We start from the raw sequence: 59,538 nt of genomic DNA on the forward strand, positions 1-59,538 counted from the left end.
CAGTCCGGTGTCTATCTACCTTTCTGAGTTGATTGGAGTTAAATGCTTTTTAAATCTTTTTGAAGAAAAACTTGTGACAGTGTCTGCAGATAGCTATGGCCATCCTTTGAATTCTTGTTTTATACATTTAAAGTCAAGTTTTATTTGCTGAGTTGTAGGGGCTTTTATTCTCTTCCATGTGCAAGTTACACTAGGATTTTGGTTCCAACTTAAAGGAATTTTTATAAAATATCTTTTTCTTAAAAAACACTCTACTTATTTTTAGAAAGAGGGGAAGGGAGAGAGAAAAGAGGGAGAGAAACATCAATTGGTCGCCTCTTGCACACTCACAACTGAGGGGACCTGGCCTGCAACCCAGGCACGTGGTCTGACCAGGAATCAAACCTGCGGCCTTTCAGGTCACAGGCCAGCACTCAAACCACTCAGCCACACCAACCAGGGCATAAAACATCTTAATAACATTCTTATTTATGGAAAGAGACTGAAGGAAGAACAAACAAAATATCTATGTTGGTTAGAGATTTAGATTTCTTGAGGGAGGATGACCCGTGTTTTAGGAATTAGGATAGAAGGTTGTTAAAATGTTTGTCCGTGTGTAAGTGAGAGAGCATTCATTGAACTGGTATTTCACATTCTTTGGACCACACCATGGTTCTCTCACTCTGCCTTTTCGTCCCTTGATCTTTTCATCCTCTTTCTATGTACAAATCGGAGTCTGCAATAATTTCACCCACTCTAAGCAAGAGCAGTAAAGGTTTTCAATTATCTGAAAACTTCTTTCACTTACTCACTAGTAGCCTTGCTGGTCTGGGTCTCTAAAAAAAGAGGGAATTCTGCATGAAAGCTGGTAGTAGTGGAAGCTCAGTGAGTGTCTACCAACAGTCTTTTTCAGGATGGTCTCAGATTTATTTATTTAAAGATTTTATTTAGTTTTAGGGAGAGGAGAAGAGAGAGAAAGAGAGGGAGAGAAAGATCGATGTGTGAGAGAAACATAGATCAGTCATCTCTCACACCCCCAACTGGGGACCTGGCCCTTAACTCAGGAGTGTGCCCTGATGGGGAGTCGAACCAGAGACCTTTAGGTCTGCAGGCCAGCACTCAATCCACTGAGTCACACCAGACAGGGCTCAGATTTTGAGAGAAGATAATAAGCCCTGAATTCCAAACACTGGCAATACAGTTTAGGGAACCATAGGGTTGCTCTTTATTGTGGATAGGCCTTGCAGAATAGGAACTACATTGCTATTGTTATGAGTTATATGGTCCTTGGTCATTCGATCTGGCCAAGAAGAGCTATCAGTTAACTGAAGTATCTCAGCTCACTAGAGTAAAACCATGAAATACTTCTGGTTTTTCTAATAACTTCCTCTAACTACAAAGTTTGAATACTTTTTTCTTACTGTTTTGCTTTGCTGGGCCCCTGGAACAATACCGTGGAAGAAGGCCGGAACTTTCTTGGCCATTCGCCACTTACCGGTGCCCCCTCCATCTGTAGACAGGTGGGCGTGCCGTGCTGTCACTAGGAGGGCACGGCAGCCCAGGCCCACCTTTGGGTTTGTCTGGTTCTTTGTGATGCTGGTGGCCACTGCTGACACGGTGGTTTCCTGGTCTTGCTGCATTTGGTGTTCATGTGTTTCTTTCCCTCCAAAGGAGGCAAGATTCAAAAGCTAGATCAAGTGGGGTTGGTTGCCAGCCCAAGAAGTCTGCATGTTGTTTTTAAGTTTAATGAGAAAGCCCTGAAGGATTTTAATAGTAACCTGATCTGATTGTTACTCCAGGCAGAAAAGTCTACTAAGTCAAAGATGGCCGTGCATGAGCAAGAGTGGGGGCAGAGACCCTTCAGCGGGGCTGTTGCAGAGGTCTTGATTAGAGATGACCGTGCCACCAATTAGAGGAATACCAGTGAAACGGCTGGGTCCAAGGTGCTCTTTGACTGCAGAGCCAGTAGAACTTACTGGGCGCTTGGATGCAAGGTCTGAAAAACAAAGAGTGAAGGGTCAGAGGTACACCCACATCTACAAGGCACACCTGACAGCAACTATAGAAGGTGGGAGAACTTGGTGCTCTACTGGAGACAAGGAGGAGAACAGGAAGCAAATGATAGCATCGAAGGGTAGGAACTTCAAAAGAGAAAACACGGCAAAATACTGTCGGCAGAGAAATGGCCCATCCTTCCTCTCTGACCCCGTAAGTCTCTGTGGGACTCATTTCCACTTCCCCAGGAAGTGGGGGCATTTATCTGGTTTGTGGGAAACTGATCTCATCAAGTGAAAACAGGTGTCAGGCAAGATGGAATAGAAAAAGGGATATTAAAAGCAACATCAAGAATCTAGAGATTGTGTTTCTCATTCTTAAAATTTAATTATTATATATTTTTTTCCATTAGAGATCTTTTCAGAATCTAATGATACCGAGAGTCCACAGGGACTGAGGATGTAATCGAGGCTAGAGGATGAGAGTGCTGGAAGAAAAACCCTGAGCGGCCCCCAGTCCCAGCACTGTGAGTAAAAGCCACCATGGAAAACAGACTGAAGGCAGGTGCTGATCAGGAATGAGAAATACTGACCAAGAGAATTTGCTTTAAAGGCCAACTAACAGAACTGACCGGTGCCAGGTTTCCACTGGGATGTTGGCATCATGGTATTCGCATCCCGTGTGGGTAGGCGGACGTGGGTGGGGGTCTTCTGTTTTACACTGTAACTGGTGGGGCTTTTCTACTTTATACACTCACTGTTGAGTAGGGTAATTGTGACATCAGAAGGAAAACACCCAATCATGATTTTGTGCTTTCCTTTTAAAATTTCTTGTCACTTTTATTAGTCTTTTACCCTTTTGTCGCTACCCGTACCGTGTCTTACTTCGCACCTACTCTTACAGGTTATGATATCATGTGGAATGTACTAACATTCTAACATCTTAAATTTGGAATGAGTTTTGGCAGTTTCTGGACCTAAGGTTCAGAAATATTCAGCTGGAATAGATCTTTACTCATTATGTCAGTCACCATAACATCAACCTTTCACTCCTTCAGACAGTGAACTTGCCGTCTGGATGGCCAGGTCATCATGTGACCTTGTGACATCATCAGTGTCTGTATCTGTCCCTATCTGTGCGGTAGCACAGGGGGCTCTCTCTTAGGAAAGACAAGGCAAGATCTTCAAACAAAATATGAAACTTGGCGCAGTTAAACATTATTTCCTCTCTAGTAAATCTTAACAACTGGTACGTTCATTCAGGAATTTACATATACTGCTTTATTAGGACATATGTTACATTTTGTTTCAAACCACCCTTGACCCGTTTGATGGGGTTTGAACTTTGAAGTTAGAAGATTGCCTCTTTCAGGATGTGAAAAGCGGGGAAAAGATTATGTAAGAGCAATTTAACTTTGTGAATGGAGAAAATAGTTCTGTCACATTAGAGGCTCACTGAATAACGAGCTGGTCAAATGTGTTAAATAATTTAATTGAGAGATACATTTCCAACACTAAAAGTTTCACATGCACTTTTTAGCTTTGAAGGAAAGATTGAAAGGTGTTGGCGTAAATCAGCAATGTTGCTTTGTTAAGTGTGTTTGCAGGAAGCCAAATATCTTCCAAGATACAAGTAATTAGAAACTGTGATAGCAGCCTTCTGTTATAAGGTTCATTAAGATAAAATAACGTATCTGTGTTAACAAAAGGCCAAAGGCGCACTGAACCGGTGACCTGGACCGTTCACGATGGACTGGCAAGACAAAGACTGTAGATGCCACCTACTGAGGCAGCGCCAACCTTCACATTTAAGGTAATACTGTTCCTTCTCAGAACACTTATATTCAATTATGTATTCAATATTTGCTTTCTCATTGTATTGAAGGCAAGGAATATATTCTCAGAATTTTTCACAATGTCTGGCATGCTATAGCTTCTCAATAATATTGATTTAAGAATAAACAAATTTTGATTTGTGAAAATTAATCGAGTTGGGCAACTGTGCGAGTTAATACACTGATTTCCTCCACTAATCAAACTTTAGCAATGAAATTGGGATCGGAGTAGGCAAAAACAAATTTCACAAGTAACAGTCATTTTAATCACTACTCTAACTCCTCGTCCTGCAACAAGCCTTTTTCTAGAGATGATTTTGATTTGCCTTTTGAGGAAAATGTAGTCAATAGCAATGATCCCATGAGTAGCAGTAGAAAATGCCAAGGGCCTAGAACCTAAAAATTATGCAGTCAGCCCTGGGCGGGTGGCACGGTTGGCTGCAGCACTGTCCTGGGCACCAAGGGCTGCAGGTCCCGTTCCTGGTCAGGGCGCGCGCCTCGGCTGTGGGTTGGATCCCTGCTCAGGATGTGTACAGGAGTCAGCCGGTCTAATTTTCACTCTCACATCTGGGTTTCTCTCTCTCTCCCTTCCTCTCTCTCTAAAATCAGTAATAAAAATACATATCCTCAGGTGAGGATTTAAAAAATTACATAACCCTCAAAAGTTACATGTGTATCATAACACTTTTTTTTATGTATACTGACACAAATAACATTTGATATTGTCTGTGGCATAGAGGAGACCCTTGTCACCCCTTCCCCAACTGTTAAAGTATAAACTGGGTTTTAACAACATAGAAATATATTGAAATAAATTAATTCACTAACAATATTTGGTTCCAAGATAACTATCAGGGATTGCACAAAAGTGCCAGGAGTAAGACCATCAGATACATTCATCAACAATTACAGTGCAAGAAAAAGAAATTAGATGTTTCTGGAAACTCCTTAGGAGCAAAGGCCTGAACTAGGTTAATCTAAAGTAAAAGACCAATGTGATAGGCAACAAGCATTTATCTGATATCCAAAAGAACAGCTGTTCAGAAAGCACTGATTCAGGCAGAAACCCAGAGAGTGTTCTGATGAGGGGTGAAGGCAAGGGGTTTTTGTAAGAAAGGGAAGGAGAATGGACACATTAATAGAAGGAGGGAATTTCTATAGGTGCAGATAAGTTAAATTACTCTTCAGCTATACGTGGTGCTGCTAATTTCAGTAGTCAGAATGTATACTTTGCAAACAGTTGTTTGGAATACCATGTTGCTTTGTCCCAGTTATTTTGCCCATTTAAAACATTTCAGCCCTGGCTGGTGTGGTTCAGTGGATTGAGTGCCGGCCTGCAAACCAAAAGGTCAAACGTTCAATTCCCAGTCATGGCACATGCCTGGGTTGTGAGCCAGGTTCCCCACCTGGGGGCGTGTGAGAGGCAACCAATTGCTGTGTCTCTCGCACACTGATCTTTCTCTCCCTCTCTTTCTCCCTTTCTTTCCCTCTCTCTAAGTCAATAAATAAAATCTTAAAAAAAAAAAACATATCAATCTTTGAGAAGTCAGATGGATAAGGCAGTTCCTCTGGATGGCAACTCCAGCTCCACTTTGAAGTGGCTCTATTTATGTTATTTTTCACAGCTGAGATCATCATGTCCTCAGAAAACAGTGAAGATTGGGGGTGTAACTGTTGATGTACTGTCTCTTTCATAATTCACTCAGTAGGCATTTATCCTTTGGCTGCAAAACTAGTTTTGGTTGGATATGAAGAATTCAGTCAGGAGCTGCTGAAGATTTCCTCTAGGGTGAAATGGGTGGATGCAGGAGTCCTGTTTACAAGGACCACCATTTTGCAAACTTTTTAAACATTTTTTTTTGTTCAAAAAACTTTTTACTATAAAGACAAAACATCTTTTAAAAAATATGTTTTAAAAGACTCTATTTTTAGACAGAGGCGAAGGGTGGGAGAAAGAGGTAGAGAAACATCAATGTGCGAGAGATACATCAATCGGTTGCCTCTCACATGCCCCCAGCTGGGGAACCTGGCCGGCAACCCAGGCATATGCCCTGACTGGAAATGGGATCGGCAACCCTTTGGTTTGTAGGCTGGCATTCAATCCACTGAGCCGCACCAGCCAGGGCCAGACAAAACACTTTTAAAGAGAAACATCTATAAATGCCATAGTGAAAAGGGAGGGCAACCGAGTCCAGGGCTCAAGCTGCCTGTCACAGCTCAGCCAAAAAGCAGACATAGGGACTGGATTATAACTGCACTTTTATTAATACCAGAGGCCAGCAATCTAAGAAGTTGGTGAGTTAAAACCCTAACATCCACTTGCCCTGGAGCTTTCAGAGGCCAGTTAGGGGAAACATGGGAATTTAGGAGGGGGAAATTACTAGGGGAAAGTGAGAGGGGAGCCTTGCAGCTTCTTCCCATGATCTCCATCTTTGTCGCAACACCTGTGGTTTATGGCCAGGAAGGTTATGTATTTTCTGGTTCGGGTGGATAGGTAGAAACCATTTGCTCTCAGGTGGCTTTGATTAGGGGAGATGAGGTCTTTCGATTAACCATCCAGCTGGCTGTGAGTTGCTCCAATTGTTTGGCCTTGTTTAATTCTCTTGTCTCAGTTTCCCCATTCCACTTGCCCAGGAATTTTCCTAGCACCTTATTGTCCTGTCTCAGTAGGAGGGGGAGTACAAGGAGGATGGCATCTGTTGAGAACCTACTGTCAGTTAGGAAACAAAGCACTCTCAATGGTTAATCTGACTAATCTGAACCTACAACACTCTTGTGAGGTAGGGAAAAACCCCAGTTACCGAAGAAGAAACGGAGAATTACAGAAATTTGGAGACTTGTTTAGTTAAGGGGGAACAAAAGAACTCAATCCTATGGGTTTTTTTAAAAAAAGATTTTATTTATTTTCATTTGTAGAGAGAGGGGAAGGGAGTGAGAGGGAGAGAAATATTGATGTGAGAGTGACAGGTGGATTGATTCCCGCTCACGTGCCCCCAGCTGAGGACCTGGCCCTAAACCCAGGCAAGTGCCGGTGTCTGGAGTGGAACTGCGAGTGACACCCCCACACTGGGCCAACCCCAGTTAACGCCCAGTCCTATCAGTTTTGATGTTGATGGATGGTGAGAGATCTGTTGCGTTACAGTGGGGCGGTCAGGACCCAAAATGCTTCCCAAGTGTGACCAGTTCGAAATTAGGACAGAGAACCTGGGGGCAGCAAGGCAATCTACAGGGAAAGAAAAGCATGACTTAAATGCATTTCCAGCGGAAATTCAGCAGTTCCTCGTATGCGGGTGGCAAAGATGCAGGTGAACGGAGTTCTTTAGGAAACAAGCAGGGACGTTTTCAGCAGCCCCCACTGCACACTTTGTCCGGGTAACCGTAAGATCAACACACTGAAAGTCGCCAGCCCGTAGTAAGACTCTGTTTGCTTACGCTGCAGGGTTCTCCCCTCGCAGCCCGCCGAGGAAGAAGGGAGCCAGGAGGTGTTTCTCGCAAAGTTTAACTCTCCCCCGGAGGAACCCGGGGGGAGGAGGCGTGGCCAGCGGGGGCTGCGCCCCTCGGGAGCCCGGGTGCTCTGCGGGTCCCGGCGTGCACTCCCTCAGTTCATCTGCACCTCCCAAGCTCCTTACAGCAGACTTCGCTCCAAGCTCAGTCGCGAAGAAGCCATGGCGAAGTCCAGGGGCCGTCTGTACCTTTGGATGTGTTTGGCTGCAGCGCTGGCGTCTTTCCTCGTGGGATTTTTGGTGGGTGAGTGTACAAACCCCCTCCCCGCAGCCCAGGGCGGCCGGTCCTCCGCGGAGAAAACCGGGTTGGGCTGTGCTGGGCTCGCTCGGCCCGCTGAGCTCAGTCTCAGTTCTGATGGCGAACTCCCGGAGTTTCGGCCACGCTGGAAGCCGAATGGAATGCATTTGGGCCTTCCTACTAAAGTGTGACTGAAATCCAGATTTATTAAATGCTCACTGCGTCAGGGTACTGGCAAGGACTGTTGGAAAACAGTTCAGAGTTGTCACTATCCGCAGGTATGAAAACAGTGGTTTCAGCCCCAAGCATTATTCGTGAGTCAAAGGTGGTAATTAGTATGGGCAGCGCTGCAAAAACTGCTCTTCCCTCATCACTTGTTAAATAAATATTTGTGGAAAGCTCCATGGGTGTCAGAGACTACTTCCCTCGGGGAGAACAAGACAAAGGTCCTTGCCTTGATGTCTAACGTGAGAAAATGAAAAGAACTTCTCTCATATAAAACTCGCTTTAACCAACTCAGTTACATTATGCAGCAGAATTGGAAGTTTCCCTGAATTTAATGTGAATATTCCTGTAAAGCTCACCAGAATCTATTTCTTACTTAGGGACGGGCTATTTTTGGCTTCTAGCTTTTATAAGAGTCTAAAACAATCGTGTGTATACGTTACCCAGTGTGTATATGTGCATATGTGTGTTCTTCCCGTAGGCTGGTTTATTAAGCCTCTCAAAGACATCGACACTACACTGCACTATCATCCAAGTATACGGCGGAACCTGGTATCTGAGATGAAAGCTGAAAACATTAAATCATTTCTTCGGTAAGTTTGTTTTGCATATTTGATCTTAAAAATAAAGTGTTTGAAATATTGCAGAATGAGAAGTGTATTGAAAGTGGTTATATTCATATGGGTAGTCTTCTTTGTGTGAAATTATACATAACATTCATTTATGGTAGTTTAAAATGTCCCTAAACCTCTCTTAGGGTAAAATCTATTTGAATGTTTCAGGAGTCTTTCTTCCCTAACTTTATCTGTAGAAACATTATCTCAATGCTTTATTAACAGGTGTTTCAACTTTATGCAACTTTGGGCTGCAGCTGAATGTTACTTTTGTTCCTCACTGCCTGGATTTAGTCAGCAATGTTGTTTAAACATTATGTTCTGCCAGGAAGACTTAACTGGCTGTAAATGCTGATTTCGAGGAAAGGAGGTTAACGTTTCAGATTCTGTCTCCCACAGATTAAACCTCTCTCTCATGTTACAAATATACGTAACACAAATAGGACAAAACGAGAGCGAAGGAATCAGTGAAAATCCACCAGTGTTTAGGCATGAAAAAGAGTAATATTTGGGGGAGTGATTATGAACTCCTTGAAGGCAATCACCATGACTTTCATTTCTATGTTCAGACTCTTTCAAAGGATTGTCATCAGAAATACCCCAGCTCTATTGAAGTGTAACTTACATAAAGTAAATTCCTTCCATACAAAGCCTACACCTTGAGAGCATTGACAGATGCATAATATACAACAAACCACCTGCTCAATTCTTAATGCAGAAAATTTACATCATGCCCTTGGCATATTCCTCCCTTCACCCCTGACCTCAGACAATCACGGATCAGTTTTGTGTCACTATGGATTCCTTTGCATTTTCTAGAATTTTATGTAAGTGGAATCATACAGTAAGTTTATTGCTTTTTACTGCTGAGTAATATTACATTGAATGGATGTACTACACTGTGTAGATGATGGACGTTCGAGTTTCTAGTTTTTGATTATTGTGAGTAAAGCTGCCATGAGCTTCTGTTTACAGGATTTTGGGTGCACATGTGTTTTCATTTCTCTTGGATGAGTGTTTTTGGGTGATATAGCTAGCATATGTTTAACTTTTTAAGAAAATGCCAAACAGACTTCAAAAGGGATTGTACCATTTTGCATTTCTACTGATCACGTATGAAGGTACCAGTGCTCCCCATCCTGGCCAACCCTCAGTATTGTCAGTTGTTTTAGTCTTAACCATTCTAATGGGTATGTAGTGGCATGGCATTCTGCCTTTAATTTGCATTTCCCTGATGTGAAGCATCTTCTAATGTGCTTATTGGATAGTTGTACATCTTCTTTTATAAAGTCCCTCCTTAAATATTTTTCTGTTTTTAAGTTGTTTTGTTTTCTTATTACTGAGTTGTAGGATTTCTTTATTCTGGGTATAATGCTTTTTGTCAGATGTATATTGTGAATATTCTGTTCTATGATTGGCCTTTTTTGTTTACTAAGGGGAGTGTTTGAAGGACAGAAATGTTTAAGTACAGTGAAGTTTTGTTTTATGTTTCATACTCTGTGTGCTATCAGACTTTGCATCTGAGAATTTGGGAAGATTTAAAAATTTTTATAGAAGTTTTATAATTTAGCTTGCCCATTTAGGTCAGTGATCCACTTCCAGTTAATTTTTGTGTGGTATGAGGTAAGAGTTGATGTTTTATGAAATACAAATACTAATTTATTCACGCAACATTTGTTGGAAAAAAATAGAACTTTTTCCTATTACACTTTCTTGGCATCTTTATTCAAAATCACTTGGCCATAAAATGTGTGGTCTGTTTTTTGACTTTATATTTTCTTCTAATAATGATCTCTTGATTTATATATCTCTGTACTGCACTATGCTTTTTAGTATAGTTTAATAGTAAGTCTGAAGATCAGATAGAGTTAATCCTACTTTTTTTCTTAAAAATTACTTTGACTACTTTCAGTCACTTGTGTTTCCAAGTACATTTTAAAGTCAACTCTTCGATTTCTACAAAAAAAAAAAGCCTGCTGGAATTTTGATTAAAACTGCATTGACTCTATAGATGAATTTGGGAGAGAAGTAACATTTTTAAAATATTGAGTCAATCTCTTCTTTCATTCATCTTGGGGGATGTACTCAATTTAACTTTTCCCTCATTGAGGCATGATGTCATTTTTCCCAGTTTTGGGGCATTAACATTTGTGTACAGGTTTTATGTAATTGTAGGCTTTCATTTCTCTGAGATAAATGCCCAAAAGTAAAAATTGCTAAGTTGTACATTTTTAGTTTTAGAAGAATCTTCCAAACTACTGTATAATATTTTATATAGAACTTCTACAAACTACTATATAATAGTAGTACAAACTATATAGTACAAACTACTAGTGTATATTATTTTATATAGCTCTACAATTTTATGTTTTCCAGTGGCATCATCACTAGTTTAAATTTTATTCATTCTGACAGGTTCATAGTGATACCTCATTGTGGTTTAAATTTGCATTCCCCCAATGACTAGTTAATTAATTATATTGAACATTTTTTCCTGTGCTTATTTATCATCTGTATACTCTCTTCACTGAAATGTCTGTTCATGGCTTTTGCCTATTTCTAGTTAGGTTTTTTTTTTCCTTTTGAGCTTTGAGAGTTCTTATATTGTCCAAATACAAGTCTTTTGTAAGCTTTGTGGTGTATAGACATTTTTCCTAGTCTGTTATTTGTCTTTTTATGTCTTAACATTTGCAGAGCAGAAATTTTCAATATTAAGGAGGTTCAGTTTATTGGTTTTTCCTTTTATGGATCATGCTTTTGGGTTCATGTGACTGGTCCTAGATCCCTTTTCTCCTCTCTCCCAAATTTTATAGTTTACATTTTACATTGAAGTTTGTGATTCATCTGGAGTTAATTTTTACTTAAGGTAAAAGGTTTGATGAGGTTTATTCATCTGCCTATGGGTATTTCTAGCACCATTTGTTGAAATGCTATCCATCTTCCATTTAATTGCTTTTGCACCTTTGACAAAAATTAGTTGGACACAGCCCTGGCCGGGTTGCTCAGTTAGAGCGTCGTCCCGATATGCAAGGGTACGGGTTTGGATCTCTGGTGAGGACACAGACAAGAATTTGAAAAAGATTTTCTAGGATTACTATACCTAATGAAATATGAGGAGAATTCAGCTGAGATCTTCCACAAAAGGGAGAAAGAGAGGGAGAGAAACATTGATGTGAGAGGGATAGATGGATTGGTTGCCTCTTGCATACCCCCAAGTGGGGACTTGGCCTGCAACCCAGGCACGTGCCCTGACTGGGAATCAAACCAGCAACCCTTCAGTTTGTAGGCTCCTGCTCAATCCACTGAGCCACACCAGCCAGGGCTCTACTTTGTTTTAAAGTTTAAAGTAGCATAAGGTGGTAAGTTATGTATGAAGAATTTGCATGACGATTATATGTGTGGAGTTGTCTTTTCTTTCCTTTACATCTAACTGAATACAGAAATTGACAAGAATAAAGGTAGAGTGAAATATATTGTATCCAAAGCCCAAGATGTGAATGAATGAAGAGGAGTTACCCAGTTTTCACCACACCTAGCACATGTAACAGGAGGTGGGATGAGCTTCAAAAGAGTTGTTATTTTTTAAAGAAGCACCATATTTTTCAGACTATATGACGCATTAGACCATAAGACGCACCTAGGTTTTAGAGGAGGAAAATGGGAGAAAAAATTTTGAAGCAAAAAATGTAGTCCTGCTCCTGCTCCTGCCTCCTGTGACCCCACTCCACCACTGTCCCCCCTCCACTGATGTCCCCCCCGACCCCTGTACCAGGTAAGCTCCATTCAGACTATAAGACACCTCCCCCTTTCCTCCCAAATTTGGGGGGAAAGTGCATTTTATAGTCTGAAATACATGGTAAAAGGAAAAATATTTGAAAGAGCCCATGGAGGATAAAAAGGAATCCCACCTGATCTTCTAGCCCTGACAAGCATTTAAAAACTGGGTTAGGGCAGAAAAATAAATTTTCCTCCTACTTTTCCAAGGTCTTCTGGCTGGATTAATAATCAAAATAACACAAGGCGGATTAACAATCAAACTAACACGAGGTGGATTAACAGGAAAAATAACCAAATTTAATACATATGTGTACATGAGGGTTCCAAAGAATGTGGGGGCTGAGCACAGGCCAGGCAGTGAAGGCTCGTAGTCCATCTTGAGCTCAGAAGAAGGGGCATTTGTGGTTTGGGACTTCAAAGGGCAGGGAGGCCATTCGCGTGGAGACGGAAAAGCAAATGTTTGGTAAATACATGTTTTCTGGGCTGTCTTTAACAATGGGGCACGTCAAATGGGCTTTGCTGTGTTCCTCCCTGTCTACGACACTTACTTCATGTCAAACCGCAGTTGTCTCTAATGGTATCTCCCTTCCTAGAGTAGGTCCTGTGTCTAAATTCTTTTAGTCCATTAGAGGGAAGGCAAAGGTGTTCTTCTAAGATTTTTACTTCTTGAAAATAAGTAGCTTAAAATAATATCCCAAAAGTTTGGGGTGGCAAACTTTGCTCCCCGTCACTAGAAATTGGTAATGCTAGTGAGTTTCTTTATATCTCTGATATAGAAATGATAAATTAATGCCTAAAGGATGAGTAATACATCTTGACTAGTTCTTAGGCACATCGTTTGAATATAGTAGTCTTTAACTCTCCCTTGTATTTCATTTTAGTTCTTTTACAAAGCTCCCTCATCTGGCTGGAACAGAACAAAATTTACTGCTTGCCAAGGAAATCCAAACCCAGTGGAAGAAGTTTGGACTGGACTCAGCCCGGCTGGTTCATTATGATGTTCTCTTATCTTACCCTAATGAGACAAATGCCAACTACATATCAATCACGGATGAACGTGGAATTGAGGTGATGTAGAGTTGTTGGTGCTGCTCATACTTTATAGCTCCACCTATTTATGGGAATTGGAATTCAGGATCAAATGAAAATAAGTTTGTTCAAAGTGCAATGGAATTCATTTTCTAGAAAAATTAATAAGTTGCAAACTAATTATTCAGTGTTTACTATGTGAGGCACAGTGATAGGTCCTGAGACCAGACTGTGGACTAAGATGTGGCTCCTTTGCTTAAATAAGGCGAGGCGGACATTAGAACACATGTTTCAAATCAACGCAGTAAGTGCTATACAGAGTATGATTAGGGTTCTTTACCTACAATGAAAAGGGCCACTTGGCCTAGCATTGATGTAAGAATGTCCAAACCTGTAGAGAATTTTTATAAGAGTTTATTTGAACCAAATTGGTAACACATGATGGGTCGCAGCTTTTTATGCATTTGAAATTAAGAAGGGAACATAAGGAAGATTACATGGAGGTGTGAGAAAATGTGGAGATTGAATTCAGGAAAATTAATAAGATTGTGTTCTCTCTTGAGGGTAGTAATTTCAAAGGTATGTTAACTAGATGCACAGAAATAATGGACAGAGCTTGCTTTAAGCAAAGATACACTTTTTCACTAAAATCTGTATGCCTATTTTTACAAAAGACAATTATGGAGAAATGTAGAAATGAACATTGTATTGAAATGGAATAATAAACATTGTTTAAAGAAAAAAAGTTATATGACTAGGGTGTGACCTCCCACCAGGACCTGCCCAGTTAGGAATTTGTCACCCTGTGAGGTTGCTTTCCATAGAAGTTTTTTTTTGTCCACACCACCCTGTAATTCAGAGAAGGCTTCCTGAAAGAGTTGATATGTGAATCATGAAAGATTCTAAAGGGTTAATTACTTCATTGAAAAAGCAAGATCAGAGAATTCTAGGTGGAAGAGAAAATATGGACAAAGCTTGGAGACATATACTAGTTTAGTGTTGCTAGGGGACTTTAAAGATTTTCTCTATGTAAAGAGTGTAAAATACAAAGTGAGCCATGACACGAGGTGAATCAGTATACAGCTGACTCTTGGACAACATGGGTGGAGGACCGCCAACTACAGTCCATGTATAACTTTTGATTCTCTAAAACTTTAATAATAGTATATATTCACTGGAAGCATTACTGAAAACAAAAACAGTCAAACACATCTTTTGTGTGTTATATGTATTATATACTATATTCTTACAATAAAGATAGAAAACAGAAAATGTTATTGAGAAAATTACAAGAGAAAATACGTTTATGGTACTGTATGTATTTATCAAACAAATCTGCATGAGTGGACCCATGCAGTTCAATCCCGTGTTTTTCAAGGGTCACCTGTATATGTTTTAGGGACAGGCCATAGAAGGACTAATAATACATTGTCCTGAGCAGGGAGGAATTCAACCTCAGGCAATGGAAACCATTGACAAGTCCTAAGCAAGGAAGGGTGCGGCTAGGAAGACATTTTGGATAGTTTGAGCAGTCTGCGCATTAGACGTAGACTAGGCAAGGAGTTCAAGTTGGAGTCTTAAGACAATAGTTCAGGTAAAAGATGATGAAGCCCTGAATGAGGATGTTAACAGGAATGTGGAAGAGAGATAGATTTAAGAAATAGTTAGGAAGCAGTATTGGCAGGTATTGATTAGTGATTGGAGGAAGGAGGTGAGGACAGAGTCCAATGTGATTCCTAGGTTTCTGGTGTGGGTGGCTAGCTAGTGATGCGAACAATAACAGCAGGGAACGCAGAGCCAGAATGCAGAGCCAGAAGCAGGCCTGGGGTGAGAGAGGATAAATTCACAGCTTCATGGCTGAGCTTGGACATGCTAGATGAAATGCCCAGCAGGCCCTTATATATATGAGTCTGGAAACCTGGGCATCAAAGATATATTATTAGGTATGGATAAAAGTTTAAGAGTCAATCAGATCTCACAGGAAGGGAATAGGAAATGAGGCTAGTACTGTGCTGGGGATGAAACACAGGGAAACATTATTTAAACGTAGATGAAAGAAAAGGGGCCCCCAAAGAAAGCTGAAAGGAATAGGAGATTCATGAGAATGCCTCCTTCAAAGCCCCATTTTTATACTTCAGCTGGGAAGTTTTAGTTACTGAAATTGCATGCATTTACAGAAGTTTCTACTATTTTGAAGACAACGATAATGATAAAGCTCTTTCTCATTGTTGCTAGTAGAATTTATCAATTTAATCACAGAACCTAGTTTCGGGATACTCTATCATAAGTGTATACTTGAGGGCAAAATGCATTATTCTTTAACAGCAATCTAGGAAATTTCTTTCTAACTTCATGTGTTTCAATGGTTGCTAGGCTTTTAAAACATCATACTCTGAGCCACCACCAGCTGGATATGAGAATGTTACAAATATTGTCCCACCATATAATGCTTTCTCAGCCCAAGGCACGCCAGAGGTAAAGTATTAGATATTTTCTTACTCAGCTCCTTAACACTTTCTTTGTTATATAAAACTTATGTGGAGGACTAAACTGAGTAGATTAGAAAGATCATACATGCTTATCTTTGAGGTTCAGGGCTATATACACACTCCCTTAAAAAAAAAAAAAAAAGGAAGAAGAAGAAGGAGAAGGAGGGGAAGGGAGAGGGGGAGGAGAGAACACCAGAAAAAAAACCCATAAAAACCAGAGCCCAGTGGAGCAGATGCTATTCTTTGAAATAACAAAGAAACTGCTGAACATGCCTTTAATTCAGGAAAAGCAATGTTTTTACAGGCTTTTTCCTTTGTTCATCGGCTTACATTACAGATTTACAGATGTGATTTTTATAGATCACACTACGAAGTTTTAAGATGAACACCATGGTTGGAAATTAAACATAGTTGGGATTTTAAAATGACTTTTACTTATTTCCTGTGACTCACTATACACTGATAATTTCTACAAAATAAAATTCATGGTTTAAAATGTTTTACATGTTGTCATTTTTAAAACTGGTGAGCATATTGAATATTTTCTGTTTCTAAGAATGAGCATGTACCTGTTTATATAACCCAAGCCAGGAAAGATAGCTTTTGATGGTGCAGTTTTGGGAAGCAAACTTATTCTTTGGTTTTCTCTCTAACTAGAGCAGTATTATGTATGGTTTTTCTTTTTTCTTTTCCCTACAGGGAGATCTTGTATATGTAAACTATGCTCGTACTGAAGATTTTTTCAAACTAGAAAGAGAAATGGGCATCAACTGCACTGGAAAGATTGTTATCGCCAGATATGGGAAAATCTTCAGAGGAAATAAAGTACCGTTATTTGTTTTTTCTAGAGGGAAGGAGATAAAATATACCCTGTAAATGTAAATGAACATCTTACATCCCAGTTTCCAAAATTGCTTTCACCATATATATATATACATATATATGTATATTTCCATGGTTGCTCAGAAAATCCTGTTTTTATGTTACCTCACATATCTAGAGAGGGAAATTATTTTCAATAATTTTATTACCAAAGCAATATTTGCTTTTTTATTTAATTGAAGGAAATTTATGCAAACTAAAAAAAATAAAATAAAACGCTCTCCTGTATTACCCAAGTTCATTGCCTAGACATAATCGATCTTAACAGCTCTTTCCAGACCCAATTCTGTGAAATATGAATAGAAGTGTATGTCTCCATAATCATTTTAGAGATATTATTTTTTAACAAAGAGGGCATCAGACACTATATATTGTATAACTTTATTTTTTCTCTCAGAAATAACTTGTGGATATTATTTCATGTTTACGAGTATAGGACTCAAGATCCAAGCAACCTGAGTTTTGGTCTAATCTGGGCTTCCTATTCTCTAGATCTTGTACTGTGAGCAAGTTGCTTAACCTGAGTGTTTCCTCATGTATAAAATGGAAACATTAATAATAACATCTCTTATAATCCTTATGAGAATTAAATGACTTTATGTTTGAAAACATCAGTGATTTGTACTTAGTAATTTCTGTGTAACTGGTGATTAAGTAAATACCTCATTATTTTAGATGCTTACATAATGTTTCAGAGAATTGATAAACAATTTATTTAATTCTCTCTCCACAGATGCTTGGTGTGTCTTAAATTTGTTACTATTGCAAATACTTCCATTGTGAACATCTTTGTCAATATATACTTGACCATTCGTGTGAAGGGGTTTTTTGTACTATCGATTCCTAGAAGTTGAATGGCTTAATCATACTGGGTATTATTTCAACATTTTGACAGGCATCTGATTACCCTTCAAACAAGTTGTGACACATTGCACTCTCACTAATATTATATGAGTGCTTTCTGAATATTAAAATATTTTAGTTGATCAAAACTGATGGTTATCCATCTTTTACTACCATACTTTTGGTAATGAAGAATTCAGTATCTTATAGGGTAGATTTCCTTATTCATGGTTGATTTGGATTATTAGAAGAATGTTTTCAAAAACACTGGGCAATTTTTCACCCACGATGACTATTCTGCATAGATTTTTAAATTAATTTAGTTCCACACATACTGTAGAGTGTTTATGATGCGCCAGATTTTGAAGGGTGGACTGTTAAAAATAATTAACAATGAGGTTCTCACAAACACCCTCCATGCCAGTGTTTTCTTATACGTAAAACAAGAATACTAATAATAACACTAATCTCTCAGATTGTAACCCTAGGGGAGCAAGATATTTACACAATATTTTAAAATACTTGTATCTGTCCTAACATAGAAATATGTACAAAATATAGAAGTATAAAGAAGGGAGACATTAATCTTGCATTTAGGAACAGTAGGAATGTTTCGCAGAAGTATAACTTGTTTGGCATTGTGTAAAATAAGTGAGAGTTGTCAGGTCTACCAGAAGAGAAAAAATATTCAAGGCAAAGAGAACAAAATGAGTAACAGCATGGTAAAATGCAGTGTCTAAATTTCCTTACACTATGAAGTGGTTTTTCTGAGATGAGTAAGTCGATCATTTGCCATTTCTGCGTCATTGACTGCATACTGCCCCTGCAGGTTAGAAACGCCATGTCCGCGGGAGCCATAGGAATCATCCTGTACTCGGATCCAGCTGACTACTCTGCCCCTGAGGTGCAGCCGTATCCCAAAGGATGGAACCTTCCAGGACATGCAGCCCAGAGAGGGAACGTGTTAAATTTGAATGGTGCTGGTGACCCCCTCACTCCAGGCTATCCAGCTAAAGGTAATGGATGAGCCCGTCATGGTCTACCCATTTTTTGTAAAAATAGTGCTTGCCTGCATTAAAGGCATAAGAGCAAGCAAGCATCTACAGAACAATGTTAAAACTGTGTGCAATGATAATATTTTGGATTGCTGTTGCTAGGAATTCAAAGACACTTCCCTTGTATTAGTTTCAGCTCTCCATTAATGGAGAAGGAAAAGTCAGTTGAATTATCTCTATTTTCTCTCTACCTTTTAGTAGAGCGGAGGATCGGAAACAAGATCCTCATATCCAAAGTAATCCTGTCCTTACCAAACTACAATATAAGATTTCTTTTTTTTAGTATATTTCATTGATTATAGTATTACAGTTGTCCCAATTTTCCCCATTTGCCCAGTTTCCCCCTTCCCTCCTGCGATCACCCCATTTAGTTCATGTCCAAGGATTATGCAGGTAAGTTGGCTTCTCCATTTCCTTTACTCTTCTCAACATCCCTCCTGTCTATTTTGTACCTACACAATTATGCTTCTAAATCCCTGTACCTTTTCTCCTATCCTCTCCCTTCCTCCTGTCAGCTTATAACCCTCCAAATGATCTCCATATCTGTGATTCTATGCCTGTTCTAGTTGTTTGCTTAGTTTGTTTCTGTTTTTGTTTTTTAGATTCAGTTATTGATAGTTGTGAGTTTGTTGTCTTTTTACTGTTCATAGTTTTGATTATCTTCTTTTTCTTAGGTAAGTCCCTTTAACATATCATATAATAAGGGCTTGGTGATGATGAACTCCTTTAACTTGACCTTATCTGGGAAACACTTTATCTGCCCTTCCATTCTAAATGAAAGCTTTGCTGGATAGAGTAATCTTGAATGTAGGTCCTTGCCTTTCATGACTTCGAATATGTCTTTACAGCCCCTTCTTGCCTGTAAGGTTTCTTTGGAGAAATCAGCTGACAGTCTTCTGGGAACTCCCATGTAGATAAATAACTTTTTTTCCCTTGCTGCTTTTAAGATTCTTTCCTTATCTTTTGGGTAATGTAATTATGATGTATCTTGGTGTGAACGTCTTTGGCTCCAACTTGTTTGGGACTCTCTGTGCTTCCTGGACTTGTATGTCTATTGCCAAATTAGGGAAGTTTCCTTCTATATTTTTTCAAGTAAGTTTTCAATTTCTTGCTTTTCCTCCTCTTGTGGCATCCATATGATTTGGATGTTGGCATTTATGGAGATGTCCCAGAGTCTTCTGAAACTCTCCTCATTTTTTTGAATTCTTGTTTCTTTATTTTGTTCTGATTGAATGTTTATTTCTTCCTTATGTTCCAAATCTTTGATTTGAGTCCTGGCTTCCTTTTCTTCACTGTTGGTTTCCTGTGGATTTTTCTTTATTTCCCTTAGTGTAGAGCCTTCACTTCTTCCCTTACTCCTTTGCTGTATGCAGTGAGGTCTTTGAGCACTCTGAGCACCAGTGTTTTGAATTCTGCATTTGATAGGTTGGCTATCTCTGCATCACTTAGTTCTGTTCTTTTCTTTCATTAGGCCATTTCTTTGTCTCCTGATTTTGTCAGCCTGCCTGTGTCTGTGTGCTAGGTAGAGCCACTTGATTACCTTTTAGTGCACCTGTCAAGTCCTATGGGGTGAAGCCTTGGGTATTTGCCAGGGTGGGGCAACCATGGCTCTGTGTATGCGGGGGAGGGGTCCAAGAAGGGACAGTGCCACTGCTGGCTGACTTCTGGGGGCTTGCCTGGCCCTCGCCCCATTTCGAGTCACTTCACCCACTTCCCCTGTGCGACGGCCACCCCTCCAGCTGCTGCCCTGGTTGTGGTTCCCAGAGTGGGAGGGTTTGCATATGTTCCAGGCTCTCCTGAGAAAGTGACAGTTTCTTCCTTCCCCTCCCTCCCCCTCACTGGGTTTACAGCCAGAAGTTATGTGGCTTTCTTTTTCCCGTTGCTGGAGACCTGGGCTGCTTGGCCTGGCCTAGGGCTGTGCTTGCTGGCTCACAAGGTGTCTCTCTGATCTTTATCTGCCATATGTGAATCTGGGGCTGCTCCTTCCACTGGCCACCCCCACCTCCCCACCTCTCTGTCGTTGCCCCTGTCGCCACCCCTCCTACCCATCTGGATGAATATAACTTCTGTAAATCCTTGGTTCTTGGACTTCCATACAGTTTTTGGTGATTTTCTGGCAGTTCTGAGTGTTTTTCTGTTTTCAATTAGTTGTGTTCCTTCTTATGGTTGTGTAATGAGGTGAAGCTTGTCTCCCTACCCCTCCATTTGGACCAGAAGCTAGAACGCAAGGTTCCTGAATCGCCTAGTGATTTTATCCTTCTCTAGATCATACTTTTTCTTTTAAAAAATACCAATGAGTTTGTGTGTGTGTGTGTGTTACTTAATATCTAAAGCGTGGAAACCATCTCCACAGTCAAGATAATGAACTTACCCATAACCCAAAAGTTTCCTCTTGTCTCTTTGTAATGGCTCCCTCTCACCCTTTCTATTCCCTCCCTGCTAATCCATAGAAAACCACAGGGATCTGCTTCCGGTCAGCATAATCATTTTGACGTCTATCCATATTGATATGTAGATAGAATTTATTCCATTTTTGTTAGGCAGTATTCCACTTGAATAGATATACTAATTTTTTAATTCATTTACTTGATGAAAATGTGGATTGTTTTCTGTTTGGGGGCTATTATACATAAAGCTGCTCTGCAGAGTTGAATACAAATCTCTTTGTATGTATGCTTTCATTTCTCTTTAGTAAACACATAGAAATGGAATGGCTGGGTAATATGATAGAAGTAAGTTTAACTTTTTAAGAAATTTCAAAACGGTTTTTGAAAATGGTTGTACCATTTTACATTCCAGCAGCAGTGTTTGAGTGTTCCAGTTGCTACAACCTTACCAACACTTAGTATGGTAAATCTTTTCGACACTATATTCTAATAGAAATTTGAGCCCTCCCAAGTTGCAATTCTTTTTCAAAGTTTTTGATTTTTCTCAGCATATTTATAGTTTCACTGCACAGATCATACATATCTATTTTCACATTTATCTATAATCATTTCAGATTTTTATGCTATCTTAAATTATATTTTCTTTTTTTTATTCTATTTTTTAATTTGTATTGTATTTTTTCATTACCATTTAGTCCCCGTATTCTCCCCTGCCCCCAGCAATCACCACACTGTTGTCCATGTCCATGAGTCCTTCTTCCTTTTTGCTCAATTCCTCCACCCTCTTAAATTAACATTTTAAATTTCAGTTTCCAACTGTATTGCTAGTAAATAGAAATATTATTGTATTTCTAGAAGAAATACATTGATACTCTATTCTGCAAACTTGTTAAACTCACTAATTAGTACTTCTAGGTTTTTTGTAGATGCCATCAGAGTTTTTACATAGAAAATTGCATCACCTGCAAATAAAAACTTTTTTTCCCAATCTGGATGCCTTCTATTTCTTTTTATTGCCTTATTGCACTGGCTAGTACTTCCCAAAATTTGTTGAAACATTGTTAGAGTAGATATTTTTGCCTTGTTGCTGTCCAAGGAGAAGTCTTTCTCTGTTAAATATGATATTATCTGTATGTTTTTTATAGATTCTTTTTGTCAGATTGAGGAAGTTTACTTCAATGGTAATGTGATGAGCTTTTATCTTAACACATGTATCTAGAAATGTATATTGGATTTTGTCAAATACGTTTTAGTGCATCTATTGAAATAAAGTTATTATATACCTTTGTTAAGCTACAGTGATTGATTTTTGAACCAACCTTTTCATCCTGGGGTAAACTCTGCTTAGTCACAATACATTATCCTTTTATATGTTGTTAGTATATTGCTGAATTTGTGCTAAAATTGGGTAAAATATTAGTCTTTAGGGGTATCAGCTTACAGATTTATTTTCTTATAATATCTGTCATTTTGTTTTTTTTTAAGAGTTTATTTATTTTTAGAGGGAGGGGAAGAGAGGGAGGAAGAGAGGGAAAGAGGGAGGGAGAGAAACATCAATGTGTGGTTGCCTGTCATGTGTCCCCAATGGAGGACCTTGTCTGCAACCCAGGCATGTGCCCTGACTGGGAATTGAACCAGTGACTCATTAGGTCGCAGGTCAGTGCTCAATCCATTGAGCCACACCAGGGCTAATATCTGCCATTTTGGTATCCATAATGCTGACCTCATGGAATGAGTTGGTGACTATCTCTCTTCTTTATTTTTTAATGCAAGAGTTTGGTTTGGTTTTGTTTTTTTAAGATTTTACTTACATATTTCTAGAGAAGGGAGGGAGAAAGAGAGTGAGAGAAACATCAACGTGTGAGGGATGCATCGATTGGTTGCCTCTTGCATGCCGCCAACTGGGGGCCTGGCCTGCAACCCAAGCATGTGCCCTGATGGGAAATTGAACCAGTGACCCTTCAGTTTGCAGTCCAATGCTCAATCCACTGAACCACACCAGCCAAGGCTATGCAAGTGTTTTTAAGAATGGGTTTGATTTTGTCTATGAATGTTTGGTAGAATTCCCCATCAGATCCATCCAGGTGTTAAGATTTGTTTGTGGGAATGCTTTTAACTACAAATTCAATTCTGTTAATAGATATGTGGCTGTTTAGGTTATCTCTCTATTCTTGAGTGAGCTTTGATAGTTTGTGTCTTTCAAGGACTTTTTCCATTTTATCAAAGTTATTGAATTTATGGGCATAGAATTGTTTATAATATTCTCTTATTTTTTTGTTTGCAGGTACTAGAGTGATATTCTTTTTATTCCTGATATTAATGATATATATTCTTTTTTTGTTGTTTTTGCCCCTGATCTGTGTTGCTAGAGATTTATTGATCTTCTGAAGGATCATTTTTGAGTTTTATTGATAATTTTTCTATCCTTTTTCTGTTTCTTGTATCTTAGATTTCCTGGTCTTTTTTATGTCCTCTCTCATACTTTTCCTCATTTATCTTCATTTTCTAGCTGCTTAAGGTAAAATCTGTAGCCATTTGTTTGAAACCTTTCTTTTTTCTCAAATAGGTGTTTCAGCGCTATGTGATTCTATTTTGGTTGAAAGTCAAAGTCCTAAGGAGGTTTTTAGGCCTGGCAATATTTTTCAACCTTTCTTTAATGAGAATATTGTGTTTGAATAAAATCTTTATTACTTTTTCCTAAGATCTCTTGAATTTCATTTAACTTGTTCACAGTTATTTCTAGCTTTGGGATATGAGACACATTTTCCAGACATCTCTGGTAAACTGAGGCTTCTCTAAGAAGTATTCAAGATATCCTTGAGAAATTAAAGTATTATTTAAATTTTTTTTAAAAAATGTATTGACTTGAGAAAGAGAGAGAGAGAGAGAAGCATTAGTTTGTTGTTTCACTTATTTTATGCATTCATTTGTTAATTCTTATATGTGCCCTGACCAGGGATCAAACCGACAACCTTGACATATTGGGATGACCCTCTAACGAACTGAGTAATCCAGTCAGGGCAAAATGAAATGTAATAGTAAAATGAATAGTAAAGTTTAAGAGAATTATGTGGAATGTCAAAACAAGTTTGGGAATCTACAATACCTGTAATTGATTTTAAATTGGAATATAAATGATTTAATATATTACTGTTGAATTTAATAGACCATATTAGTAAAACAATCATTGATTTTGGGGGAACTTTTAATTTTGAATATAATGTCAAATATATTACAAATCTGCAAGAATCATAAAAAAAATTTCCTATACCCCTGGCTCCAGTTTTTAATTGTTTTCACTTTATGCATTTGATTTCTGCAGAATACACCTTTAGACTTGATGTTGAAGAAGGAGTGGGAATGCCCCAAATCCCTGTACACCCCATTGGATATAATGATGCAGAAGTATTATTACGGTATTGTGTTCTTGTTGGATATGAGATTAAGATATTTTGCACTAATGTGTTCATTGCTTCTTCTAAAACCAATGTAACCTAATTATGTTAAAAGTCTTGGGTCAAAATAGCTCCTGAAGTAGGAATAACAAAGCACCTTTTCCCCCCTATAGATGCAGTCAGTTTAGTCCCTAAGAGAACATTACTCTTTTTGCTACAAATGAAAGTCTCAAAAGTGAAACTATGTCCAAAGATAAAAATATTTATTTGAGACTTTTCAAGTAATTGGATTCTCTTAGATATTCATTTGATATTTGTGCTTGACCTGTGTTTAATTTTGTTTAATTTTATTATTTAATTTATTTTATTTTTACACTTGACCTGAATTTTAAAAATATGATAAAGCCCACTTCTCATTAGATGTGTGAACTTGGGCTTTTCACTCAATCTTTCTATGCTTCAGTTCCTTTATCTGTAATATGAGGACAGAAATAGTTTGTCTCCAATAGGATTTATAAGAAGTAGACAAGATCATGCATGTAAAGTACTTAAATTTGGTAAACATTCAATTAATGTTTGCTGTTATATGCATTCTATAATTGGATTTCCCTTTCAAATCTAATTTATATATTTTTTTAAATGTCTGCATCAGTGCAGTTTAATAATTGCTTTAGGAATGCCCGCTGCGTAATGTGCGGCTTCAGGAGAAGTTAATCTCTCCTTAGCACAGTCGTGTATTTCGTACTTTCGGGAGTTTTGGACCTAATGCGTCCCTACATAAGTAAATGAAGTCGAAAGTAAGGAGGCTGGAGCTTTCCTTTTCTCCTATTTTTAGCCCTTATCACTAACACATTAAATAGTTTGCTTGTGTATCTCAGTTATGGCTCTCCCATTAGAAAGTGAGCTCCTCAAGGGAAGCATGTTTTGACAGCACTTAGTAAATGCTCAATAAGTATTTGTTAAATGTATGCATGGAATGTCTCATCATCACACTTCATGAATATTTCTAAGAAATTGTGATGCTCTGCCTTTTTATTTTTTATTTTTTTGTCATTTTCATTTTCTCTTGATAGCCATATGGGAGGAACAGCTTCACCGGATGACAGCTGGAAGGGAAGTCTTGCTGTGGATTACAATATCGGGCCTGGCTTCACAGGGCGTGGCCCTTTCAGGTAACTTCCCATTAATTTAATAGCCTGGAAAAGTTTGATGTGTTTAATGGAAAAATGTCAGGATAACTGTTCTACCAGGTAGATTTTGCTTATCTTCATTTTCCCATTTTTATTTTATTTTTTAAAAGATTTTATTTATTTATTTTTAGGGAGGGGAAGGGAAGGAGAAAGAGAGAGAAACATCAATGTGTGGTTGCCTCTCGAGTGCCCCTACTGGGGACCTGGCCCACAACCCAGGCATGTGCCCTGACTCGGAATTGAACTGACGACTCTTGGTTCGTAGGCCGGTGCTCAATCCACTGAGCCACACTAGCCAGGGCCGTTTTCCCATTTTTAATAATGAATAAGTGATCATTTTATATCACTGAAGTACCTTCAGAATAACATATCCAATTTCTTCAGTAGTGATATTACAACATTTAGTTCATAAAGTCTCCAAAATTGAGACTTTTGAATTATGGATTCAGTATTTTAACACTTTTCAGTTAAAGTTTTAAAACAGTTTTCATAACACTTTCAGAATGTTATGCATGTAAATCACTAGGCTAACTTAAGGCAAAGGAGTGAAAGAGAGAAAGGACGCATTTACCAAGCATTTGACTGTGTGGGTGGGTTAAGTGAGTCACATGAGCACGCACCTAACTATTGTAGGGCTCAAGTCACTTAATTGTTATTAGCACATGATAGCACTGTTGTAGAGGAGGAGTGATAACAGCCTGCTTGTTTATTAAGCTTAATTTTGCAGAAAGGGTAAATTTTCCACAGGATGGAGGTAGGCAGGGAGTGCCAGCTAGAGACATCAGCTTGAACAGAGTTGTGAAACAGTGTAGCATGATTGGCCTGAAAGGTGGAGAGAAGGACAATGTAACACTGATAAATCAGAGAAAATAAAACTTTTTAATTTATTTTTTATTTTTAAGTATATTTTAGTGATTATGCTATTACAATTGTCCCATTTTTTTCCTCCTCTTCATCCTTCTCCACCCTGTACCTTCCCTCCCTCCAGCATTCCCCCCCCCACCGCCTTTGTTCATGATCATGGGTTGTACGTATAAGTTATTTGGTTTCTCCATTTCCTGTATTATTCTTAACCTCCACCAGTCTATTTGGTGCCTGACAATTATGCTTCTTATTCCCTGTACCTTTTCCCCCCATTCTCCCCACTAAAATATTAAGTTTTTAATTTTTTTACTTCAACTGCACGCTTAAGTGCTTAGAAGTAAAATGGCATGATGTTTGCAACTTGCAAATGTTTCAACAATATGAACAATAATTTAGGTGGTGGATACATAAGAATTCATTAAACTATGTTAGAGTTTTTGTGTTCTTGAGATTTTTCATAATTAAACATTGAAAGAAAGCCATTAGACATAATGCTCTATGTGAAGTAATTTATTCCCTTTGAAATTCTAGGAAAGTTAAAATGCATGTTTATAACACCAATAAAATTACAAGGATTTACAATGTAATTGGAACTATCCGAGGATCTGTGGAACCTGGTGAGTCAGAGAATTTTTAAAACACTTTTGTTTTTACAAACATTAAAAGAATAAGATAATTTTACTCAACAGTTGATTTTTTATGGTGGCATAAAACAACTAAATTTGAAAAAAAAAAGTACTTCTCTAAAAGAAGACTCTACCTTATAGCGTTGATTTTTTTTTTTTTTTTCCTATGGCGGGAACTCAGGTGAGAGGAAGTTTACTTTAAGAAAACCTAAGTTACAGTACTTCTAATGTACTCCAACCTGTAGCTCTTTTGAACGCCCTGTCTTCCAGACAGGTATGTTATCCTGGGAGGCCATCGGGATTCCTGGGTGTTTGGAGGCATTGACCCAACCACTGGGACTGCTGTGTTACAAGAAATTGCTCAGAGTTTTGGAAAACTGATGAGTCGAGGTAAATAATGTTTCTTTGGTGGGTGATGACAAAAACTGACTCACTAATTTTCCTTTATTTTTAGCAGGTGTACCTAACTATGTATGTTAACAATGATTACAGGCTGGAGACCTAGAAGGACTATCATTTTTGCCAGCTGGGATGCAGAAGAATTTGGACTTCTGGGTTCCACAGAATGGGCTGAGGTAAGTAAGACAAATAAAATTATTTTCTTGGTCAACTGGAAACAAATATGTATATCTCAGGATGCTCACAAATAGATTCTATTACCTAATATGGTTTTAATAAAGACTCGAGAATTTAAGAACTTGAGTTTTTATTTTTTATTTTCACATTAGTTTGGTAACACAGAATAACTTCTTAAAATCTATACATTCATAAAATAGCCAAGACTGTTTCTGACAAGTGAATTGACTTATCTGAAAACTTGTACGGATCCCTGGAGTTCATTTTCAAGTTTTTAGTGTCCTTGGAATTCTTCTATCTAAGAAAACATAAGATGTTCTATTAAAATGACTTTGATTATAATCTCACATTTACAAATTTCATATAAAATTGCAACCATACATATACAGGGTCTGGCAAAAATAACGCCCCTTTTTATTACATAAAAATCTTTTATGACAAAATCATTAGCATGTAATTTCGTAACATGACAATATCACACTCATGCATATATATGACACTTTATTTTATTTTTAAAAATTATTTTATTTTATTTATTTATTTTTAGAGAGAGGGGAAGGAAAGGAGAGAGAGGGGGAGGGAAACATCAATGTGTGGTTATCTCTCACGAGTCCCCTACTGGGGACCTGCCCATAACCCAGGCATGTGCCCTGACAGGGAATGAAATCAGCAACGCTTTGGTTTGCAGCCTCCACTCAATCCACTGAGTTACACCACCAGGCCCCATATGACATTTTAGGTGAAATATTCAAATTGCTGTCCACCTAATGAAGACATTCATGTACCCCCCCCACTCAGTGGCATTATTTCTGCCAGAACCTGTATTTTACAATTCACAAAAGTGCCCGATTATTGAGTATATGATAATTTTGTACATAGAATTACTTTAGTTGATTGCCTTTGGAATTTCTGAGATTTGTTTTTTCTTCAGATATGATTGACTTTCATTTGTGACTGCCTCTTAATACTTTATCCTTAAGTGCTTCTCCCAGGCCACCTTCTTTCATCTTTTTCCCTTAGCCTCTCTGTCGAGTAACCCTTAAGTTCTTAAATGTACCAGGTAAGCTCATGATTCTTATAAAGGGAGGTGCACTATGTAAGCACTTATTCTCCTACCACCATCCTCTGTAAGTCCTTATTTTTTCATAAGTCCAGATTTTATAAAGGAGTTTCAAACATGTCATACATTTCTTAACATTGGATGTGGTTCTTAAAATACTTTCCTCCTGACTCATTTTCTCTTACTTTACTTTAAAATAATAGGAATCAAACCAGTAGGGTGGTAAGTAAAATCACACACATAGTTGCCTATCAATCACTTATCTTTTTTTTTTTTAATTTTTAGACAGTAGGGATGGGAGGGTGAAAGAGGGGGAGAGAAACACCAATGTGACAGAGAAACATCGACAGGTTGCCTTCTGTACATACCCTGACCGGGACCAAACCCTCAACCCAGGCATGTGCCCTGACAGGGAATCGAACCATCAACCTTTCGGTTTGCTGGATGATATCAACCAATTGAGCCACTCTGGCCAATGCAATCACTTATCCTTTTGATTCCATTTCTATTGCAAAGTTCTATTGTTACATTGGTATTATAAACATGCATTTTGGAAGTAGACTAGATGAATGAAATTTCATTAAGTTCATTTACTTTTAGAAGTAATGTAATTTAATGTAAATACATGTATATATAAATACATGGCTCTGTTTCTATAATTTTAGCAGCTTAAAATAAAGATGAAAGAAATCTAAGATATAAAATAATAGGCTTTGCATTAAATACATGTGGGTTAATAGACAATTTCATGACTTTCTAGTTTCCTACCAGATTTTTCATCATATTTGACAGCACACTCTCTTTAAATAATTAAGGAATCTTCCTTATTTCTAATGTAAATCTTTTACAGTGGAAACCCTGACTTAATATTTATCTATGACAGAGGCAATTATCATCTGGCCTGTGTGGGCCAGCGCAGAGAAGTGGCAGTCCTCATTTGTGGTGTAACCTCTCATAGCTTTAAGTGTTTTTTTTTTATTGTAACATGTTCTTTATTATTGTTGTTTAATTACAGTTGTCCTCATTTTCTCCCCATTACTCTCCCCCTGCCCTACCCACCCCCACCTCCCACATTCAATCCTCCTTGCCCCCTGTTGTCCTTGTCCATGGGCCCTTTATACATGTTCCTTGACAACCCTTCCCCTTCTTTCTCCTATTATCCCCCTCCCTTCTCCCCTCTGGAGACTGTCAGTTTGTTCTTTATTTCAATGTCTCTGATTCTATTTTGCTTGCTTGCTTGTTTTGTTGATGATGTTCCACTTACTGGTGAGATCACATGGTATTTGTCTTTCATCTCCTGGCTTATCTCACTTAGCATAATGCTCTCTAGTTCCATCCATGCTGTGGTGAACGGTAGGAGCTCCTTCTTTCTCTCTGCTGCGTAGTATTCCATCATGTAAATGTACCACAGTTTTTTGATCCACTCATTTACTGATGTGCACTTAGGCTGTTTCCAGCACTTGACTGTTGTAAATAACTCTGTTATGAACATTGGGGTGCATAGGTTCTTTTGAACAGAGGCATAGAATAGAGAGCTCTGAAATAAACCTATGTCTCTATGGTCAATTAATATTCAACAAAGGGGGCAGGAGCATAAAATGTAGTAAAAATAGCCTCTTCAACAAATGGTGTTGAGAGATCTGGACAGCTACATGTAAAAAAATAAAACTTGACCAACAACTTACACCATACACAAAAATAAACTCAAGATGGATAAAAGACTTAAATATAAGTTGCAACACCATAAAAGTCCTAGAGGAGAAAATAGGCAGGAAAATTAAAGATATTCCATGCAACAGTATTTTCACTGATATGTCCCCTAGAGCAAGGGACATAAAGGAAAGAATAAACAAATGGAACTTCATCAAATTAAACAGCTTCTGCATGGCTAAAGAAAATGTCAGAAAAATCAAAAGGGAAACATCCATATGGGAAAATGTATTTGCTAGTGATACCTTGGGCAAGAGTTTGATCTCCAAAATATATAAAGAACTCACACAACCCCACACCAGGAAGACAAAGAATCCAATTTAAAAATGGGCAGAGGACCTTATAACATGTTCTTCATAAGGCAGTGAACTAGAAAGACAGAGTGAAGGGGTGCTCTTGGCGTGTTTCCATCTGTGTGTGACATTAGCCCTTCTCTACCTTATCTTGTGTGTGTGCGTAACGGAGTCAGTCAGTCTTGTTTGGCCTAATGTCCTTCCTTCTTTCTATTTTTGCTGTCCTCCTCTCATTTTTTGTTTTTTCATCATATCTTCTCATTAAAAAATGAAATTTTCTATTTTTCACATTTATTTGTGTTTTAATTATTTTTCCCTTTTTTTTCTTTATTTTTCATTTATAAAATGCTACATTTATCTGGATATCCAATATCAGTGGATCTCAACACTTCAGTGCATGCAGGGATTGCCAGGGACGCATTTTAGAAAATACAAATTTCCAGGCCTTTCAGCAATTCTTTTTTTTTTTTTTTACTACTTTATACTTTTTATTATTATTTTTATTATTTGTATTATTTTTTTAAGATTTTATTTATTTTTTGGAGACATGGGGGAGGGAGAAAGAGAGAGAGAGAGAAACATCAGTGTGTGGTTGCCTCTAGTGTGCCCCTACTGGGGACCTGGCCCACAACCCAGGGATGTGCCCTGACTGGCAATCGAACCAGCAACCCTTTGATTCGCAGGCAGGTACTCAATCCACTGACTACAACAGCCACAGCTATTTTTCTTATTTTAAAGTATATTTAATTGATTATGCTATTACAGTTGTCCCCATTTTTTCTTCATTTTATCCCCCTCCACCCTCTACCCCCTTGCCTCCAGGATCCCCCACCCCTTAGTTCATGTCCATGGGTCGTACATATAAGTTCTTTGGCTTTTCCATTTCTTATACTATTCTTAACCTCCCCCTGTCTATTTTGTACCTACTAGTTATACTTCTTATTCCCTGTACCTTTCCCCCTATTCTCTCCTTTCCCTCCCCATTGATAACCCTCCATGTTATCTCCATTTCTGTGATTCTGTTCCCATTCTAGTTGTTTGCTTAGTTTGTATTTGTATTTGTATTTGGTTTTGGTTTTTGGTTCAGTTGTTGATATTTGTGAGTTTGTTGTCTTTTTACTGTTCATAGTTTTGATTATCTTCTTTTTCTTAGGTAAGTCCCTTTAACATTTCATATAATAAGGGCTTGGTGATGATGATGAACTCCTTTAACTTGACCTTATCTGGAAAGCACTTTATCTGCCCTTCTATTCTAAATGATAGCTTTGCTGGATACAGTAATCTTGGATGTAGGTCCTTGCCTTTCATGACTTGGAATACTTCTTTCCAGCCCCTTCTTGCCTGTAAGGTGTCTTTTGAGAAATCAGCTCACAGTCTTATGGGAACTCCTTTGTAGGTACCTGTCTTCTTTTCTCTTGCTGCTTTTAAGATTTTTTCCTTATCTTTAAGCTTGGGTAATGTAATTATGATGTGTCTTCGTGTGTTCCTCTTTGGGTCCAACTTCTTTGGGACTCTGAGCTTCCTGGACTTATATGTCTATTTCCGTCTCCAGATTGGGGAAGTTTTCTTTCATTATTTTTTCAAATAAATTTTCAATTTCTTGCTCTTCCTCTTCTCTTTTTGGCATCCCTATGATTTGCATGTTGGAACATTTAAAGTTGTCCCAGAGGTTCCTAAGCCTCTCCTCATTTTTTTGAATTCTTGTTTCTTCACTTTATTATAGTTCAATGTTTATCTCCTTTTGTTCCATATCTTTGATTTGAGTCCCAGTTTCCTTCCCTTTACTGTTGGTTCCCTTTATATTATCTTTATTTCACATTGTATAGCCTTCGGTTCTTCTTTTATTTTGTGGATGTACTCAATCATTTCTGTGAGCATCCTGATTACTAGTGTTTTGAGCTCTGTATCTGGTAGGTTGGCTATCTCCTCATTGCTTAGTTCTTTTTCTGAAGTTTTTATCTGTTCTTTCATTTGGGCCATCTTTCTTAATTTCTGCATACATGTTATGTTTTAAGGGGTGGAGCCTTAGGTATTCACCAGGGCGGGGCAACCCACTTTACTGATTGTGGCACTGTACGTGGAGGAGGGGGCTGAGGGGGAACAATGCTCACTTGCTCAGCTCTTGCCAGCTTTCAGTCGCTTCCCCTGTTACCCACAAGTAAATTGCACCCTTCTGATGCTGATTTCTGGGTACGTGGGCTTGTGTATGTTCTGGGATCCCATGGGCCCCTCCAATGGACTCTGTAATGAGAATGGCAGTTTCTCCCACCACTACAACCCCCACAGGTTTTTACAGTTAGAGGTTTGAGGCTTTATTTCCCCACCCTGGAACCCTGGGTTGTGTGGTCTGTCTCACTCCCCAGTTTTTCCTCCCTGTTTTTCCACACTTGAATGTCCGCCTGGTCTGCCATCCACCACCTTGTTACCTACTCGTCTTCTCCTCCCCGGCTGCCTATTTCCACCCCTTCTGCCGGTCTGGATGAATGTTTCTTCTTTAACTCCTTGGTTGTTGGACTTCCATACAGTTTGATATTCTGGCAGTTCTGGTTGTTTTTGTTTTTAAATTGGTCGTTATCCTTCTTTTGGTTGTGCGAGGAAGTAAAGTTTATCTGCCGACACCTCCACCTTGGCCAGAAGCCTCCCCTTTCAGCAATTCCTATTCAGTAGATCTGGGGTGGGACTCAGAATCTGGGAGCCTTGCCCCTTCATATGTTGGTTCAGTGAATCAGGGAACTACACTTTGAAAATATTTTTTCTCTGAGGCTCTCTACTTTTGCTATAAATAATAGTACAGAATTAATATTTTTTTCTTTCTTATTTTAATTCCACTAATGTTGTCAGCCAATCAGTTATCAGCATTTTTCAGAACTTACAGTTGAAAACATAGGTATTTGATTCATAAAGTAGTTGCAGACCACTTTTATACTAAATTAATTGGCTTCTTTTGTTTATATTTCCACAATCATAAATACTGTGAATTAAGTAATAACTTTGCTTCAACTATAGGAGAATGCAAAAACACTCCAGGAGAGAAGCGTTGCTTACATCAACTCAGATTCATCAATAGAAGGTAAATTTGATTCATATACTACTATTGATCCTATTTTTTAAGGAGTATTTACCATTTGCCTATCTTGGATTCCTATTTAAAACTCCAGTATCAACCACATTCTTCTTATGGATGGATTAAAAGAATTTGTTTAAAATATTTCCAAAGAAATATTTTACAGAATTTTTCATACAGAAATACCTTCTGTATTGGAACAAATTTTAAGTAAGCACAAACTGTAGGCTTTCTGTTGAACCTGACATGTGCTATTTGTGTCCTAGGCTTTCAGCGTATTATGATCATGTCTAGATAAATGTCAGAGCATACTCACTAGCCACTGGCATGCTCTAGTCTGTTGTCTTGCTATATGCCATTTAACAGAATGAACAAGGAATGAAAGTTGTAGCCTTAGCGTTTTCTTTGCCAGACTCCCCCTAAGAGACGCTGTGTTAAGAATGACCTGTGCAATTACTATGGGAGCTGCTGCCTTAGCAGCCAAAGTCCACCTAACCCTTCTGTGCAGAGTGTGTACTGCAGCCTCTCTTGCTCCTGAAGAACTATTTCTACCCTGTTTTCAATTCTTAGGGAGTGATGCCTTTGGTTTAAGACTATTATATGTTATCTATAATTAGAAAATAAAGTTAGAATTAAACATAGATTGGAATTTCATTTGAAAGTGTGAAAATGCATGTTTTTATTTATTTTTCAGGCAATTATACTCTCAGAGTTGACTGTACACCCCTTCTTTACCAATTGGTGTATAAACTGACAAAAGAGGTATATAAGTAGGTTTGTCTTAATGTTTTCTGATGAATGGATAAGTAAACACTCTTAATTAGTGCCACTTATTTAGTGTTTCTTAATTAGTGCTACTTATTTTTGAACTGGTGACAAGTCAACAAAAATCACTAATACACTATTTATATGACATTATGATTAAGATAGTATTGCTAGTTTCTCTGTTCTAATAATAGTTCTTATTGTGCATATCATTGTAATATATAGCGTATATAATTTCATCTGGAAGAGGCATTTTGATATAACAGAAAGAACACTGAGCTGGAATGGGAAAGCCTTGGTTCAAAGATTGCCTTGGCTACACCTCCGTTCCTTCAACAGGTATTGAGTGGTTACTAGTTATCAGGCCCCTATAAAATAAATTATAGCAGCAACAATGAAAAATGACAAGGTTACTGAATCCAAATACTTTGTAATCTAGAGAGGATACAGACCTGTAAATGAGGAATTATAATTCACTGGAATATTGGATACTATATATAATGGAGAACAAGTATGGAATACTGAACCTAAAATCCTGGGGTAGCCAGGGAAGTTGGGAAGCATCAGAGGATACTTACAGAGTAATTAATGCTTGGGCTGTGAAATGGAAGGATGTGAAAGTAAGGGAGAAGGCATTCTAAGCAGAGGACATAGTTCCCAAAAAAGATGTGGAGGTATGAATGAAAATACTTCCTGACCTGGTGGTAGCTCAGTATGACCTACGCACAAAGCGTTTGTGGAAAGCTGGGACATGACAAAGAGGCCAAGGAGTTCAGAAATCTAATGATGGAGAAGCTAATGAATTTTTAACAAGGTTGTACATCATCATATTTGTTCATTAGAGAAATCACTCTGTGTCAGTGTAGTGAATAAGTTAAGCTGTAACAGGCCTAAAAGCAAAATGGAAACAATTCCACATGCTTATCGCACAGGAATATTATAAATATTAGTTGTTGATAAAAAGAGTACTCTGAAAACTCTAATGTACTGAGTCTCTAAAAATTATATAATCTATTCATTTACTGTCTGTGTACTAGTTCAAACAGTTCCATGTTATAAAATTTAGTCATAGAAATGTGTCTGACAAGTAGGCATCACTTAGATGGCAGTGTGAAGTATAGGCATCACTTTGTGTAGGTGCCATTTCCCGATTTCCCTTAATCTTGCCCTTTCCATTTTGCTGCTAGTGTCTTTAAGAACTCGTTCTCCCAGGAGAGTCCTCCATTATGCCCATCACAACTTTCTCCCAACACTGCGTAGCTTACGTCTTTGATCCTTTCATTGGAACATCCCATGAAAACATCTTATCTAAAGAGCAAGCTGTAAAGAAAATCTGTATTGGCAGGACCCTTAGGATATGCATTTATGCTTTGGGTCCTACGGAGCTGGCTTCTGTGGGTGAGACCAAAGATAATAAAAAATTCGGGGCCAATAAGGGGGAAGCTTAGCTTTGTATGAAGCCAGATGCCTATGTATGGCCATACCAAAACTCATTAGAAAAAGGACTCTTGTTTTCCTGTTAACTGATGATTACAATTTTATCAGCCCCTAATGTATGTTGGCACAGTCAAATTATGCTGGTGAGATGACGGTAGGATGAGGTAGTAGAGGGTCGAGCTAAAAGGGCAGCTGCCTGATACAAGCAGGAAATGGGACAAGGTGTTGATACATTGGAGGAGGGGCAGCAATTACGACAGTGCATATAGCCGAGACAGAAAAGTCTGTGACAAAGGGACAGTTCTCATTAGTGCTAGACTGACATGGCATGATTCCAGAAAATGAAGAGAATTTTGTAGGGAATTTGATCCAAGCAGAATGTAGGAATTGGAGCAGGATCTCAGCTATTGCAAATTGGCAGGAGCCAAGTAGAAAGTAGAACCCAGTTATTTGGCAGGAAATGAGCAAAACATCCCTGCAGCTGCAACGTGCCAGCAGGGAAGGGAGGCCTCTGTGGAGTGCCGGGACTGTACCTGAAGACCTTGAGATGGGTATACTAGTCTCCCCATTTCCACAGGTGAGAAAACTAGGGATTAAAGCAACACACCAGAGGTTTAATGCTTCCCAAGTTGTGTAAGTAGGGTCTGCCTTAGATCCATTTTTGATTTTACTAAAATAAGCAGGAAATTTTATCCTAGGTATCTAGCAAAATTACCAGTAGGCAGACATCATAAACCAGCAGAAATTTGGGCCAGATATTTTCTTCCTATTTATAAAAGCATGTCTTTCTTTTCCTTCTTTCCTTCCTACCTTCCTTCCTTCCTACCTTCCTTCTTTTATTTATTTTTAGAGAGAGGGGAGGGGAAGGAGAAAGAGAAGGAAAGAAAGATCAATATGTGGTTGTCTCTCACGTGCCCCCTACTTGTGACCTGGCCGGCAACCCAGGCATGTGCCCTGACAGGACACATGAGGGAATCAAACCAGCGACCCTTTGGTTCGCAGGCTGGCACTCAGTCCTCTGAACCATACCAGCCAGGGCAGAAAAACATATTTTTCTACATCAACATATATATATAGTTAGAAATTGGTATTAACTAACATGGTTTTATGTTGGCATAAACTTAGTTGCTTCTGCCTCTAATTGCCAATATTTGATTTGTCTTTGCAGATCTCCAGCCCAGACGATGGTTTTGAGAGTAAATCTCTTTATGAAAGCTGGTTGGCAAAGGACCCTTCATCTGAAAATAAAAACTTCCCTAGGTAAATTACTTGTTTGTATGTTTTCTACCACAGGATAAACTATGAATTCCCCTTCACCCTGTGTTTCTCCAGGCATGCAGTTCTCAGGGGCCTTGTCAGCTAGAGATAATCCTAAAGGATCCCTTCGTGCAGTCTGATGTGCTGACCCGGAGAACAACCGCAACATTGACCCACAATAGTGCAGAGAGATCTAGTTTTACAAAATTTTAGGCAAAATTATTTTGCCACATTATTAGGCATTATTTTGCATTCTTGCATAAATTTTATTCAGACATGTACTAATGCATTAATAATATAACTTCAAATGATAATGATGAAGTAAAAAACAAATGATGGATTGTTTCTAATTTATTAATGGGCACTATCTATAACAACCAAATTGTGTCTTTGCCTGTCAGTCAATTTGGATTTTAAGTATTATTTTGTTTTTTTTAGTTCATGTCATTCACACAGCAGTAGCTTTCCTGAATTCATTATAGATTTTAAAAACATCCAAGGCTTCAATCTCGAAAAGAAATCTCAGTTTAGAAGTATGTAGTTATGTTCTTCATGCATATGTAATTTTATGTTCTGCTTTACTGACTTACCATTATATTATGAAAAATTTTCTATGTCATTATATAATTATATATATGTGTGTGTATGTATGTATATAGTGGTTTTTAATTATATGCAAAGAAATATAATTAATTTTTGTAATAGGGCACATTTAAATTCTTCATAATCTTAAGTATAGACTTTTTCATGGCAATTTTCTTATCGGACCATAATTCTCTGAGGGCAGGGACCATATCTTGTTTGTGTTTCCCTCTGAACAAATCCACGAATGCAGAAAATACGGGAGACAGCAGTCACTAGGCTGCCATTTCTGGTGGCACTGCCAAACTGGTTGCAGTCACTACAGATTTCCAGGTTTATCACACCAATATCCAGCAGACGACACGGAAGTGTCTTGGGGGTGGTATACGTTTTCCTAATCCCTGTAACTGTGCCATGATATGCCTTGCTATTCTTAGGACAGGGCTCATTGTCCCATCTATTTAACTTCATATTACCTGTTTATGCCTCTGTGTGTGTGCATGTATGTATGTGTTCATTTACATTCTACATCTAGAATCAACAAGCTGGGATCTGGAAGTGATTTTGAAGCTTATTTTCAGAGACTTGGAATTGCTTCAGGCAGAGCCCGTTACACTAAGAATAGGGTAAGCCATTTTATTTTGGGGGATACGTAGTACTTCCATCCACATTCGTTTTGTTAAGAATTCTATCATTTAGTTGTTTGGCACAGGCACAGGTGGACATTTCGGGGATAGAGACAGACTGCATGTCCCTTTGGAGATGGACTTGACAGTAATTTGGGTTCTTTAGTGCCTTTCCACTGCCAGCGTTGTTCAATGAAGTGGTAGTTGACAGCGTAATGTCAGAAGTTTAGCTGGTATCAGAATCAAGTAGTTCACATCCTTTTCCTGACACAGGCTCCGTTGGGAAATCTCATTCTCCTAGTCGTACAGGCTTTGATGGACTTTTCCTGGAGGAAATATGTAGGTGGAGAACATGTTTTGGTTATAGGGAATGCTAGGCTAAAATTCTTTGTCGTTAAGTACATGGATATGCCAACATATACCATGTTTGCTTGCCTATGTTATAAATGTCACAAACCAAACTGAGATTTGTCATAGATTTTAACACTGGGTTGGCCAAAAAGTTTGTCTGGTTTTCTCTGTAAGATGGCTCTAGTAGCACATGGTGGCCTTGAACTTCATTTGAAACAACTTTGTTAGATTGTACTGTGACAGCTGTCATATCAGTGTGCATTTTTTAAAAAAACACCAAAATTGGTGAATTTTTGTGTAGCCATGTTAATAATGAAGATGGAAGAAAGTACGAAATATTTTTGGCATGTTATACTATATTGTTTCAAGACAGATAAAGACAACTGAAATGCAAAAAATGATTTGTGCAGCATATGGAGAAGGTGCTGTGCTGATCGAACCTGTCAAAAGTGGTTTGCGAAGTTTCGTACTGGAGGTTTCTAACTGGACGATGCTCCATGGTCAGATAGACCAGTTGAAGTTGATAGTAATTAAATCAAGACATTAATTGAGAATAATTGTTATACCATTTGGGAGATAGCCTACATACTCAAAATATCCAGACTGATAAAGTTATTGCTGAAGATGAAAAATGTGTCTTTTATTTTATGGAAAAAACCCCATGTAGACTTTTTAGCCAACCCAATAATTTTCTAATCATTGCAATATACTAATATCTTGCTTGTATAGAATCTGTGTACATAGCCTTTGCAAATATGACCAGCTAGAATACAACTCAGAACAGTTCTAGAATAACCCAAAATAAATGCATATACTAATACTCCTTACACTTAAACATAAATAATGCACATTGCCTCTTCCAATGCCTGTTCACTTTTATACTCTGTCACCATTCTGACAGAGTATAAAGTTATGAAGTATGAAGTTATCTAGTTTCTAAGGATGCAGATCAAAAACAATATTAGACAGAAGGAGTGAGACTGATGAGAGGATTCCCTTTAGTGGTAATAAAAGCCATGAGAACAGCAATGTAAAAATAGGTAAAAACTAAAGATAGACCTAAGAAGTCAAAAAATATATTTTTTAAAGATTTTATTTATTTGTTTTTTAGAGAGAGGGGAAGGGAGGGAGGAAGAGAGGGAGCTTCAGTGTTTGAGATACATCCATCTGCTGTATCTTGAGTGCCCCCAATGGGGAACCTGGCCTGTAACCCATACATATGCCCTGACTGGGGATTGAACCAGCAACCTTTCAGTTTGCAGGCCTGCGCTCAACCACTGAGCCACACCAGCCAGGGTGAAGTCAAAAAACATTTCTATAGGACACTGGCACGTGATAATTTATGTTTTTATAACGGTAGTACTTAATATTGTAATACCGGTTGAATGGCATTTGGTTATGCACTGTTTGGGGAGACGGAGAAGGTGCTTAAATACATAATCCTTCAGCTATATAGATACCTAGCTTCCCAGAACCTTTCATTCCCAGCCAATTGACAGATAATTTTAAATTGTGCTGCTTTGCAACTGGAGTATGAACTCAATTTTAATTATTAGAAACACAATGAGAATTTTCAAGAAGCAATATTTTGAAAGATTACATGAATTATAAAATGAAAGGTAAAATTTTAAATCACTGAACATTTCGTGGTAGTGTTTAATTAGATTTTACATTTTTTTCTTTATTGTGATAAAACTTAGGGTGCCATATGGTTATATTTTTTCTGTAATCATTTTATGACTACATGAAATATTGTAATTCAAATATGTAATGTTTGTCCTTGGTTTCCCCCCCAACCCCCACTTTTCTTTAGAAAACAGATAAATACAGCAGCTACCCATTATACCATACAATTTATGAGACGTTTGAATTGGTAGAAAATTTTTATGACCCCACATTTAAAAAACAGCTTTCTGTGGCTCAATTACGAGGGGCACTGGTTTATGAGCTTGCAGACTCTCAAATCATTCCTTTCAATATTCAAGACTACGCAAAAGCTTTGAAAAACTATGCAACAAGTATCTACAATTTATCCAAGAAACATGACCAACCATTGAAAGATCATGGAGTATCATTTGGTAAGAAAATGACTGGGCAGGTATTTTATAATCTTTAAGTTAGAGGTTTAATGTATTTCCTCTCATCATCAGTGCATACTAATTTATCCCTGCCTCACTTATTAGTTCTGGCTTCTAGGAAAAAAAACTTTTAACATCAATTGAACACTGTAATTTGATTGGGTATTTGTAGGATGAATCCATTTTGCTTAGTGTTACGAAGTTGGGTTTTCCCTTTATTTCTGCCTTTAAAATATTTTTTTAAATTTCATTTATTTATTTATTTATTTATTTTTATTCAGTTACAACTGTCTGCATTTTCTCCCCATCCCTCCTAAAATATTTTTACTGTTATAAGAATACTATAAAAATGCAATACACTATTACACAAATACTGGAAGGTAGAGAAAATCACCAATTCTACTACATATATATTATAATTATTATTATTACTATGTATGTCTCTTAATGTTTGTCTATGTGGCAGTGTTTTTACATAGTGTTCTACATAGCTTTCCTTGCACATCTGGCCATTTTGTGGTTGTTATTCTACACAACATGATGAACTATTGTGTAGTGTACTTGCATTGAGCACTGGATCTGGTTCCAATCCTGGCTCTAATATTTATTCACTGTGTGAACTTGGGAAAGTTACTTAACCCCTCCATGTGTCAGTTGTTTTATAAGTGAAATGGTAAAAAGAATAGAAGATGTTTCAAAGGTTGCTGTGAAGATTCAGTTGGTTGACACAGAGGAGCAATGGTGACTGACACTTAGTGCTCGTAACTGTTACCTATTGTTACTGTTTCGTTACAACCATTTTATTATCCTAAGAGTATATTTTCTTAGTCTATACCAGAATTATCAAATAAACACTGAGTATCTATTGTATACCAAGTGCTGTTTTATTTCCTGGAATATATAAGGATGTTTAAGGTAGTCATTGTCCTCAGAGAATTTAAGGTCTCATGTGGGAAGAAGACGACAAAATGCAAGAGACAAGTTGTTACAAAGATACACACAGAGTAAGTACTAGCAGAGCACAAAGAAGTCAGTAATGATATTTAAATATTATTGCCTAAGAATTAGTAATGTTCAGAAAGTTATGAGCAGCAGGTACTGAGATCTAGAAATAAAATGAAGCAAAGAATCAGAAAATTGTGTTCAGATTGATATGATGGGGAAAACGGAGACAGAACAATGGAGACATAGCAGGGCCTGCAGCAAGATCCATATTCATAGTCCCATGGCTCTCCAGCATCCAGTTCTTTCTAAATGCCCTGATTTCCTTTCGGTGAGTTACAGTTTTATCAATTTGTTTAAGTCAGTGTCTAGTTCAGAGAGAAACCACAGTTACAGTGGAAGGACTCTTTATATAGGTTAATTGATTTACCTGCCTGTTTACCTTCTTAATGCCTTTCTCTCCATATTTCCAGACTCTCTATTCTCTTGGTGACTCTCCATCAACATTAAACATTCTCATGTCTTTTCTATCTTAAAAGCCCTAATTCCTTCACAGTCAAAATTTTTTCACTTACTGCCAGGAAAAAAAGCAGTCCCTCAAATGTTTTAATGAAGGAGTAAAAGAATGACAAGGGGATGGATGCAAATCTACACTTGTGTCTCCAGTTCTTCACCCCTCACTAACCAAACCACGGCACTGTCTCCTGTTCCTACTACTCTACTGAAATTGCTCTTGCCCAAGTGCCATTCACCTGTGTCACAAAATCCCAGGGATACCTTTCAGTTCTTACCTTGACTTCTATTTTTCATTTGAAATTTAAAATTCCTTCTTCAACACAATTTGTTCTTAGTGTTCATAATATCTATTATTAATTTGATTTTTACATGGTTTAAAACTGCAGCAGCAAAAATTAGTTTATAAAGTATTTGGGCTACAATTATCTTGGTTTTTTTTATATTGAATGTACCTACACTGAATGTACTATAGTAGATTCTCTAATAATGTTTCATTCAGTGTCATTTCATTATAACAAATAAGATGCCTGTCGTAAAACTGGTTTCATTATATGTTGCTTTGCTTAAAGTTATAGAACCTATCGACCATGTTAAGTGAGGACTCACTGTACTTACTAGCAGTGTGAATTATGTTATGTCCTAAACTTTTTTAAAACTTATTATTTTTTAAGATTTTATTTTAGATAGAGGGGAAAGGAGGGAGAAAGGGAGGGGAAGAAACATCAATGTGTGGTTGCCCCTTGTGCACCCCCTACTGGGGACCTGGCCTGCAACCCAGGCATGTGCCCTGACTGGAGATCGAACTGGTGACACTTTGGTTCGCAGGCCGGTGCTCAATGCACTGATCCACACCAGCCAGGGCTGTATGTCCTAAACTCTTGAAAGTTATTTTCTTAAGAACCAATTTAGCCATTTTGTATTTGATACATTACAATATTTTAAAACAATTTCCATGGTTCTGCAAGAAGGCTCAGTAGAAAAATGGGTTCAGTATTATTCCATCATATCAACCTGGAATGGGAGGGCAGGAAACTGAACCCCTGAAATATGAAGCACTTGTGTTTACTCATTTCCCTTCTGCTTTTCTATTTTTGAAAGATGCCTTATTTTCTGCTGTGAAAAATTTCTCAGAGGCTGCTTCTGATTTCCATAGAAGACTTATAGAAGTTGATGTTAATAAGTAAGTTTCAAATGCAGTAAGTTTCATATGTGAAGCCCTACTGTTTTAAAAAGCAAACTGGTTATATTCATAAGCATTGAACCCTAAATCACTACTACTCAAATTATGGTCTGCAAACTGGGAACATCAGCCTTATCCTTATTTAACATTATTTTAAAATATGGATCCACAGTAAGAGTTATAATTATCTGTTTCTTGTCCTCAAAGTCCCATTGCAGTGAGAATCATGAATGACCAACTGATGCTCCTGGAAAGAGCATTCATTGATCCCCTTGGCCTACCAGGAAGGAAGTTCTACAGGTAAGGAAGCAACAGGTGCTCCACTAAAGGACACCACAAACCTCACTATGACCCAAACTGGCATACTCCAGGTCAGCTTTAACTAACTGCCATCAGAGGAGTGGAAGGTAAATATGTATACTGAGAGGAACATGAATAAGTTTATGCATAACAGTATAATTTGTAATGTCAGAGAAATTAATTTCCTATTTATTGCTTTGCTGCAGATGTAAATTATAAATGATAGTTAAAAATAACTAACAAAAATCTCAGTCATAGATTCTCAAAGGGGATCTCACAGCTCATGTGGTTCAATTTTCTACATAAATCTTTTCTAAAGGATTTCAGATACAAACAAACCTCACTTTACTGAGCTTCACGCATATTGCCCTTTTTAAAAATTGAAGGGAAAACCCTCCACCAACACAAAGATTGTGAAGCTCGCTTTACGGCAAACCTTGCTTTACTGCGGTGGTCTGGGATTGATCCTGCAGTATCTTCAAGGTATGCCTGTATGTAGTTACCCAGCCCCTGTTTGAATCTTCCAGTGATGGGACGCTTACTACCTCTTGAGGAAGTCTGTTCCATTTTAGGAGAGATCTATATAATGCAAAAAGATTTCTTCATAAAAATCTATTTCCTATAACTTTTCCCTTTGATTCCTTTTGTGGTCCAAAATCAGTAGAATACATCTAGATCTATTTCCATTTAACATTTTATGTTTTTGAAGATGGCTGTCAGGTTTTCCCTAAAGGAATAGCCTCCTTTTCTATGTAGACCTCCATGTCATGGTTTATTGGTGGCATTCTTTTGGGTAGTTTCCAGTTTTTCAAGGTATCTCTTAAACTGTGGTTCCTTGGTGGAAATTAGAAAAGTCCTATCATTTACAATCAGAACAATTTGTGTTCTAGTCCACTTACATATGTGTAATTTAGAATGAGTCACTTCCAGAGTGTTTTCATCTGAGTTAAGATGGTGAAAACTGCTATTTTACAAGGCTGTTTATCATCAAATAACTTGCATTAAAGATAGCTCTATATGTTGCCGTTCTTATAAATATTAGGGATTGGCATTAACATTTAACTAATTATAAACACAAGATTTTCAAGCCTAACTCTGCCCCATACTAAGTATAACTTGGGCAAATGATTTCTTTAAGCCTCAGGTTGCCCAGAGTAACTGGAGATTTTAACTGCTTTTACCCCATAGCTTGTAAATTTAAGGTATGCAGAGGATTTAGCTTAGGGAAAGATACACCCAGTAAATGGCTGCTAATCTTATAAAATCATAAATGATATGCACATAAATGTTTGATACTGGTGGAATAACCATCAGTTAAGTGTTTACAATATATCATTTTAATCCTCTCTTGCCTGGTATTAGTCTATCTTTAGATATGTATTTTTTATTTATAAGCAAAAATCTCTTTGTCAATAAATTCAGATTGTATAGAAGCAAATAGAATAAAAAGGTGCAGTGCTCCTTCAGGATTCTCTTACCATCCACACCCAAACATTTGTTATTTTCTTCAGAGAATATCAGTGTTAAGAATTTAGTGTGAAATTTTAAATGCATTTCATCATGCATATATACTGCCTATAAGAGACTCACTTCAGAAGTAAGGACACCCACAGACTGAAATTGAGGGGATGGAAAAAGATATACCATAGAAAACAGAGTAGCTGCACTTACATCAGACAAGGCAGACTTCAAGCCAAAAATAAGAGACAAAGAAGGGCATTACATGATAAAAGAATCACTACATCAAGAAGATATAACAACCATAAATACATGTGCACTCAATATAGGAACACCTAAATATATAAATCAGGCCTAAATGGAGAAAAAAACAGCATTACTATAATAGTGGGGGACTTCAGGACCATAGTTACATGAATGGGTAGATCATCCAGACAAACTCAGTAGGAAAAATTAGCCTTAAATGATACGATAGGCCAGATGGACTTAAAAGATAGATATAAAACATTTTACCCAAAAGCAACAGAAAACACATTATTCTCAAGTGCACATAAAACATTCTTGAGGATAGCTCATATATGAGGCCACAAAACAAGTTTAACAGATTTAAGAAGACTGAAATCATATCAAGCAAATTTCCGAACCAGAATAGTATGAAACTAGAAATCAATTACAAGAGAAAACTGGAAAATTCACAAATATGTGGAGATTAAAAAACATGCTACTGAACTAATAGGTCAATGTAGAAATCAAAAGGCAAATAAAAATATACTTTGAGACAAATTCAAAGCACACCAATCTTGTCAAACTCTTTCACAATGTAGACGATGAGGAAGAAATTTCAAACTCATTTTATGAGTAGTCTAGCATTACCCTGACACCAAAACCAGATAAGGACACCAGAATAAAACAAAATTACAGGACCATATCCTGATAAACATAGACACAGAAATCCTCATCAAAATATTAGCAGGTTATAATCATGATCAAGTGGGATTTATTCCAGGGATGCAAGGATGGTTCACCATATGCAAATCAATGTGTAGACCATATCAACAAAATGAAGGATAAAAATCATATCTCAATGGATGCAGAAAAAGCATTTGACAAAATTTAATATCCATTTATCATTAAAAAAACTCTCCACAGAGTATAGAAGGAACATGCCTCGACATAATAAAGGCCATATATGACAAGCCTGCTACCATAATACTGAATGGTGAAAGCTGAGAGCTTTTCAGGAATAAGACAAGGATGGCTCCTCTAACCACTTTTGTTCAATATACAATAGAAAACCCTAAAAACTCTACCAAAACCTGTTAGAACTGTTATTTATTAATAAATAGATTCAGTAACATTTGCAGGGTAAAAAAAATCAATATACACAAACTACTGTGTTTCTGTATACTAACAATAAATTATCAGACAGATAAATGAAGAAAACAATTCTATATATAATTGCAATAAATAGAATAAAATGCCAGGAATAAATGTAACAAAGGAAGTAAAAGACCTGAACACTGAAAGCTATAAAACATTGTTGAAAGAAACCGAAGATGACAAAAAGAAACAGAAAGATAATTCATGCTCATGGACTGGAAGAATTAGCATTGTTAAACCATCCACATTATCTAAAGCAATTTACAAAATCAATGCATTCTTTATCAAAATCTCAGTGGCACTTTTCAGAGAGATAAAACAAAAAATGCTAAACTTGTATGGAACCACAAAAGACCCTGAATAGCTAAAGCAATCCTGAGAAAAAAGAACAAAGCCAGATGTGTCATTCTGATATCAAACTATACTTCAATGGTATAGCAATCAAAACAGTATGGCACTGGCAGAAAGCAGACCAAAAAATCAATGGAATGAAAATGAGATCCAGAAATAAACCCACATGTATATGGAGAAATAATTTATGACAAAGGTACCAAGAATATACAGTGGAGAAAGGGAAGTCTCTTCAATAATTGGTTTTGGAAAAACTGGACGACCACATGCAAAAGAATGAAACTAGAACACTATGCTCTTATGCCATACAGAAAAATTAACTCAAAATGGATTAAAGACTTGAATGTAAGGCCTGAAAACAAAATATACAGAAAAATATAGGTGCTAAGCTTCTGGACATAAGTCTGCAATGTTTTCGTAATTTGATTCCACTGACAAAGGAAACAAAAGCAAAAGTCAACAAATGGGACTATGTCAAACTAAAAGGCTTCTGCACAGCAAAGGAAAGCGTCAACAAAAAAAGGCAACTGACCAAGTGGGAGAAGATATTTCCTAATGATACTTTGATGAAGGGTCAATACCCAAAATATTTAAAGAACTTATAAAACTCAAAACAACTACAGAACAACCTGGTTAGGAATGTCACCCTGGCCAGGTGGTTTAGTTGGGTGGAGCATCGTCCTGTACAACAGAAGGTTGCAGGTTTGATTGCTGGTCGGGGCCAGTACAGTAGGCAACTGATTGGTGTTTCTCTCTCTCTTCCCACTCTCCCTCCTTCCATTCCTGCCTCCTTTCCTCTCTCTTTAAAATCAATAAAACATATCCTCAAGTGAGTATAAAAAAAGAAACGGTCAAAAGATCTAAATAGACATTTTCCCTAAGACGATATACAGATGGCCACCAGGCACAGAAAAGATGCTTAATACCACTAATTATTAGAAAAATGACATCAAAACTACAGTAACATGTTACCTCTTACCTCTGAAAGACAAATGACAAGTGTGAGGGAGGATGTGGGAAAAAGGAACCTTGGTATGTTGTTGGAGGAACTATAAATTCGTGAAGCCACTATGGAACAGAGTATGAAGGTATCTCAAAAAATTAAAAATATAACTACTCAGCAATTCCACTTCTAGGTATTTATGTGAAGCAAACAACACTAATTCAAACAGATATTACATATTACCCTTATGTAATTGCATCATTACTTATAATAGCCAAGATATGGAAACAACCTGTGTCTGTCAGTGGATAAAGAAAATGTGATCTATATATGTATAGGTACAGATAAAGATATAGATATACACAATGGAATATTATCCAGACATAAAAAGAATGAAATCTTGCCATTTGCAACAACGTGGATGGACACTGAGGGCCTTATGCTAAATGAAATACATCAGACAGAGACAATGCCATATGACCTCACTTGAACGTGGAATTCTAAAACAAAACAAGTTTATAGATGTAGAGAACAGACTGGTGGTTGTCAGGGGCATGGAGGGTGTGAAATGGGTGAAGGCAGTCAAAAGTTACAAGCCCTCAGTTACAAAATAAGTCACGGGAATGTAGTGTACAGCATGGTGACTGTAGTCAACGATACTGTGTTGCCTATTTGAAAGTTGCTAAGACAGTCAATCGTAAAAGCCCTCATTACAAGAAAAAAGTCTGTAACTCCATACGATGACAGATGTTAACTAGACTTAGTGTGGTGATCATTAGGTAATATATGCAGATATCGAATCATTATGATGTATACCTGAAACTAACAATGTTGTATTTCCATTATACCTCAATATTAAAAAAGTAATTTAAAAACAGCAGTTCATATTGCTATTTTTATGTTTCTGTCTGCAGTGGTATGAAAACAATTTTTCTATTATAACAATTATTAATTAAATATGTATGTATTTCACACTCCCACTTTTCCCAGTAACTCCTTTGAGAAATGTAGCTAACTACTAATCCCAGATATTTAAATCCAGGCAGAATTTTTCATTTGGTTAAATAAAAATTCATTTTGTTTTTTTTCCTCATCTAACAACATAGATCAAGTCAAAACAAGCTTGTATATTTTTTAAAAATGTGAGATCAAGAACTTTCAGCATATGTACTGGATCAATGCCATTTTCAAGTTCTGTTATTTCATGAACTTCAAGAAATAAGAGTATATTACCAGATTTATAGTACAGTAAAATTCTTCTATCACTTAGAACCGATAACTATTGGATTTAAAGTTGAGTAATCCAATGTGTACACATATGTATCCTACAGGCATATATGTGTATGCATATATATATTTATCATAAAATCATAGTGTTGAGATTAGTGGTAACTGAACCGAGAAAATTTATAACTATTTTAAATAAAATGTTTTTGCTGTGGAATATATTTAAACCATTCATCTTAAAATTCAGAAGCATAAATGCATTATAGAGTAAAAAGCATGCTTGAAATTAATTTCTGCAAACTTACCTGAATTGTGCATAATACATTGAAACTATCATAACAATCCACATAAGTAATATTTCCTTCATTGAGCACACTTTACACATTTTAATATGCCTTTTATTGCTTTTTCTCTCAGGAAATTTCCATACATTCATTGCTCTGCAAAATAAGGGCGTGTCCCAAAGATGTCTATTTCATAGTGCCCAGAACATGAACATGTTTGGTAACAGCAAAGAAGAATTAAGGTGGCAGATAGAATTCAGGTTGCTAATCAGGTGACCTTATGCTAGGAAAGTTTACCTGGGTTATCCGGGTAGGCACAATCATGCAACCACAAGAGTCCTTAAAAGTGAGAGAGAGGAAGAACAGCAAGTTAGATGATGCCATGTGAGGAGGACTCACTCTCACCTGCTGTTGCTGCTTTTGCAGATGGGAGATTGCAGGAGTCCTGGAGAAGCTAGGAAACTATATGGAAGTAGATTCTCCTCTAAAACATCAACAAAATGTGGCCCTGCTGATATTTGATGCCAGCCCAGTGAGAGCCAGTCAGTTCTTAACTTACAGAGCTATAGGACAATGAAATTGTGGTAAGCCCCTAAATTTGTGGTAAATTGTTACAAGAACAATAGGAAACTAACACACTCTGTAGAGTATTAAATAAAGTGTACCTTTCTTGTAAACAAAAGTGAAAATATGTATACAGAAGTCTTTAAACGCTGCAAAGCATTTTATTATGAAAATACGAAAGCATTTTCATTATGTCCTGAGGGGAAAGTTGAAGGAAAAGAAGATTCTAGTGTGAATGTAGACTGCACTCTACAAGTCTGCTATAGTTCTTGATACCTCTTGAATTTCAGAAATGTTCATTGTGAAGGTGATGCATTTGCATGATGCAGTTGAAACCTTGAGAACTAGACCAGAGTTTGAATTGTACGGGCCAGGATAGTTTTGGGGTCTATCCCTCATGAAAGGGTATTTGAATTGGTTAAACATTGTCCATTGTCAGATTATCTCTTTTAGCTAACTTCCTGCTTTATTAAAATTTATTTATGTGTAGTGGGTATATAATATTATGTATCAGGTGTACACTATAATGATTCAATATTTATATACCTTACAATGTAATCACCACACTAATTCTAGTAATCATCTGTCACCATGCCAATTTTTCACAATTATTGACTCTATTCCTGTTCACCATTTGCCCTGTGTAGCCACCTCCCACCCTGCTCCCTCTCTGGCAATCATCAGTTTGATTTCTGCTTCTGAGTCTGTTTTGTTTTGTTATTTTGTTTTTTTAGATTCCACATACAAGTATGCAGTATTTGGTTTTCTCTGACATTTCAGTTAGTATAATACCATCTAGGCCCATTGTGGTGTTGCAAATTGCAAAATTTCTTGCTTCTGAGAGAATTTTGGAAAGGATTTAGGCTCAGAATAATAGCTAATATTTACCGAGCATTTACTAAATTATATTGAGTGGTTTTGATATATCATTTGTTTGTCACAACCATCCTTTGAGAACAGTACTATTATAACTTCCATTCTAAAGATAAAAAAATCAAGCATAGGGACATTAAATAATCAGTGGGAGGTTGTTCGGTGAACATGATAGCCTTCTAATTTTAAAACAGGCCCTGAGTTCTGAATCCAAAACTCAGTCACTACTCCCGGCAGAACCTGTATTATTTCAGTTCTTTTATACGTATGGGACAAGCTTAGAGAAATTAGGTGATTTGCCAAAGACCACAGAGGTATTAGATGCTAGGTCCATGATCAAACAAGGTTTGTTTGATTCCTATGTCAATGAGTTTTCACTACACTCCCCTTTACAATTCTCCAGAAGCGGGCAAGTATACTAAGGAATACGTATGGCCTGTATCTCCAGTATCTCCACTCATTTGTAGTTACGATGTCAATGCTTATAAACAGCATGGCACAGAACCTGTTTTAGTAAGAAAGATCCATATGAAGTCATATTAAGATTTAAAAGCCCAGAGTGGTGGTAAATCCTGATGTACTTTGGGCAATCTAAGTAATTAACCACATGAATTTCTCTTTGATTACTAATACTGATTTAATAGAATTTCATATTATTTCATACAGTATTTTCTCATAGTTTGAAGAACCTGTAGGATTTTAGGGTTGGACAGAATTTCTGATAAGATTGTTTAATAGAGTATGTAGTTTTGATCTGTTGAGCTACTTAGATGAAGTTGTAAATCTACTTCAAAACTCTCCTTCTTTATCAGAACTTAACTGTCTTTGTGGGCAACCCATATAAGCACTTTACCTTTGTGGAATGGGTTTCATTATCCTTGCCATATGTGATATTTTGGTAAAGAAGCTTCTTCAATATTGCTTTTTAATGTCTGAAGAATACTGAGAACAACTGTCATTCTTGTTGAATCTCTAAAATAGGCAACACAAAGATAATTGTTTTCAATCTCCCCTCTCATAACATATATCCATAAAGCATATATGTTATCACTGTGGATGTCCAGGCAGTTAGACAACTTATGTACACAACTTAAGAGAACCTAGTAACCTTCCAATTGTATAGCTTGGCAACATGATATGATTCACGAGACATGTCTTAGCAAATGCATATTTTGAGTTCCTTTCTTCGCTTAAAAATTATACTGTTACATAAGTATCTGAAATCAATTATATGTGTCTTCATTTTGGAGTAACAAAAATGAATGCCAAGAGACAAAGAATACTTAATAAGATGTTATCTAACAAAAGGGAATGAGTTTAAACAAAGGCATATAAGATACATGTATACTCTTATCTCAACCTGTCTTTTTTTTTTTTTTTTTTCTAATAGGCACATCATCTTTGCTCCAAGTAGGCACAACAAATATGCTGGAGAATCATTTCCTGGGATCTATGACGCTATGTTTGATATCGAAAATAAAGCAGACCCACGTTCAGCCTGGAGAGAAGTAAAGAAACACATTTCTATTGCAGCCTTTACAATTCAGGCAGCAGCAGGGACACTAAAAGAAGTGGTATAGTAAGGTCTCAGCCAAGTGGAGCTATTCATTAAAAGTCTGGAAGTCTGAGGATAAAAAATCCATCTTCATGTTTTGATTTTAGAGTTCTACCTTGTTCATCTAAAAAGTTTTTTTTGCTCTTTAAAAATGCATAACTTTATCACAAAAGTGTTAATCTAATAAAGTAAAACAAAAAAACTCCAGTCATGTGTCAGGTTAACTGAAAATTCCCTAAAGTGAAGTATGGCAAGGAACTTGTTCTCAGACATTGCTGCCAGAAATGTAAAATGCTATAACCACTTTGGAAAACAGTTTGGCAGTTTCTTATACAGCTAAACATATACTTACTGTAAGACTTCAAAATTTCTCTTTTAAGTATTTGCTAAAGCACAGGTGGCAAACACAAGGCCTGTGGGCTGAATCCGGCCCTCTACCTTGTTTTATCCAGCCTAGCACCTTGTTTACATCCTGTGGCCGTGCCGAGCTGTTGCTTGACTGTTAAGGAGAGGTTACATTTATACAGTCCTAAAATTACATTCAGCCCTTTGAAGGCACCCATGAGTCTGATGTGGCCCCTGTGAAAATGAGTTTGACACCGCTGTAAGAAAAGCAAAACATAATCACAAAAAGACTCTTATATGTATATTCCTAGTACCTTGAAGTGGACAAATTCAAAGGATGAATGGGTAAAATGTGGTACATCCACAATGCAATACTACTTATCAATACAAATGAAATAAATGCCAACAATATTTTTGGCAGATGTTGAGGAAAAAAAGCCAGACACAAAAGAATACCTAGCATATCATTCAATTTATACGAAGAAGAGGCAAAACTAATCTATGGTGTTAGAAATCAATTGAGTCAGTGATTGCCTGGAGCAAGGGGAAGGGAGGAAATTCCCTGCAAAGAAGCATAAGGACACTATCTGGGATGATGGGATTTTTCTGTATTGTGATGTCAGTGATGGTTACACAACTGTATACATTTGTCAAACCTCATCAAACTGTAAACTTAAAATGTGTGAAAATTACACCTCAATAAATGTGATTACATCCCCACCACCTCAAGAAAGAAAAAAGAAAGTCTGGCAAGGAAGCCAGTAATAGCACACCTCTTGTGAAATCACTGTGAAGTGCAAATCACAAGGAAAAGTGAATAATACATATTTAATAACTCTTCCTCTAGTGAATAATGTATAAGTGTAACAGGTAAAGAAAATGGTTGCCACAAATCTTCATAATCTGACTTCTATAAATGTATATCAGCATCTGTAAACTTTTATGCAGAGTCTCAGAATTATGGGTAAACTAACAAGCTTCAACAACCTTGGATGTTCAATAAGCCAGAGATGAGAATTAAAAATTTAAAAAGCCATTATAAGCAGGCACACTAAGTACAATAGTCACTAAGAAGTGACCACACAAAGTCTGCAAGAAGAAACCACCCTTGCTACTCATGCTTACTAACCAACAACATATTTTTAAAACAGTCCTTGCCCAAGGGCATTTTTCCATTGCTTTTAGAGAGGGAGGAAGGGAGAGAGAAACATCAATGTGAGAACATCAGTTAGTTGCCTCCAGTATGTGCTCAGACCGGGGATTGAACCCACAACCTAGGTATGTGCCCAGATGGGGAATCAAATCTGCAACCTTTTTGGTGTATGCTCCAACCAACTGAACCACCATGGCCAGGGCACCAACAAAACAATAAAACTGGAAGTACTTAGTTTAGGGACTAAGTACATATTTCCTATATGTCTCAATATTACTGGAGGGTATCTCACTGATTCTCCATGAAAAACCTAAGTGAAGAATAACAATTGTAACGAATAATGTGATTCTGCAAGAGCAGTTCTGAAAAGAAAGTTAAAAGTGATACATATTAAGAAATTAGATCTCAAAGAACAAACTAGAAAAAAAAGAATAACAACCTCAAAGTTAGCAGAAGGAAATAATAAAGATCAGAGTGGAAATGATGCAACAGAGGTCAGAAAAAAATTCAAAGAATCAATGAAGCTGAAAGCCAATTCATTGAAAAGTTAAAAATGATGAATCTTTAGCAAGTCTAAGAAAAAAGAAGACTCAAAATTAGAAATGAAAACAAACAAGTGGTACTACAGAAACACATAGGACCATAAGAGAAAAATCATATGCCAGGTATTAGATAACCTAGAAGAGATGGATAAACTTCTAGAAACACAACCTAGCAATACTGAATCCAAAAGAAATAGAAAGTCTGAACAGACTACTAATGGGCAGAGATTGAATCAGCAATCTAAAACCTCTCAGCACCGAAAACTCCAGGAGAGATGGTTTTGATGGGAAGGTCTACCAAACACTCAAAAAGAGTTAAGACCCATCCTCAAACTCTTCCAAAACTTTGAGGAAGGGGGAATACTTTCAAACTTATTGAGGGCAGCACTGTCCTGATACCAAAGCCAGATAAAGATACTAAGAAAACCATAAATCAGTATCCCTGATGAATAGATAGAAAAATTCTCCACAAAATACTAGCAAACTGAATTCATGAACAAATAAGGGCCATACAGCTCATACTGCTTGCAGATTTGCTGAGCTGAAGGAGAAGATTGATTGTCACTCTGGGAAAAAGCTGGAAGATGGCCCAAAGTTTCTGAAACCTGGTGATGCTGCCATCCTTGATATGGTTCCTGGCAAGCCCATGTGTGTGGAGAGCTTCTCTGACTATCCTCCTCTGGGCTGCTTTGCTGTTTGTGACATGAGACAGTTGCTGTGGGTGTCATCAAAGCAGTGGACAAGAAGGCAGCTGGAGTGGCAAAGTCACCAGGTCTGGGCAGAAAGCTCAGTGGGCTAAATGAGTATTACCCCCAACACTTGCCACCCCAGTCTTAATCAGTGGTGGAAGAACGGTCTCAGAACTGTTTGTCTCAATTGGCCACTTAAGTTTAATAGTAAAGGACTGGTTAATGATTAAATGCATCGTAAAACCTTCAGAAGGAAAGGAGATTGTGGACCATTTAGCTTTTTTTTGTGTGTGGCAGTTTTTAAGTTATTAGTTTTTAAAATCAGTACTTTTTAATGGAAACAACTTGACCAAAACCTATCACAGATTTTTGAGACCCATTAAAACAAAGTTTAATGAGAAACCTGTGTGTTCTTTCAGTTAACGGTAACTTTATTTTATTTTATTTTATTTTATTTTTATTGTTATTCAATTACAGTTGTATGCCTTTTCTCCCCATCCCTCCCCCCTCTCCACCCTCCCCCTTGTGTCCTTTATAGTAGTTCCTGTAATCCCCTCTACCCACTGTCCCCGCCCCCACCCCCCACCCCCGCCCTGGCTATTGTTAGATTGTTCTTAACTTCAATGTCTCTGGTTATATTTTGTTTGCTTTTTCCTTCTATTGCTTATGTTCCAGTTAAAGGTGAGATCATATGGTATTTGTCCCTCACTTCCTGGCTTATTTCACTTAGCATAATGCTCTCCAGTTTCATCCACTGCTGTTGCAAAGGGTATAAGCTCCTTCTTTCTCTCTGCTGCGTAGAATTCCATTGTGTAAATATACCATAGTTTTTGGATCCACTCGTTTGCTGATGGGCACTTCGGTTGCTTCCAGTACTTGGCTATTGTAAATTGTGCTGCTATGAACATTGGGGTGCACAGATTCTTTTGGATTGGTGTTTCAGTGTTCTTAGGGTATAATCCCAGCAGCGGAATTACTGGGTCAAAGGGCAGTTCCATTTTTAGTTTTCTGAGGAAATTCCATATTGTTTTCCACAGTGGCCTCACCAGTCTGCATGGCTAAAGAAAACAGCACCAAATTACAAAGAGAACCAACAGTATGGGAAAACATATTTGCCAATGATACCTCAGACAAGGGCCTGATCTCCAAAATATATAAAGAACTCACACGACTCCACTCCAGGAAGACAAACAACCCAATTAAAAAATGGGCAAAGGACTTGAACAGATACTTGTCCAAGGCAGACATACAAAGGACCCAGAGACATATGAAAAGATGCTCAGCATCACTAGCCATCAGAGAGATGCAAATTAAAACCACAATGAGGTACCATCTCACACCAGTCAGAATGGCCAACATAAACAAATCCACAAACAAATGTTGGAGAGGATGTGGAGAAAAGGGAACCCTCGTGCACTGTTAACGGTAACTTTCTTTTATATTATTAAGGTTAAAAGACGTAAGAGTAGCCCGTTACCTATTTCTGGTGTTATATTTGCTGGTGATTCAGAGTTGGATAAATCTGTTAGGGTTTTTTTTTTTTTTCTTCCTGTGTGGGAACTTTTCTTTTTCACTTTGTCCTAAGCAGAGCAATCTGTTTACATAGTAAAAGCTGTAGGGGGGGCTCTGGTGCAACACTAAATAGGTTAGGACAGCTAAAGTAACTGTTTATGTGTAAGCTAGTTTATAAAGGCCAAATTCTGGTATATTAAGTCCACGTGTTTCACATAAAAATTTTGCAGTTAACATCAATATTGAGTAAATTTGTTATGTCAAATTCTAGTTTCCATTTTTACTGAAATGTGAATTCACGTTTACAAATGATGAGCGAGTTTAAAGAACTTAAAATGTGGCTTAAATAGTATTGAGCACTGTCCTGATACAGTTAATTGTATCTAGATTCTAGGAAAAATAAATGATACTGGAAGTTGGGAAAAAAAAAGGGTTATACACCAAGACCAAATGGGTTTTATCCCTGCAATACAAAGATGGTTCAACATGTGAATATCAATAAATGTAAAAAATCACATTAATAAAATAAAAGATAAAAATCACGTATCTCAACAGATGCAAAAAAAAACACTAAACAAAATATAACATCCTTTTATAATGAAAACCTCAGGAGAGTGCATAAAGAAGAAACATACCTCAACATAATAAGATCCAATAATGACAAACCCACAGCTGAAAGCTTTTTCTCTAAGATATGAAAGAGGACAAAGATGCCCGTTCCCACTACCCTTACTGAATACAGCATTGAAAGTGCTAGCTCCAGCAGTTAGGCAAGAGAAGGAAATAAAAGGCACACAAACCGGGAAGGAAGAGGAAAACCTGTCACCATTGCAGATAAGATTTTGTATACAGACAATCCCAAAGGCTGAACCAAAAAACAAAAAACTGTTGGAAATAATCAATGATTTCCATAAAGTTACAGGATACAAAATTAACATACACAAATCAATTACATTTCTACACATAAAAGTATTGATTTTAAAAACTAATAACTTAAAAACAGTAAAGATGAAACATCTTAAAAAGAAATAAACCAATTCTACTCACAATAACATCAAAAACAATAAAATCCTTCACCCAAATAGAAAACCCGACCCTTTCTTCAAATAGAAATAACAGTCCATTCTTCACCCAAATAGAAAAAAACAATCCTAAAATTTGTATGGAACCAAAAAAGTCCCCCCAAAGCCAAAGCAATCCTGAGGAGAAAGAACAATGCTGGAGGCATCACACTTTCTGTATTCCAAAGCTACAGCAATAAAAACAACATGATATTAGCAAGATAATAGACACAGACAAATGGAATAGAATAGAGAGTTCAGAATTAATCCCTGCTTATGTGGTCAACTAATATTTGACAAAGGAGCCAAGAGCATTCAATGGGGAAAGAATAGTCTGGGGAAACTGTCCCGGGAAAACTGGACAAACACATGCAGAACAATGAAATTGGATCAATGAATCAAAGACTTAAACATAAGACCTGGTATTATGAAACTCCTAGAAGAAAATGAAGGGAAGCAGTTTCTTAACATGCGTATTGGCAATGAATTCTTAGGTATGACACCAAAAGCAAAAAATATAAGTGAAAACAACAAATGGGACTATGTCAAAATTTAGAACTTTAGCACAGGAAGAACAATTAAAAATTAAAAGGCAACCTACAAAATGGGAAAAAATATTTTTGTAAACCATATATCCAATAAGGGGTTAATAACAAAATATATAAAAAACTTATGCAACTAACAAAAATTTAAAAAAACAAGCAGAAGAAATGAACATTTTTCCAAAAACAACATCCAAATGGCCAAAAAGTACATGGAAAGATACTCAGTATTGCTAATCATTAGGGAAATGGAAATTAAAACCATGATGAGACATCACCTCATACCTGTTAGAATGGCGATTATCAAAAATACAAGATACAAGTCCTGGCGAGGATCTTGAGAAAAGAGAATCGTTATGCACTGTGGGCGGAATGTAAACAGGTGTGGTGCAGCTATATCGAACATATGCATGAAATTTCCCTCAAATTAAAGATAGAGCAACCATATGATCCAGCAATTCCATTTCTGGGTGTTTATCTAAAGAAAATGAAGACACTATTGAAAATATATGTATGCACTTCTCTGTTCACTGTGGCATTATAGAAACAACTTGAGTGTCCATCCATAGATGAATAAAGAAAGAAAATATAGTACATATATATCAGGGGAAATGAGGACATTCTAATATTTGCAACAGCATGAATGGACCTTGAGCAGATTATGCTAAGTGAGTTAAGTCAGAGAGAGACAAGTGTTGTATGGTAATGCTTATATGTAGGATTTTACAAAGCTAAACTTGTAGAACAGAGAATAAAATGGTGGTTACCAATGAATGGGGGTTGGGAGCAAGGCAGGTGTTGTTTAAGGGTACAAATCTAGAATTATAGCCCCAGAGATACAATATAATGTATAGTACAGTGAATATACACAAAAATACAGTATAATAATCAAACTTGCTAAGAGGCTACAACTTAATTATTCCAACTACCAAAAAGAAAGGATAATTATGTAATGTGATAAAGATGCTAAGGTCACTACCATAGCAATTCAATTGAAATAGACAAATGTATCAAATTAACACAATGTACACCTTAAATTTACACTTATATGTAATATATTAAAAAAAAAAACACAGAGAGGAATGATAGCTGCTGTATCTGAGTTCTTAGCATCCAGCATGACACCCCCTAAGTTCTCATTAAGTTTCAATCATACACAAATGCAGAGAGAACATACAATAAACTCCCATGTAGCCATAACTCAGCTCAAAGAATCATCCCTCAAAACAAACAAAAATTCCCACTTCTGACTTCCGGCCAAGATGGAGGAGTACGTAGACACACTGCGCCTCCTCGCACAACCAAAAGAAGGACAACAACAATTAAAAAAAAAAAAACAACCAGCACTGACAGAAAATTGAACTGTATGCAAGCCCAACAACCAAGGAGATAAAGAA

The 59,538-nt window shown here is 37.3% G+C and overlaps 1 protein-coding gene across 1 annotated transcript; it reads left to right on the plus strand.

Annotated features, from left to right (window-relative positions):
* Positions 1 to 7,407: 7,407 nt before the first annotated feature.
* NAALAD2 (N-acetylated alpha-linked acidic dipeptidase 2) lies at positions 7,408 to 52,490 on the plus strand. The gene is made up of 19 exons (XM_024555830.4): positions 7,408 to 7,555; positions 8,256 to 8,367; positions 13,047 to 13,233; positions 15,568 to 15,669; positions 16,383 to 16,508; positions 18,238 to 18,424; positions 24,173 to 24,266; positions 25,319 to 25,417; positions 26,831 to 26,916; positions 27,196 to 27,315; positions 27,418 to 27,500; positions 33,571 to 33,634; positions 34,323 to 34,390; positions 36,999 to 37,090; positions 38,205 to 38,295; positions 40,460 to 40,724; positions 43,281 to 43,362; positions 43,570 to 43,662; positions 52,133 to 52,490. The coding sequence occupies exons 1-19, from the start codon at positions 7,474 to 7,476 to the stop codon at positions 52,320 to 52,322; spliced, it is 2,223 nt and encodes a 740-aa protein (XP_024411598.2). The 5' UTR covers positions 7,408 to 7,473; the 3' UTR covers positions 52,323 to 52,490.
* The last annotated feature ends 7,048 nt before the right edge of the window (positions 52,491 to 59,538 follow it).

This window comes from Desmodus rotundus, chromosome 5 (assembly GCF_022682495.2).
Source record: "Desmodus rotundus isolate HL8 chromosome 5, HLdesRot8A.1, whole genome shotgun sequence".
NCBI lineage: Eukaryota > Metazoa > Chordata > Mammalia > Chiroptera > Phyllostomidae > Desmodus > Desmodus rotundus.

Coding starts and splice junctions, on each gene's coding strand:
- NAALAD2 (XM_024555830.4), top strand. CDS start 7,474: ATGGCGAAGTCCAGGGGCCGTCTGTACCTTTGGATGTGTTTGGCTGCA. Junction 37,091..38,204: donor GAAAATAAAAACTTCCCTAG/GTAAATTACTTG, acceptor TTCTACATCTAG/AATCAACAAGCTGGGATCTG. Junction 40,725..43,280: donor AGATCATGGAGTATCATTTG/GTAAGAAAATGA, acceptor TATTTTTGAAAG/ATGCCTTATTTTCTGCTGTG.